This window comes from Myotis myotis, unplaced genomic scaffold (assembly GCF_014108235.1).
Source record: "Myotis myotis isolate mMyoMyo1 unplaced genomic scaffold, mMyoMyo1.p scaffold_m19_p_11, whole genome shotgun sequence".
In the NCBI taxonomy this organism is placed as follows: Eukaryota; Metazoa; Chordata; class Mammalia; order Chiroptera; family Vespertilionidae; genus Myotis; species Myotis myotis.
Window position 1 is genome coordinate 52,212,876 of NW_023416315.1, and position 58,635 is coordinate 52,271,510.

General features: G+C 42.0%; 3 protein-coding genes and 3 gene segments (V, D, J or C); 3 read left to right on the forward strand and 3 right to left on the reverse strand.

The window, feature by feature from the left end:
- Nucleotides 1-2,110: 2,110 nt before the first annotated feature.
- Nucleotides 2,111-9,998, reverse strand: LOC118666604. The segment is given in 3 exon segments: nt 2,111-2,191; nt 9,450-9,772; nt 9,906-9,998. Coding segments are annotated over 3 exon segments (471 nt in total).
- Nucleotides 9,999-17,036: 7,038 nt separating this feature from the next.
- On the reverse strand, nt 17,037-17,613 carry LOC118666605. The segment is given in 2 exon segments: nt 17,037-17,427; nt 17,540-17,613. Coding segments are annotated over 2 exon segments (440 nt in total).
- Nucleotides 17,614-21,393: 3,780 nt separating this feature from the next.
- On the reverse strand, nt 21,394-21,980 carry LOC118666606. The segment is given in 2 exon segments: nt 21,394-21,818; nt 21,932-21,980. Coding segments are annotated over 2 exon segments (474 nt in total).
- Nucleotides 21,981-31,479: 9,499 nt separating this feature from the next.
- Nucleotides 31,480-35,800, forward strand: LOC118665726 (cationic trypsin-3). The gene is made up of 5 exons (XM_036327020.1): nt 31,480-31,538; nt 32,933-33,092; nt 33,844-34,097; nt 34,924-35,060; nt 35,591-35,800. The coding sequence occupies exons 1-5, from the start codon at nt 31,499-31,501 to the stop codon at nt 35,738-35,740; spliced, it is 741 nt and encodes a 246-aa protein (XP_036182913.1). The 5' UTR covers nt 31,480-31,498; the 3' UTR covers nt 35,741-35,800.
- A 4,390-nt stretch (nt 35,801-40,190) lies between these two features.
- On the forward strand, nt 40,191-46,166 carry LOC118665850 (serine protease 58-like). The gene is made up of 5 exons (XM_036327102.1): nt 40,191-40,230; nt 41,097-41,253; nt 42,795-43,045; nt 45,479-45,615; nt 46,017-46,166. Exons 1-5 carry the CDS (start codon nt 40,191-40,193, stop codon nt 46,164-46,166), a joined length of 735 nt encoding a protein of 244 aa, XP_036182995.1.
- Nucleotides 46,167-51,310: 5,144 nt separating this feature from the next.
- LOC118665839 (probable inactive serine protease 58) lies at nt 51,311-57,566 on the forward strand. The gene is made up of 5 exons (XM_036327094.1): nt 51,311-51,350; nt 53,475-53,613; nt 53,830-54,086; nt 57,191-57,330; nt 57,417-57,566. The coding sequence occupies exons 1-5, from the start codon at nt 51,311-51,313 to the stop codon at nt 57,564-57,566; spliced, it is 726 nt and encodes a 241-aa protein (XP_036182987.1).
- The last annotated feature ends 1,069 nt before the right edge of the window (nt 57,567-58,635 follow it).

Consider the following 58,635-nt stretch of genomic DNA (forward strand, 5'->3'; position numbering starts at 1 on the left):
TTATCTTCAAAGTATTACTATTTGGACCGCGGACTCTGCCAGTTGTGTAGCAGGTCTCAAGTACATGAATTTTAGTTTCAAATCTGTGGTCACCTTCCAGGGTGCTGATTTCCCTTTAGCACAACATCCAGGTCTAGGAGAAGAGGACACAGAATCTAAAATCAGAACTAGAGGAGGAGCCTGGTGTTGGAAGCACAGCAACCAGCCTTGAATTGGGGCCTCTCCAGTCCACAAATGGGCTCCATATTTAACCCCAGAAATTCTCTGGTCCTGTACACAGAAGGACACACAGCAAAAATAGTGGCACCCACACAAGCCCAGAATACAAAGGGGGATTTTCCAGCTCAAGGTTCCTGTTTTGTGGGTTAGACACTGAGGTCAAGGTGAAGGGAACCCTCTTCCCAATGTAAAATGATCTCTCCATGAAGTCACTTTCCCCATGGACCTCAGCCCCAGCTCACAATGTGTGAACATGACCCAGGCTACCTGTGTATCTGATGGGAACTCAAAAGCATTTCCTGAGATATGATGACTTTTTGTGAAAATATCATTGCAAAGTAATTGGAATGAATGGGTGCATGAGACAAGAAATGAGTGAAAATCAGGAAATACAGTTTATAAAAATAGCTTTACCAGCTGGAAAGACCTTTTGAGGGTCATTCTATCAAACCATCTAGCCCCAGGTAGAATTGTCGCTGACCTGATCAGGTGTCTTTGTCCATAATGCTCTCCAGGAGTACCTCATGCTCTTAAGTACTTAGCTATGCACTAATGAGGGTTTGTTTTAATAGGTAGAGATGATAGATGTATATTAAAAACGTGCCTAAGCAAAATGAATCTCTACAGATAGAAATCATGTCATTGGATGTCAGTGATGGATTGAGGCATTGTAAAGGGGTATGAGAGAACTCCCTGAGTGATGAAAATGTTCGTAGCTTTATGAAGAAGTGTTAAAAACATTTATATCTATAGTAGAGGCCTGGTGCATGTAATTTGTACAAGAGTAGGCCTGCCTTCCCCCGGCTGCTGGTACCGACTTCCCTCGGGCACCCGAGGCCTGGGCTTCCCTCACAGCCCTAGCTTCCTCTGGAAGGATGTCTGGCCTAATTAGCATATTTTGTTTTTATTATTATAGATATCTGGTGTCCCCCAAAATATACACACACTTTAACAGCTGATAGCCCAATTCATGTTTCTTTCTTTTCATATTTAACCCAATGGAATTAATAATTATTCAAAGTGATGTGTACATTTTTAGGACACCCTGTATATTACTCAAAAGTCATTGCTCTCTTCACTTAAAGTCTGTAATATTTATTGTATATAATTCACATCAGTAATAGTTATTTTAAATGCCTAAGGACAGATGTATGTTACATGCTCTAGTGAACGACATCTAATGGATCATCAGGCATAAATATTTCCATTTGTGTGACTTCTGAAATCCTAAACTATAGGGTTTCTAGACAAAGTGTGTCTGTATCTACTTTGCACATAAGATATGGTAGGAAAAACTGTCAGAGAGTAAAAAGGGACTCAAGATCTAGATTTCAATTATGTCCTATTTTAACCTTATTGTGTCTATACAACCCTGGGAGATGGTCTGATGGTTAATTTAATGTGCCAGTGGGACTGGACCATGAAATGCACAGATATTTGCAATATTGGTTAAACATTGTTCTGGGTGTTTCTGTGAGGGTGTTTTTGGATGAGATTCACATTTAAATCAGTAGACTTTACAGCTTAGATCTTAAAACTCTCAAAGGCAAAAACCCCAGACATTTTTATTTTCTGTTTTATGTGATACAATTCCTTGTACAAAATATAGGAGCAGCAATTATTGAACTAAAAGAACAAAGGAAGGAGTAAGAGTTATTCTTCTTCCTTCCCATTGTGGCCACTGTGTCCCCTGCAGGAAGACTGTTCTCATGGCAAATATCTCATTCCCTTTGTGCTGCAGCTGGGAAAACACATCTGGAAAGCTTTCTGCTCACACAGCCCCCATGAAAGATGTCAAAAAGCCTAGGTCAGTGGGAAGGCTATTGTGTAGAAAATAGTGCCTTTCTTTGTTGTGACAATGAAGGGTCAATGGATATGTATTGCCTCGAAGTCAAATGTTCATGAAGCTGTCAGGGGAGAGGTTACAACAAGCACAGATGATGTGAGATCTTCCCAGGCCTATAATCTGGACCTGGAAAAGGGAAGCCAGATATGGGACAGTGCTGGGGATTGGGGAACAACCACGGGAGTTGATGAACAGAACTGAGTTTGATTTCTTGCTCTGCCAGTTATGAAATATGAGACCTGGGAATGTCTCATATACTCTACCATCAGATAGAGAAATGAGGCCAGACCTCTGAGCCCAGAGAGTCGGAGGGAGACCGCGTGGCAGACAGCCGCGTCCCTTGGGACAGGCACAGCCCCTGACGGGGGAAAGGAGAACCGCGGGATTCCTGGCGCCGCCGGGGGAATTGAGAGCTGGGTTCTGTGATCACAGAGGACTGACCCTAAAGGGGGCAGCCTGAAGAGGTGACCAGACCATGCAGTCCCGGTAAGAGAAGAAGCTTACAGAAACCAAGCCTTCCCCGTTTCCGCGGCCGGCATTTGTTTGTTTGATTTCACTGAATCCTGTTCATGGGACATTTCGGATACAGACACTCACCTGTGCTGAAGAGAGGAAGAGGGTGCGGAGGAGTGGAATCTGGGGAGAGACTGAGGAGAGAAGGGGGGCCAGGAGAGGTGGCAGCGAATTGAGTGCTGAGACATCCCTGAGCCCAGGACTGGGGCAGCCATTTTCTCCGGAGAGTGAGACTCCTCCCCCTAGCCCCCAGGCAAGGAGCACAGCCACACCCAGATTCCACCCTGTAGGAGATTAAGGATTAAAATAACCTGATCAGTCCCTGGGAGTTAACAGGGTCTGGTCTATAGAGGGATTTTCAATCCCAGCAACAACACAGCACTGGTAACTCTTATGCAGCCAGCTCTGGGCAGTGAACTTCCACTGGACAGAGAGGCCCTATAGCCTCAGAGGCCAACCCCAGAGCACTGCCACCCAGAGGCTGACCCACAAACTGACTCTTTGCTAAACACAAAATAGGGCAGTCTGGGAAACAAATGCGGCTTGCTTTAAAGTAGGGACTGTGGTTTACAACACGGAGGAACAGTGTATCGCAGGGAAACTCAACACTCTCCTGAATACCTGGCAGGTCTAAGGCGAGCCACACTGAAGAATAGAAGAACCGAAGGACCTTCACTACTGCAATATTTTTTTTTTTCTTTTCTCACCTTTTAACTGAGAAACCAATTTTTTTTCTTTCTTTTTTTTTTTCTTTTTTCTTTTTTTCTTCTTTTTTTTTTTTTATTCTTTTTTCCATCACCTGATTTTACCCTTTTAATTACTACCTTCTTATTTTTAACCGGTATTATTACTGCTACCATTTTACCATTTTTTTTTAAAGTGCCATTTTATTTTCTCTTTATTTTATTTTGGGATTAGTGTTCTCCATTCTATTTTCATCGTTATATTATTGGTTGTTTCTAGTTTGCATTCATCTCCAGGGAGCTGTTGCTGGAATTTGTTGGGATTAATGGCTGTTCTATAGGAGTATTCTCCTCATATAAAAAAGTCTCTTCCCCTCTTCCACTTCATTCTCTCTTTTCGCTCTTTTTTTTTCTTTTCTTTTCTTTTCTAGCTTTTATTTTCCCCCCTCCTTTTTCCCAATTTCATTTTTGCACTCCATTTTTTGGTCCCTACTTTTCTTTTCTTTTTTCTCTTTTATCTTTTTCTCTTCCTTCTTCCTTATCCCCTAATTCTCTTAATTCAGGTGGTCACCTTTATTTGGGGTTATTAATATCGTGAATATATTTGTGTTTAGTGCCTGGTACGTGGTGCCTTGTTGTGTTGTATTTTGTGCCTTTAAATCAACGCAGCAGATCCAAGCAACAGCAACCTCCTGAGCACCACACCCTCTGCTGAGGAACAGCAGCTGTACGTGAAACCTCGCCCCACCAGCCAGAAGAGCCACCACAGCTGTGAACAGCACCCACCAGAGGAGCTGCTGCCAACTGAAGAGCAGCTGTTACCGCAACCGCCCGAAGAGCAACCACAGACCAAGGAGTCACTGCCACCAAGGAAGCAGCCACTGAACGACTCAACATCTAGATATGTCAGTGAGATCAAACATGGGTAGACAAAGAAACCCCCAAAGGAAAGAGAAGGAGGACTCTCCAGAAAAGCAGCTAAGTAATACAGAGGCATGCAACATGACAGAAAAAGAATTCAGAATAAGGGTCCTAGAGTGCATAAACCGGATGGAGGAAAAAATCGACAACCTCTGCAAGAAGCAAGATGAAACAGATGAAAAAATCGATAACATATGGAAGAAGCTAGAAGAAACAGATGAAAAAATCAACAACTTAAGTAAGACCCAAGAAGAAATGAAGAGTGATATAGCTGCAATGAAAAACTCCATTGAAAGTATCAACAGTAGACTAGGTGAAGTGGAGGACCGAATTAGTGAATTAGAAGACAAGGAAGCAAAACACACCCAAAATGTACTGCAATTGGAGAAAAAAATGAAAAGACAGGAGGAGAGCCTAAGGGAGCTTTGGGACAACATGAAACGAAACAACATACGAATAATAGGGGTACCAGAACAACAGAAGGATGAACAAGGATTAGAAAACCTATTAGAAGAAATAATATCAGAAAACTTCCCTGAGGTGGGGAAGAAAAAAGTCACACAAGCCCAGAGAGTCCCAAACAAGGTGAACCCGAAAAGACCCACACCAAGACACATCATAATTACCATGGCACATGTTCAGGACAAAGAGAGAATCTTACAGGCTGCAAGAGAGAGACGGAAAGTTACATACAAGGGATCTCCCATTAGATTGTCAAGTGATTTCTCAACAGAAACACATCAGGCCAGAAAAGAATGGACAGAAATTTACAAAGTGATGCAAAGCAAAGGACTGAATCCAAGAATACTCTATCCAGCAAGGCTATCATTCAAACTTGAAGGGGAAATAAGAAGCTTCACAGACAAAAAAAGGCTAAGGGAGTTTATCACCACCAAGCCAGCAATGCAAGGAATGCTAAAGGGACTGGTATAAAAATAAGAAGTAAAAAGCTCAGAAAGAAAACAGCCACACAAAAACAGAAATGCCTACAAACAACTACCTTTCAATAATAACTTTAAACGTAAACGGACTAAATGCTCCAAACAAAAGACATCGAGTGGCTGAATGGATAAAAAAACATGACCCATACATCTGCTGTCTACAAGAAACCCACCTCATTAGAAGGGACTCACACAGACTGAAAGTGAAAGGATGGAAAAATATCTTTCAGGCAAATGGAAAGGAAAAGAAAGCTGGGGTAGCAATACTTATATCGGACAAAATAGACCTCAAAGTGAAGGCCATAACAAGAGATAAGGAAGGCCACTTCATAATTCTAAAGGGATCAATACAACAAGAAGATATAACCCTGGTAAACATATATGCACCCAATGCAGGAGCACCCAAATTCATAAAAAAACTCCTGGAAGATATCAAAGGAGAGGTCGACAACAATACAATCATAGTAGGGGACTTTAATACACCACTGACAGCACTGGATAAGTCCTCTAGACAAACAATCAGCAAAGATACAGCAATCCTAAATGACTCACTAGATCAGATGGACTTAATAGACATCTTCAGAACACTTCACCCGAAAGCCAGGGAATATACATTCTACTCAAATGCTCATAGGACATATTCAAAAATAGACCATATATTGGGTCACAAGCAAAGTATCCCCAAATTCAAGAAAATTGAAATCATAAAAAGCGTCTTCGCAGACCACGATGGCATAATATTAGAAATAAACTACAATAAAAACAACCCAAAATACTCAAACACCTGGAAGCTGAATAGCATGCTATTAAATATTGATTGGGTTACCAATGAAATCAAAGAAGAAATTCGAAACATCCTGGAAACTAATGACAATGAAAACACAACAATCCAAAACCTATGGGACACAATGAAAGCAGTCCTGAGAGGGAAGTTTATAGCTCTACAGGCCTATCTCAACAAACAAGAAAAAATGGTAGTAAATCATCTAACTCTACAACTCAAAGAATTAGAAAGAGAGCAACAAGAAAACCCCAGAGTGAGCAGAAGGAAGGAGATAATAAAGATTAGAGCAGAAATAAATGACATAGAGACCAAAAAAACAATACAGAAAATCAATGAAACCAAGAGCTGGTTCTTTGAAAGGATAAACAAGATTGACAAACCTCTAGCCAGACTCACCAAGAAGCAAAGAGAGAGGACCCAAATAAACAAAATCAGAAACGATAGAGGCGAAATAACAACAGACCCCACAGAAATACAAATGATTGTTAAAAAATACTATGGACAGCTCTACTCCAACAAACTAGACAACCTGGAGGAAATGGACAAATTCCTAGAAAAATACAACATTCCAAAACTCAATCAGGAAGAATCTAAAAATCTCAACAGGCCAATAACTATGGAAGAAATTGAAGCAGTCATCAAAAAGCTTCCAGCAAACAAAAGCCCAGGAACAGACGGCTTCACAGGGGAGTTTTACCAAACATTCAAGGAAGAACTAAAACCTATCCTCCTCAGACTACTACAAAAAATTCAAGAGGAAGGAACACTTCCAAGCTCATTCTATGAAGCCAGCATCACCCTAATACCAAAACCAGGTAAAGACAACACAATGAAAGAGAATTACAGGCCAATATCCCTCATGAACATAGATGCCAAAATCCTCAACAAAATCTTAGCAAATAGGATCCAGCAGTACATCAGAAGGATCATACACCATGACCAAGTAGCATTTATCCCAGGGATGCAAGGGTGGTACAATATCCGCAAATCAATAAACATGATACATCACATAAACAAATTGAAAGAAAAAAACCACATGGTCATATCAATTGATGCAGAAAAAGCATTTGACAAAATTCAACACCCATTTTTGATAAAAGCTCTCAGCAAGGTGGGAGTAGAAGGATCATACCTCAGCATAATAAAAGCCATATATGACAGGCCCACAGCCAACATCATACTCAATGGACAAAAACTAACACCATTTCCCCTAAGAACAGGAACAAGACAGGGATGCCCCCTCTCACCACTCCTGTTCAACATAGTACTGGAATTGTTAGCCATTGCAATTCGGCAAGAAGAAGAAATAAAAGGCATCCAAATTGGAAAAGAGGAAATAAAACTATCCTTATTTGCAGACGACATGATATTATACATACAAAACCCTAGAGACTCCATCAAAAAGCTACTGGACTTAATACATGAATTTGGCAATGTAGCAGGATACAAAATTAACCCCAAGAAATCCGAGGCATTTCTATACACCAATAGTGAACTTTCAGAAAGAGAGATTATAAAAACAATCCCGTTTACCATCGCACCAAAAAAATTAAGCTACCTAGGAATAAACTTAACTAAAGAGGTAAAAGACCTCTACTCAGAAAACTACAGGACGTTGAAAAAAGATATAGAGGAAGACATAAACAGATGGAAGAACATACCGTGTTCATGGATTGGTAGAATCAACATCATTAAAATGTCCATACTACCCAAAGCAATCTATAAATTCAACGCACTTCCCATTAAAATACCAACGGCATACTTCAGAGATCTAGAACGAACTCTCCAAAAATTCATCTGGAATAAAAAAAGACCCCGAATAGCTGCAGCAATCCTGAAAAAGACCAAAGTAGGTGGGATCTCAATACCAGATATCAAGTTGTATTACAAAGCCACTGTTCTCAAAACTGCCTGGTACTGGCACAAGAATAGGCATATAGATCAATGGAATAGAATAGAGAGCCCAGAAATCGGCCCGAACCAATATGCTCAATTAATATTTGACAAAGGAGGCAAGAACATACAATGGAGCCAAGATAGTCTCTTCAATAAATGGTGTTGGGAAAATTGGACAGATATATGCAATAAAATGAAACTAGACCACCAACTTACACCATACACAAAAATAAACTCAAAATGGATAAAGGACTTAAATGTACGACAGGAAACCATAAAAATTCTAGAAGAATCCAAAGGCAACAAAATCTCAGACATATGCCGAAGCAATTTCTTCACTGATACAGCTCCTAGGGCACTTGAAACGAAAGAGAAAATGAACAAATGGGACTACATCAAAATAAAAAGCTTCTGCACAGCAAAAGAAACCATGAACAAAACAACGAGAAAACCCACTGTGTGGGAAAACATATTTGCCAATGTCATATCTGATAAGGGCCTAATCTCCAAAATTTATAGGGAACTCATACAACTTAACAAAAGGAAGATAAACAATCCAATCAAAAAATGGGCAAAGGACCTAAATAGACACCTTTCAAAAGAGGACATTCAGAAAGCCAAGAGACATATGAAAACATGCTCAAAGTCACTAATCATCCGAGAGATGCAAATCAAAACAACAATGAGGTATCATCTCACACCTGTCAGACTGGCTATCATCAACAAATCAACAAACGACAAGTGCTGGAGAGGATGTGGAGAAAAAGGAACACTTGTGCACTGCTGGTGGGAATGCAGACTTTTGCAGCCACTATGGAAGACAGTATGGAGTTTCCTTAAAAAACTGAAAATGGAACTCCCATTTGACCCTGTGATCCCACTTCTAGGAATATATCCCAAGAAACCAGAAACACCAATCAGAAAGGATATATGCACCCCTATGTTCATAGCAGCACAATTCACCATAGCTAAGATCTGGAAACAGCCTAAGTGCCCATCAGTAGATGAATGGATTAGAAAACGGTGGTACATCTACACGATGGAATACTATGCTGCTCTAAAAAGGAAGGAACTCTTACCATTTGCAACGTCATGGATGGAACTGGAGAGCATTATGCTAAGTGAAATAAGCCAGTCAATGAAGGAAAAATACCACATGATCTCACTCATTCATGGATAATAGAGACCATTATAAACTTTTGAACAATAATAGATACAGAGGCAGAGCTGCCTCAAACAGATTGTCAAACTGCAGCAGGAAGGCCGGGGACGGTTGGGGGGCAGGAGGTAGGGGGGTAAGAGATCAACTAAAGGACTTGTATGCATGCATATAAGCATAACCAGTGGACATAAGACATTGGGGGATAGGGGAGGCTAGGGGACTGTCTAGGGCGGGGGGATAAAATGGACACATATGTAATACCCTTTGTAATACTTTAAGCAATAAAAAAAAAAAGATAGAGAAACGAGTATAGAAGTACTTCTGTGCCATGATTTCTGTGAGCATAAATACACATCACATCTGTAAGCAGCAGAAGGATGTTTGGGAGAGGCAGTCTGTTCTGCTCAGGCCTGCGCCTGTGTGGCTGGCAGCTGCCACCCTCGAGGTCGGTCACTTCCTGAGCTGGGGAGGAACCTTTTTGTACAGCAGGCTGCCTAGCATGCAGGGCTGTGTCTTTGCTGCTGGCGCAGAGATACAGGGCCGAGTCCGTCAGCTCCAGCAAGCTCATGTTCAGCTCAGAGCGATAGTCACTGAACTGTTCCACTGAGAATCGGTCAGGGATGTTTCCTTTTGTTCTCTCCTGCCTGTTGTAATACTCAGTGAGGAACTGGAGGCCCTGGTCCTGGGCTTGTTGGTACCAGTACACAGAGAGGTGCCCAGAGATGTAGGAACATTTCAGTGTCACTTGTTGTTTTCTTGCTTTGATCAGATATTTTGGGGTCTGTGTGACTTCAGAATCCACTGGGCCTGTTGGGAAGGAGACAGAGGGAGCTCAGGGCAGGGCACAGGGAAGCCTCCCGCTGCCGCCACCACCAGCAGGCTTGTATTTCAGGGATGGCAAACCCATATCAGAGGCTCACACACAGTGCCCAGAGCTCACCTGCTCCCAGGAGACAAAGGGCCACACAGCAGAGAAGTCTAGAGACCATGGCAGCATCCCAAGACATCTCCTAGCTCAGGGAGGAGTCTCCTGGGGTGAGCAGCCTAAAGTTCTCTACCTCTCAGTCCCTGATAGGAGCATTTGCCTATGACATCACTGCTCTGATGTCTTCCCTGCTCTGTGTGACTCTCCATGTGGGCCGCCTCTTGGCCCTCTGTACCCCTTGGTCCCAGGGTCAGCTACTCTATTCACCATTCCCTGTCCTGCACAGCCCCTCTGCAAAGGGTGGCTGCAGGTAGAGCGGTGTCCACATGCCTACAACTTACCTTATTCTCCTTTACCTGCCCCTGCCTCACCCTAATTTTCCCAGCTCCTGTCACCCCAACCCCTTCATCCCCCCTTCCCCTGGAAGGGGAAGACTGCCTCAGGGAGGCTGCCTCCTTGGTTCATACTGAGGCTCAAGCACCTCTGCACTTCCTGGGCAGTGAGGAGTCTGTGAATTCCACAGGCCCAGGGCCCACAGGCATTTGCCTGTTTGATGAACTCAAACTGCTTCCCCAATGCAGGCATGTAGCCCCAAAGTTCCCTTAAACTGTCTTCTCCTGGGCCACTCCTTCAACCCCTCCCAGGTAGCTTGCAGTACTGTGGGTCCACAGCGCCTCCCAGTGGCTGACTATCCACAGTCTCATGCATTCACATCCTTCTCTATGAAGAGCAGAAATCCCCTCACCCCTAGAGTGCCCTGCCCTCCCACTCCCCAATTCCACTGTTTTCCTATCCTGGCTGATTTAGGGTTGATCTTCAAATCCACCCTTTGTTTTGGAGGCAAAAGTATGTATGAACCAAGATTTCAATTAAGAAGGAAATAATTGCTGCAATCGGTATGCACAACTGGGAGAGACAGCCAGAATAATACACGTCATAAAGCTGAACAGTGGATCCAGCCTGGAAACACTCTGTTTCCTAGCTCCTCCTATTAATCAGGTCCCTATATTTCTAAATGTGTATTTAAAGTAATTATTACCACACTTTAGACAGCACATTTGTATAAAGAAGGTTTATATAGTTTACCTATTTAAAACATCTTGAATTAAACAGCCCTACTGTGAGTCCACAGCGCCTCCCAGTGAGCTCTAGGTAAGGTCGACCCAGTAGACCTACCTAGGCTGACATGGGCTGTCATTACCTAGAATCCCCTACAAGCCCTACTCAGAGACAGGGCGCCTCTAATAAATACCTACCGGAGAGAAACTTGTTTCCATTTGTTGTGTCTACACACACACACACACACACACACACACACACACACACACATCCTCTAAGTGACAAGTATACCAAGGTCCTATTCTTGAGTACAGCAATTTTTAAATCAGTTTTTCAGGCTCATTTATGAGAAATATCTTTGATGATGGCAAGAGATGTCTCTAAAGGTGCGGTGGACTGTATGGGCAAAAACATTTTTTAAGTAAACTTTTCAAATTTACTCAGTCATTAAGTTTGAAACTCAGTCATAGAGAATTATTTGTGAGGCTGATTCTCAGCTATGAGAGTATTCAGTGGTGCAATACATCTTTCACTTATTATCCATATCCATTTCACAAGTATCAAAGAGCATTAATTATAATTTAGTTTTTCCTATGAAAGTAAAGAGAACGTAGTTATGAATGGAATTTTGTCTCCCAAATCCATATGTTGAAGTCCACACCCCTGAAGCCAATATACCTGGAAATAGAGCCTCCAGGGAGGTAGTTAAGGGAAATAAGGTTATAAGGTTGGGACCCTAATCTGTTAGGACTAGCGGCTTTATCAAAGAGGAAGAGACCCCAGAGAGCTCTTTCTATATCTCTGTGCAAGCACAGAGGAAAGACCATGTGAGCACACGGGGATGTCGGTCACCCGCAAACCAGGACCAGAACCTTCCCCAGAAACCAACCTTAGCCCCTTAATCTTGGATTCCCAGCCTCCAGAACTGTGGGAGAATGAATGTCTTTGGTCGAAGCCACCCTGTCTATGGCATTTTGTTAGAGCAGCCAGAGCAGACTAATCAATAGTACCATATTGTGAAAAGTCAGGGCAAGACGCCAAGAGGAAGGCATGGCTAAGTTCGTGCTCCAAAGAGTAGTATATGGAGAGAAGGGAAGGGCCTTCTATGCTATGGGAATAGGGAGAGCAAATGCCAAGGATTTAAAGGCCACCCAGCCATCCGTGTTTTAGGAAATGTTGCAAAGAGCTGATTAGTCAGGAAGTAGGGACTCATCATGAGACTGCTAAGAAAGGATGCTCTGAAGGTCACTGAATGATGATGGTGATGTGTTAGAAAGCTTTTCCAGGAAAACAGGATTTATTTGTGGGGAAACTGGAGTGCTTTTGCCTGTTTATAGTCAGGGGGCATGACCTTATTTGTGTTTTAAGAGGTACTTGACTGTACCCCCAAGGAGGCAAGATTGGGATAAGAAATCAAGAAGAAAGAAGTCAGAATCAACCGCAAGGTTCTCACATCATCATCTTGTGTGCTGATGGCCTCACCTGGGGCTTACCACTGGGATGCCAGTTGCTATAAGGCCTTGCGTTATATTTTCTGGGCATTGAAAATTTCAGGAGGGAAGAGAAAAATGATCATGTTACAAATAACAGTTTTTTTAAAATAATCTTTTAGCTTTATCTCTATTTTCAAACATCTTCAGTCATATTTTCTCTCTTAGATTTTCCCCAAATTTCAATTTGTTTTTCATAAATTACATAAAACAAATTCCTGTGGTTTTTAACTTCTAGACCACACATTTAACCAACAATTTTGATCCTCAAATGAACTCTTCCCCCTCCCAAAGAGGGTGAGAGCTATTACATTACAGATCCTTCTACTTTTATCACATAGAGTGCCAGGCAAGGAAGGTAATTTGGGAGCGAACATGTTGATGTATCATCTGACCAGATCTTTTTGTCTTCACAGGAACATCTCAGTGTCAATATCTGTCCTCTGGCTTTTGTCTCAGAAGAGCCCTAGGCTTCCCATTCCGGGGCCCCCAGTCACTCTGCGTTACCACTGGACCCCTAGGTTCCCACAGCCCTGTCAGCACTGAGGCTGCTTCAGGCTGGGCCAGGGAGGTTTATGCACAGAACACAGGTGACTCTACAGGGCTGTGCTAAGCTGCTGGCACAGAGATACAGGGCAGAGTCCTTCCGCTCCAGCAAGCTCATGGTCAGCTTAGAGCTGTAATCATCAGATTGTTGTCCTGAGAATCAATCAGAGATGTTTCCTTTTGCTCTCTCCTCGCCGTTGTAGTACCCAATGAGGAACTGGAGGCCCTGGCCCTGGGCCTGTTGATACTAAGACACAGCCAAGTGCCCAGAGATAGGGGAACACCCCAGTGTCACTGTCTGTCCTCTGGCTTTTGTCAGGTGCCTTGGAGTCTGGGTGACTTCTGAATCCACTGGGCCTGTGAGGGAAGGAGACAGAAGCTGGAAAAAGAACAGGGGAGGGACCCTGATGCTGCCTTGGATGCAGGTGCTTTCAGGCTTAGAACAGATGCCCCACCTGTGCCAAGGACATACCTGCTCCCAGGAGACAAAGGGCCACACAGCAGAAGAGCCTGGAGCCCATGGCAGGGTGGGGCAGAACTGGGCAGGAGTCTCCTTTCTCAGAGTTCTGGTCCTCTAAGAACTAATGTTCTGGGCACCTTCTGATTGGAAGTTAGGCAGTGATGTCACTGCTCTAGTGTCATTGTCTATGCTGGTTCCCATGAGCCTGGCCTCCTTTGCCAGGTCCCTGGTTCAGCTGATCTAGGCACCCTGCTTTTTCCTGCTAAGCCTCTTGCATGACATGTGTGGCTGGCGGGGCTGGTGGAGGTGGGCTGGGTTTCCGTAGCATGCTGGTCTGACAGCTCCTTTGCTTTTCCATGAGGCAATTGTTCCTCTACCTGTCCCTGCTCCCAGGGCATGCAGGCTGCCTCCTACCAGCTCTGAACCCTTCACTTTCCCTTGCAGGCTCAGAGAGCCCCCCTAATCACTGCACAGTTGAACTTCATGACTCCTGGCTGGGACAGCCCCTGCAAAATCGTGTTTATGGTATTAAGTCTTATAGCAGATAAAAACACCAAACAAGGCTGTTGCTTAACCCTCTTGGCCCCAGGCAGCTAGCTCAGATCCCTAGCTCTGCCCCAGAAACTTTTGGAGCTCGGCAGTTCCACAGTGCCCTCATGTGATGTGTTTTGGCAGTAACCAAGATTTAGAGTTAGACACGATAAAAGAGTGCAAGGGTCCAAGGATGTGTTTAAATTGGGAACCATTTTACCATTTGCTTGTTGCACTGTGTTTTTCTTTTTAAATTTAAAGGTACAAAAATCCAGTTCTAGCTGATTTTGGATTTTTTATTGTAAGAGGAAAAAAGGTGGTCATGGAGATGGACTGCAAATAGACTCTCAAGGATTTTCTTGTTATTGTGTTAATCCTCACCTGAGGATATTTTTCCATTGGTTTTTTAAAGAGAGTGGAAGAGTGGGGGAGAGACAGAGAGAACCATCAATGTGAGAGAGACACATCAATTGGTTGCCTCCCCCATGTGCCCCTTCCAGAACCAGGGATCAAGCTTGCAACTGAGGTACATGCCCTTGACAGGAATTATACCTGGGACCCCTCAGTCCAATGCTCTATCCACTGAGTTGAACCGGCTAGGGCATCCCAAGGTTTTTTGATGATTAATAATTAGCAGTATTTGTTTTTTAAAAAATATTTTTATTGATTTCAGAGAGGAAAGGAGAGGGAGAAAGGAATAGAAACATCAATGATGAGGGAGAATCATTGATTGGCTGCCTCATGCAGGCCCCCTGGGGATAGAGCCTGCAACCTGGTCATATGCCCTGATCAGAATCGAACCCTGACCTCCTGGTTCATAGTTCAATGCTCAACCACTGAGCCATGCTAGCCAGGCAGCAGAAGTTGTTGTATCTTTGATGACCTCCAACAGCTAGTTTAAGGGGGATAATTTAGACAGGTCTCTTTGCCAGGTGCCCACTAATCAGCTTATCCCCCCCCCCCCCCTTCCAGTTTAAAAAATAATGTTACTTGCTGTTCCCACACTGCTGGAGAATTTCTTTTCTACTCTCTCTTTTCAGAGATCCTCTCTGGCCGCTGTTCATCCTATATAATAAAGATGTAATATTCAAATGGTCATTATGCCGTGAAGTGTATCGACTGACTGGGTAACAACTGGATCACGGATCAGCAGGAGGGTGGGGCAGCGAGCTACAAGCAGGCAGTTGAGAGCTACAGAAGGGGGCAGGACAGGGAGATATGAGGGGGGTGGGGGGAAGGGGGGTAGAGGGAACTACAGGAGGGCGGGGCACTTGGCAGAGAGCTACTGGAGTGCAGCAGCAAGCTACTGGCGAGCTACTGGCGCCTGGATTCGTGCGCAGGGCTACTAGTTGATAATAATATAATGCCCATTTCCCCAGATGTGAGAACACATGTGTATGTGATTAATTTTCTCTAAGTTTTTCTCCAATGCCCAAGTAGGAAATAAAATATTCTAACCCTCTATACTTAGTCTGCTAGGAGGTAGTGGCCAGTCTGAATGAATAAAAATATATAAACAAAGGGACTTGGGAAAACAGGATCTGATAAGGACTCAACTTCAGAAACAGGATGCACAGAACGACTCCCAGGAGCTGGAGTCAGTGATGGAGAGAGTGCATGGACAGGGAGTGACTATAGCTGTGCACCCCTGTTACTGAAAGTAGAGGACAAATACCCAATTCAGGGCAAAGGGTCAAGTCTAGCTTGATTAGACTCTATTAGAGGGAATTTTTAATGGTAACTTTGTTTTTGTTTTTTTTAAGACAGGTTCCCTTAAGCCCATCTGCTTTGCCTATAAATTCAGCACTGGACAATGGATCAGTCTTAGGCTTAGTCCTGGGTTTTGTTGACACCAATACATCAGAAATTGGTCCACTTTCAAGAACATTCAAAGACCAGCTTCTTTTTTTATCTCTACAATAGGGATCTTGGCATCTGCTTGACTTGCACATTCATGGCTTCTGTTAGTTGTCCAGATGAAGGAAATAATGAGGATCTGGAATTGAAAAGCCCACATCAAAAGTCTCCTTCTGTTTCTTGGACTCAGCGGCTCCCAAGGCCACAAAACAGAGCACCCTGGTACACATGGCAGGTCAGGGAACAAGGGTGTTCCCCAGCTCAATGCTTTGCTGTTCTTAGGTAAGGACTGGCACCCTGAGCCTTAGTGCCTGTGCAGACATGTGATGCCCCTGGCTCAGCCCCATGTGTCTTAGAGCATGCAGGCCCACAGGCCCTAAGTGAAATACTGTACCTACACAAGGGTCCTTGGCCAATGTGGCCTTTAGGTCAACTAGGCTGGGTGTGAAGACCTGACCACACAAGCAGGACCCACTGTCTTCTCCAACGGCCAATTCAGAGCCATGATATAGAGCAGTGATGGCGAACCTTTTGAGCTCGGCGAGTCAGCATTTTGAAAAACCTATATTAACTCTGGTGCCGTGTCACATATAGAAATTTTTTGATATTTGCAACCATAGTAAAACAAAGAATTATATTTTTGATATTTATTTTGTATGTTTAAATGCCATTTAACAAAGAAAAATCAACCGAAAAAATGAGTTCGTGTGTCACCTCTGACACACGTGTGATAGGTTCGCCATCACTGATCTAGAGGCATGGACTCTGTGACTCACAGTTCTGATCAAGAGACTAAAGGGCAAAACAACCCAACTGGATGAGGAAACTTATCCTCAGTGGTGGGAACTGACAAAGCCACAAGGTGAGGGAAGAAGGTGTTTTAGAAAAGGTCTGAGCACATTTGGAGCTGGGATCAGGGCTGTGTCCGGGTCTAACTTGGTTGGAAAGAGAAGTCAGGGAAAGGTATCTATTAGAAGCAGGCTTGGGAGGCCTGCTGTGACTTGGGTGTGAGGTGCCTCATGAAAGATTTCCCAGGACACAAGCTGATAGGAAGATAATGAAGAACTTGCACATTTCTGTCCAGGCATAGTCATGTTCAAGATAAGGCCACGCCACAGGCTGTTGGGTCTGCATGGGATTTAGCATTGTCATAGCCAGTGAATTGACAGGCAGCACTGTGCTCTGAGATTTCTGTCTGGGCTCTCACAGGAAATGCTGAACCGAGCCTTGGTTGCCCACAGTTTCCTGACTGGACCCAGGCAGTTTCTGCACAGGCAGAAGGTGACTCTGCAAGGCTGTGTCTTTGCTGCTGGCACAGAGGTACATGGCAGAGTCTTCTGGCTCCAGGGCATCCACATGAAGGTATAACTGAGAGCTGTCTGGGCATTCAGGTGAGAAGCGTCTCAGGACAGTGTTATTTTCAATGAGTTCCTTATAGTTGTAGACAAACATGAGCTCTGGTGGCTTCTGAGCACTCTGTTTATACAGTACATAGAATTATGCCCCAGATGTTGTTTGCATTTCAAAGACTTCTTACTTCTCATCCCCATGACCAGGTGTCTTGGCATCTGAGTAATTCCGGTGTCCATGAGGACTGTTGGGGGGAAAGGGACAAAATTCAGACAAAGCCTAGAAAGAAGGGTATTGCTCCAGCCACAGGGGAATGGCTTGGAATTCAAGGACAGCCATTTGAGCCCAAGACTCACCTGTTCCCAGGAGACAGAGGGCCACATAGCAGAGCAGCTTGTAGTCCATGGTGGAATCAGGATGAGTGGCATCTTCTAACTGGGATATTCTGGCAGGGGGCTGGGCTCTGCTCTCCTAGGCCTTGGTTGGTGGTTCTGCCTATGATGTCCTTGTCCCTGACAGTTTCCCCTGCTGCAGGGGACAGTCCTTCCTCTCCCTTTCATGCCTTATATAGATTCTGATAGAGGATGGATTTCAATGGATCCGGATGGGTTATTCCTCTGGAAGCTACTCTTTTGCTTTTAGCTACCTTCCTCATCATACTGTTTCTCTCTCTATCCTCCTCCTGCCAGGACTCCTATCAGCCACAGACAATTTCCTCCATCCTTCCCTGCTCAATTAGGCAGGACTTCGCTCAAAATTCTGTTTCCCCTCAGTGTCTATGCCAGCCGTGAGCAAACCACGGATCCGGCGGGCCGGATCTGGCCCGTTTGAAATGAATAAAACTAAAAAAAAAAAAAAAAAAAAAAGACCGTACCCTTTTATGTAATGATGTTTACTTTGAATTTATATTAGTTCACACAAACACTCCATCCATGCTTTTGTTCCGGCCCTCCGGTCCAGTTTAAGAACCCATTGTGGCCCTCAAGTCAAAAAGTTTGCCCTCCCCTGGTCTAGGCTCATTAGAGGCCTTTGCCCAACTGCATGGAGGGAGGTAGATTGGATGGAATAGTGCCCATCACTTAAAGTGCATGATTGTGATGCAGGCCCAGAGCCAGACACAGGGAAGGGTGCTGAGGGAACCATACAAGGGACAACCAGAGTCTGCCTCTGTATTAAGGGTACAAGGCTTGGCTGGGCTTAGAGCAAAAAGGTTGCTAAAAGAGAACACAGGCATTGGTGCAAGACAAAGGGAAATCAATTTGAAAAAGATTTTAGTTTAATATTGTTGGGATGTCTACAACTGATGCCCCTAAATGACATAAAGATGGAGTCCCAAAGCCCTAGCTTCCCTCCTCATCCCACCCCTCCACTGACTCCCAGTCCTCTCCCTTCCTCCCAGCTCAGAGGTTTCAATAGAGCCACAGCTCCTCCTTGTGGCCAAAGCGGCACATTTCCCAGATCTCAGGCCTCTCTCCAGCCCAGTGTCAGCAATGCAGACCAATTCCTCATTCTGGATATGAAAACCTAGGGAAGTCTGAAGAGGAAAGAAGCATCCAAAATCTCAAAAATAGTTGGCAACAGTACCGCTCATCCACATACCTCGGACAGCCAATGTTTGCTCAACAGAAATTGGCTATGTCTGGGTTCTTAGTAATAAACAAAACACAGCCCTGCGGATACTACCCCAGCCTATGTGGAACTTATAGGCCAGCTTGACTGGTTCAACAAATGCTCACTGAGCAACTGCTATGAGCAAGCATAACACATCATGTTCACCCACAGAACTCTATTGTAGTGAGGTCATCAAACACACTCACAAATAATGACCAGGGAATAAAACATATCATATGATGTTTGAGAAATGTATTCTGTACTCAAGTGATTAAATCACTTTATATGTGTGACATTCTATTCAACTCTTAAATGAGAGGGACTGCAATGATATGACCCCCAAAGACCTGTCCATTGCTAAAATGTTAGAAATCAAACCAGGCCCATCATTTCTACAGATGGCTTTCCAAATTGGGACTAGCTAGGATGACCTACTGTGAGCCATTTCTACTTCACTATGTGAACTACCTGTTTGTGCTTCTTATAGGCTTAGTTATTGGAATATCAGCTATTTTTAAATGTACCATTTTGCCAACATTGAATTTTTATTTTAGAAAATTTAAATGTATGAATAAACATAAAAATGAAATGATCTATAGCTGCTAAATGATTTTTACCATTTATTATTATGTTAGGTATTTATTACCAAACTGGAGTAACAGGAATTTATATCTATCTATGTTGGGGGGAAGGAGGGTAGTTATACATGCTTTAAGTCAAGAGTTGATAATTAAATTTTCTTTAGCCCAGGGATGTGCTGGGTCAGAAGGAAAATATTAGCATTTTTATAATGTGACAAGTTGTATGAGATTTTTTCATGTGGACCAAAAAAATGCAAAGGGAAATGGGTTAGAATTTAAGCAAGGTGGTTTGGACATTCTCCCAGAATGTTGTGTATTGACGGGTTGTTGCATATATGAAGGCATCCAATCCAATATAGTTGGAGATAATCCATTCTCATATAAGAACCTAAAATTAACCCTCATTAAAATGATAACATTGTTACTATTACAATTATGATGATGGATATCCTCTGTAACAAGAAGACACTCCACCTGGTCGCTCTACATGAAACAGCAAAAGTCTGAATAAATAGAATTTCATTGCATGGTTTGGCTCCCAATAAATAAGAAAAATTCCAAGGATGACAAACAACACAATTTAGATTGAAACCTCAAACAATGAGTGAAAGTGAAAAGCTCTGTTGCCCTGAAACATTAGCTAAAATAAATATTTCCCAAAGCAAGTGGTAGGTGAAAGGTGAATTTAAGTTATTTGAATTAGGGAATATGCCTGAAGAAGGAAAATAATCTAAGGGTGGTCTGATTGCATGAAGGAATAGTGAAAAAGTGAATGGTAAACATATAAGTATATGCAGGCAAACATTGTCTATTTAAAATAGTAATGGCATATGTTGCTTGGAGGTAATTAGGAAAGACATAACTGATTCCAAGACATTTCAGATTTGGGGTATAGAGTTCTGAAAAGGAGCCCCAAGAATACATGTAAAGAAATCCCTTTTCCTTGGCCAGTTTCTAATGTGCATGCACAGGATTGACTCTAGAAGGCTCAGGAGAAAATAGGTGGTGAAAGGCTGTAGAGCTGAGATTTCAGAAGACAGTCACATTGGCGAATACGCTGTGATTCCCACTGAGGCCCCGGAAAGGCCATGCACTAGTAATAAGGACAGATGCTAGGGCTCCCTAAAATAAAGGGACAAACTAAAATAAATCCTAGCAAATCCTGCATTTAAACCTGCCAGGATAAATCCTAACACTCTTTATAAGAACATAAGGTAATCCGGAGTCTCTATTCTACATCACCCACAATGTCCCACAGAAATCTTTTTATATCTTTCATGTAGAATATTTTAGTAGTTTCTTTAGTAGTTCATTCCACCCAAAATCTATTTCCCCTTTTGACCCATACTACTACCATTGTTATGGTACCAAAATAAAAATTTTATCACGTTATCTTACTTAAGATAGGATCAAAGACTAGCTTAGTTACTACCTAGAGATTTGTGCCCATTTTTTCTTTCCATGTCTCATAATACTCTCCATCATCTGGCTACTGTCTTCTCTGGAGGAAACTTCTGCGATGACACTCAATCAGAATTAGGAACAATCATACTGGTCATACTTCTAAAAGAGAGCCTGCAATGCACAAGTGTACCTCTATTGGCTCTTCCCCCTCACCCTTTCTGTCTAATTTATCTATTGCCATGGATTTCATGCTTCTCCAAATATTTTTATATTAACCAGGGAACTCACTGATAATCTAAATTTCCTTTTGGTCTTAGAAACTTCACCTCTTCTTTTAGTTTTCACTCATCAAACATTTTGAGCCAGAAGTATGTTTTTAATAATATTGTTATGTGTAATATGCATACTACGTATAATATGTACAGCAGAGAAAGTAAAGGAATAGCTTCTTCCATCAGTTAAGATCTTCAGTGCCTGGGACAGGGCCATTACTTGTTTGCAGAGTCCTGAGTACTTCAGTAAATTTACTAGAAACCCCTGCTCTAGCTGATGAGTAGAATTGGGAAGACTTTTGAGCATACCAACTACAGAACTACCCTATTGTGTACTGTGAGCTATACTACAGATGAAACTCCAGTCAGGGGTCTCACAGCAGGGTGTGCTGGGTGAACACGTTGTTCCCACAGCTTCCTGGCTGGGCCAGCAGGTTTGTGCACAGGGAGGCAGTGACTTTGCAGGGCTGTGTCTTGGCTGCTAGCACAGAGATACACAGCAGAGTCACCCGGCTCCAACGAGTTGATATCAAGTTTCAAATGAGCTTTATCCGGAGATTCAGGTAAGAAACGACTTGGAACTGTCTCATTTAGAATGAGCGCCTTATTACTGTAGGAAAACATAATCTTCAGCAATTGCTTGGAGTCCTGCTTATACCAGTGCATAGCATCATGGTTCAGCTTTTGTTCACAACTTAGGGACTTCTTATTTCCCACACGCGTGATGACGTATTTTGGAGTCTGGAAAACTGCTGTGTCCAGGGAACCTGAGAAGAAAAGAGGCAGAATTCAGACAAGTCCTAGGAGGCAGCCTGATGCTGGAGAGGTGAAAGGGCGTAGAGACTCAGAGTGGATCCTGCCACTTGGGCCCCTCACTCACCTGCTCCCAGGAAGCAGAGGGCCACACAGCACAGGAGCCTGGAGCCCATGGTGGGTTCGGGGCAAACAGGCAAGGCCCTAGCCCAGGATTCTGCTCTCCAGTGGTAAGAAGACCAGGCTACAGTGCTCCAAGCCCTGACAGGTGCGTTGCTGTAACGTCACAGCCTAGAATGATTTCCCAATTCTCTAGCTCTCCTCACATGAGCTCTCTTCCCTTTTCACCTCCTACACTTTCTCCTTTAAAAAAAAATTTTAACTTCTCCTTTAAAGGAATTTGGGATTTCTAGGGACAGTTTGAGTGGGAGGGCATGTTGTCTCAAGGATATTTCTCTGCCGTCATCCTTGTGCCAACAGCTGCCTCCCTCTGCTGTCCCAGTCCCAGCATCTGGCCACGTCCTCTCTTCCTCTCCCTCTCAGGCCCCCTCTCAGAGTCTGCCTTGGCTCCTTCACAATAATGCAGGATGATACCACCCACATCCTGGCTCCTTTGAATATCGGACTTACTCTCAGACATTGTGTCAGTTGTGGGACACTGACTATGAGGTGCCCCCCCGAAAAACAGCTTCAGGCCATTTCCCGTTGGCTGGATTGATGCTAGTTAGGAGCAAATCCAGTTAATAGTCCTTGAGTTGATTGAGGGGGGTAAACTGCAGCCCCACTACCTGTGATATTCTTATCTGTCCAGGGGCAAGAGCTATGTGGGGAATAAGGAGCTGCTAGGGAGTTAGAAGTCAGATGTGATAGGTAAAGAAGTGATAGAGGTGAATAACAGCATGGAGTTGGGGAAATTTAACTGGAATGATTTGACTGTCCTTGAATTGTCTACAGGTCACCTTCTCTTTTGGTAACAGTTTACAACTCTGTGTGTAGCCTAGGGTTCCTCAGCCTCAGCACTACTGACATATTGCACAGGATAATCCTTTGTTGTGGGGGGGTCCTGTGAAGACAGGATGTTTAGCATCACCCCTGGTCTCTATCTACTACATGCAGTAGCACTGCCCACCAGTAATGACAATCAAATATATCTCCCGATATTGCCAAATTACCCTTCTTGAGAGCCAGCTTCTCCTTTATTCCTTCTGTCCTTGACCAATCTCAGGGGTTTTGGTGGGGCCACAGCACCTCCTAGTGGTCAGCAATGCACAGTTCTCATATAACAGCCCACTGGGCCAGGCTTCAGCCCATAAGAAACCTAAGTCAGCAAGGACCTGGGTAAGGTCAGGGAACCAGGACTGCCACAGAGGTATCTCTCTCTCTCTCTCTCTCTCTCTCTCTCTCTCTCTCTCTCTCTCTCTCTCTCTCTCTTCACACACACACACACACACACACACACACACACACACACACTGTTTGGAAACACTAACTGTCAATTCCTTGTGAAACTCCTTCAAAAACATCCCCCTACCCCTGCCGTGGTTCATTTTTTTTTTTGACGGAACACAAAACAAGCACTAGAGATACAGCAGTGAACAAATCAGAAACCACCACCTTCCTTGCTGGAACATCTAGCATGATTCATTTGTTGGTGGTCATTGAATGGCTTCTTAGTGCAAAGCATGTGTAAGACAATACACTCACTCTCATGATGCTTATATTCTGATAAAAAACTCAGAGAGCCCTGGCCATTTTGGCTCAGTGGATAGAGCGTCAGCCTGCGGACTGAAGGGTCCCTGGTTCGATTCCGGTCAAGGGCATGTACATTGGTTGTAGGCACGTACCTTGGTTGCAGACACATCCCTAGTAGGGGGTGTGCAGGAGGCAGCTGATCGATGTTTCTCTCTCATCGATGTTTATGACTCTATCCTTCTCCCTTCCTCTCTGTAAAAAATCAATAAAATATATTATAAAAAAACCCTCAGAGATTCCCATAGACTAGAAATATAAAATAGGTGCCATATGGAGGTTAGGAGTATAATCAGTATTAACACAGTTAAATACTGTCCTTTGCATGGAGTCTCATTTCCTCATTGATAAAACAATGGGCTGACACACATAATTTCCCAGTCTCTGTCAGTTTTAAAGTTGTATGACGCTAACTGTAGATATCCCTAGATGTTTCCTGGGCTAGAGAACTGGGCATCCAGTGTCCCCAGTACCTACCCCATTGTACCAGATAGTTTATATGTGAAGCTTTTCAAAGGAAGGGAGAGAGGGGAGGTAGGAGGGAGAGAGAGAATGTGGGGAAGGAGGGAGGAAAGAAGAAAATAGTAAAAAACATGGATAAGAGGCTACATATAATACTAATTCCGCACATATAAAGACATGATTATGCTTAGTAAGTAGATTTCAGATGAATTATTTATTTCAGTGTTTTTTGCAAATGCTCTTGAAAAATCAGGTGCACATCATCCAACAAGATGCAGATGAAACCCCTGTAAAGAAACATGTGCCACATGGCATAGGGTTAGTTGTGCTGGTTGTTTTATATTTTCAACAGGAGAGGTAGAAAACAAGAAATTTTTGTTGCTTATTAAGAATTGTCCAAAGGAAAGGATGAAATAAAGAAATGGATTCTCTGCCACTGTTTTTGCAGGGGAAGCCACCACAGAAAGAACGGAGGGCTGTCCCTGGGTGCTTGGGAAATGCCAGGGTTTGATCACAGCACAAAAGTAAAAGAGGGAAGAAATATGCAATAAATTTAGCATGAAGATAACTTCATCCACAAAGAGGTGGGGAGTCCTACGACCTGTGGGGATGAGGCTCAAGAAGAACTGGAACGAAGGGGGAGTGGGCTGGATGATAGCAGGGTGCATATTTTGGACATTGGTTATATTTGGGGTTGCCCCGTATTTAAAATCCTGCTTATATTTGAATAATTCCCAACAGTTTGGGTATTCATGAGAAAAGGTGTGTGTGTGTGTGTGTGTGTGTGTGTGTGTGTGTGTGTGTGTTGGCATGTTTAAAACCTGAATCTTCTTTCCATTCTAGAAACAAGACCTCCATCATTGCCTCTGCTTTTGGTGACTTTAACAAGACAGAGCTTTCTCCATCCACCAGTCCCTGAGAACTCAGCGGGAAGACCAGGCTGTGTGGTCTGGGATAAGGGCAGGGAAGGAAAATCTCTCGTGTCTAATTCTGTCAAATTTAGTTACCTGGACACAGAGTTCCATGAAGATTAAAGTTACACCTGACTCAGTCTCACTCTTCACTGGTGCTCAGAACTGGTTTCTAGGGGCTGCTAGGGGACAAGGGCCATGACTCCCCTTCCATTCTGCTCAACTGGCTCTTAGTTACTGGTAGCTCTGACCTTGAAAAAGTCCCTTTTCTTTCTGATAAAAATACAAAGTCAACATACGCATTGACTCTTTTTAAAAATATATATTTTATTGAAATTTTTTAGAGAGAGAGGAGGGGAAAGAGATAGAGAGATGGAAACATCAATGGGAAACATCATAGGATCAGCTTCCTCCTGCACACCCCTCTTAGGGGATTGAGCCTGCAACTCAGGCATGTGCCCTGACTGAGAATCAAACCTGTGAACTCTGGGTTCCTGGCTTAATGCCCTACCACTGAGCTGCACCAGCTGGGCACACATTGCCTCTTGAGGTCATATGCCTGCAGGGGGACCAAGGACCATCAGTTTTCCAAATGAAAATTCAGATCAAAATAAGAGGGGAAAGCCTGCTCCTACAGGACATTCACATTCATAAATCATCAGTTCATGCTATTGGCCTGTTTAGCTATTGAAATTTCATTTAGCCACTCAAAATATTTATGCTTACTATTTCTATTCTAATATGGATTATAAATATTTCATCTTCAAGTCATTTGAAAGTAATATGAGTAACAATTAACAATAATTCAATGCAATACTATGGTGTGTGGGCATTATTTATTAACTTTCAAATGTGATTATGTGTCACCTTATTTTTATTATTTGGAAGAAGCTGCAGATGTTTTGTGAGTGAGGGAAGTCCAGAGGCACCCTGAATTCTCAATCTTTAAGTTAAAGTTAAATTTAGTCACATAGGATATTCAATATTGACTTTAGAAGTGTGAAGTGTGTTTTCCTGCAGTTTCTAATGTTTATAATTTTTAACAGATGTTGAAAGTTGTTCATAATACAGAAAGTTAAATAATTTCTATCTAAGTGTAGGAAAATGAGTTGGTTGTCTTTAGCAGATTCCTGTGTTCCATTCTAAGATGAATTACAAAACTAACTTTCACACAAGGACTAATCATTTTTCTGTTAAACTACTTGTGAGCTAGACTTTCACTTTCAGGCAGTTGGGTAGAATAGATAGATATTCTGAAACTTCCTTCTTCTACATTCAGCGAGAGTTGACATAAAATATAATTTTGTGGACTGCCAAGATTTTTAAGAAATAAGGAAAATTCCAAGAGTTAAAAAACAAACAAACAAAAAACACCAGGAGCCTTGAGTGAAAAAAATGAGAAGCTCCTCTCAGCTCTGGGATGTGGATGTCTGTCTTTTCTATCTCTAGGTGTTGTGGTAACAAGTGTTCTTGAATCTGGATAATTCTAGCTGCCATGGGTCATTGGATTGGAGAAAAGGTCCAGAAGTAAATCTGCTGATGGTATTTTGATAGAACCGTTTCATCAGACCAGAAGGGCTTCCTGTCATTTCCTGCTCCAGAACTCAGAAGACCACCCAGCAGAGGGACAAGAATAAAACTCTTCCTATACACTGGAGTGAGGGACTTGGGGCTCTGGAGGGCTCCTGTGGCCTAGTGAATAGATACCCCTAAGTTATTGTGATCTCTGCAAGATCCCAACCAACCTCTGACCTCTCAGTGCCTGAGTCCAGGAGCTCCCATCCCAGCAGGATGGACTGAGCTGAGAGGAGCCAGACAGCATTTAGGTATAATTTTATGCATTGGTATGAACAGAATGCTGAGCCCCAACCCCAGTCCCAGCCTTCTTCTTGTTTCAGGAATGTCCTCCACAGGCATCTGCCTGCAGGCTTCACTGCCCCCACCTCAAACCCCTCTTCCTTCTAACCCCTTGCAGGCTCCCAAACAACTGGTCTGGAGGTGCAGGCTGGAACAGAAACACCTGCAGATCAACACAGAGCAGAACACTCTGTATTTAACCCCTCACATTCAAGCACTGACTCCCAGCTTCTGCCAACCCCATTCTCCTGTGTTGTAAACAAAACCAGACTTGCCCTTAACCCTCTCCCTTCCAGGAAGTTTCCTCAACCTTCCCTCAGAGCTCCCTGCTTCTCAGTAGAGTCATAGCTCCTCCTTGTGGCCAAAGAGAAGCCCTGTGCCAGGACCCAATTCTCCCACACAGACAGTAATGCAGCACAGGTCTGAGAGAGAAGGACATGCAGTCAGAGGGCTGTAATTAGGCCCCAGCCCGCCCATCTCAGAGTGAAGTCTCAACCATGATGAGGCTTATTGTTGTAGCAAAACATGAGCTCTTGAGATTTCTCAGCATTCCGTTCATACCAATGCATAAAATTATGCCTAAATGTTGTCTGCATATCAATTTTATGACTTCACATACTTGGTTACAATGTTCTGCCTGTAACTCTCTCCTTTTCCCTGTAAGGTCCTTTGTGACTCCAGTATTCCAGCCCTAAACCCCCAGGCCCCCTCTCTTCTTCCTTTTACCCTAAAACATGATTTGAAATAAAGGCAACTGTGAGATACTTATTTTAAAATTACTAATTTTACTTCAAGCCAGGTCTAATTATTGAAACGGACCCACCATTCAATTTCAAGTTCAGATAGGGGCATGTAAATTGTTTCTCCTCTATCTTTGAGAGCAGGGTTGCCAAACGGTGGCTCAGAGGCAAGTCTGGCCTACAGCCTGCTTCAGTGAATGAAGTTTCAGGGAACCAGGCTGCACTCACTCATTTGTGTAGTGTTCTCAGCTGCTTTCATGGCACAACAGCAGAGTAGCTGTAACAGGGACCATGCTGCCCGCAAAGCCAGAGCCAAAATGATTCATTCTCTGGCTTTCTACAGGAAAAGTTTGCTGACCCCTGCAAACAATTTTATGGAGAGGATCACCTGTAGCTAGAGTAGAAATGACCCCCAAACGAATGCCATCCTCGAGCAGGGTTCTCAGGGAAACCCAGGTCTGGTTCCAGGGTTCACGTTACCCAGAAAGAACATTCTAGTCACTGATTTTCTACATATGACAAAGATTACAAATCCAGCTTAGACGCTCAGGTTAGCATCAAGGTTATTACACAAGCATATGCTTTGTACCTTGGTTTTTGTTGTAATTTTGCTGCCCTGTTTACCTCAGAGTTTTAGTAAGTTTCTTAGTACATCATTTTTCAACAAGTGGAATTCTTATTTTAAAAATTTCCCTGCACGTTGCAGTCATAAAGAGCTAGTATGGCCTCCGTGAATAAAGCTGCATTAACCAGGAAAGTGGCTGGAGAAGCTATGGAAAGAGAAAAACAGACTCCCTCAAGGAAAAGAGCACAAAATTGCCATTTGAGGCTGGTGACTCCTGCTCCTACCAACGCGAAAGTCAACAGATTTGCTGGAGCCCAGTCAGACTGCAGTTCAGGCACAAGTTTACATAGTCCTCCAAGGCCACTAAGCAATGTGCATGGGAAAGAGAGGTGACAAATACAGATTAAATAAATACAGACACGTGCCCCTGGGCCACCCTGTGCTTGAAGTTAGGAAAATAAGTATAGGTACCAACATACTCTGCATATGTGGAATATGGGCATCCCCCCCCAACCCCACAGCTGGTGGCTCTGTTTATGGGAGGGGGTGGAGGAAGCAGACTCACATGCAATTTGGCATGTTTGGCACTGATTGTCAATGAAAATTCATTGACATTATCCAGAACAAAAGCTTGGCACACATCCAGTACAAGCAAGAATATTTTGGAATTCTGCAGTGTCAAACTTCAAAGAATGATTTACAGTATTTCAGAAGGGAAAGGCACCTTGTACATCTAAGCTCCTTTACAATCATGCAAGGATATCTCCTTAGATTTGTTCACCCAGTTTACATCAATGACAAACTGCATATATATACACAGAGACTCCTCGTGCTGATTCAGGATTTGCCTGGCCCCGTCAACAGGGAGCTTTGTCCTACTCACTTTCACTTAGAATATTAATCACTTTCACCTAATATTCAGATCTACACTGCTCCATCCCCCTTCCACCACAGCTACCACCATCAGTGATCTTTGATTTTTTTCCCCACTCTCATTTTGTTCAACTATCTACCTAATGTTTGGTGTGCACACCCCTAGTAGTTTTCAACATGATTTTAGATAGTGCACAAATGAGCAGATAAAAATTCACCAGCACACAAAATATCAATGTCTTTGCTCAAGGAGAGACACAGGAAAAAAGTCCATTTAAATATCAAAATGTCACTTACATTCTAGTGCTAAGTGGCTTCCTTGCTCCATGTGTCAGAGTTGTATGGGAAGAACTGAAGTCTGGAACCCATCACTTGGCATTTTCCCCCCATCCCCACTACTGCTTTAGATGACTGAATCATCCCACTGCAGCCGGGCAGGCCCACATTCCTTTGTCTCCAGGTATTTACTTGGGAATTTGAAATCAATCCTACCTAACTCCCCTTATCTGGCAATCTCCACTCTTCCTGGAGGAAGGGGTCCAAGTAATAAAGCCCAGGACACGCAGGAGAGAACTTTCTAGGACATAGCAGCACACACTCCAACTATTGTGAAAGCTCTGCTCTAAGATGTATTGTTTTTCATATGGTCCAAGAAGTCTGGCGAGGTTCAGGAGAAGTTTCAGGGTCATGTAGAATCATACGACTCCCCATACTTCACTGTGGAGGTGTCAGCAGTGGGAGGTAATTGAACAGGATGAAAAGACTCTCCTTTCTGGGCCTGACTCTTCTCTTACTCCTTAGTATTTCCTGATTTTTAGGGGTCAATGAAAAGCAGCTTGCTGCCTTATGAACCATTTAGTCAGTAGTTACCCAATACCTATATTGTCCTGAAACTAAAGGCACTTTCCCATATGGCCTGAGGAGCTACCTTGCCCATCCTTTCTCCTTTGATCAGTCATTCTCAGCTGGAGATGATTTTGATCCCTAGGGGGAAATTTAGCAGTTGTCATAACTGGGAGGAGAGGTTGCTGCCACTTGTAACCAGAGGCCAGAGATGCCGATAAATATGCTACAGTATGCAGGGCATTCCCCACATAAAAGAGTTATCTGGCCCAAAGCTCTTCTAGTAAATCATCGTTGTATCAGCAAAATTTCAAATGTAAAAGAAACAGAAACTACTTCCAGAGGGATGATTTATTAAAGCAGAAATAGCACGCTGGTAGGCCACTCAGGTATATTGCGTGCATGTAGAAACTGGCTATGTGTGGGTGTAGAAGCTGGAGGTTAGTTCTCACTGAGAGTCACATATTCTGGATACTTCTTCTGTGCCCCATTATGATGATGATTCCTGTTCTGGACCCCATTTCTTGGATTTTTCAGAATTTGATATGCTCCCCAGAGTCAACCCTTAATTTGACAGAGCTCAGATTGTCCTCTTTGCTCATGTTTATGGTATCACAGTGGAGGACATGAACCCTAAATAGAGGCTGCTTGAGTTTGAACCCTGTGCTGACTACTTAATAGCTATAAAACTTTCAGCAAAACACAAAACTTCTCTAAGCCTCACCCTCATCTACAGAAAGGTAAAATTTATAGCAATAAGTCATAAAGTTGTTGGTGAGGATTGGGTGAATTGATGTATATAGATTCTCTTCACAGTGTTTGACGCATAGTAAGCACAACCCAAATTTCAATTGTCTTATCATTGGCCAAGAATTCTGTATTATCTTGATCATATGATGTTGGTGAAGTTATTAGGGAAGTATTGCATAGACCCTGAAGTTCCTAGGTTGGAATCCTGACCCTAGCATGTATTTGTTGCGTGATTTTGGTCAAGTGTCACATACTTCTATGCGTCTCCATTTACCCATCTGTAAAGGGGGGGGATAATAATAGGTATCTTATAGGCTTCTTATGAGAATTACTAAATTAATATAGGCAAAGTACTTAGAAAAGTCCTGATATATAGTAAGTTCTGGATAAATGTAAGTTATTTTCACTCTCCTGTTTTAAATCAGAATAATTTCCCTCTTCTCAGGGGAACAAGTTGTTTCTATTCAAAATGAAAGTTAACATGTATACACAAGACCAGAGTTACCACAGAAAAATTATATAATTATGAAAGAGCCAGTATTAATTAAACATCAAGGGTATAGAGTTCAAGGTAGTCTTCAGGATAAAAGTTTACAGTTGGAACAACCAAGTACCTAAGATTTTTGTTTGGGAATCAGGACACCTGCAGCTCTGTTCTGTGACCTTACTCCAACTTACTTTTCTATTATGGGAACAGTTCCCACCAGGTGGGGTCATTACTTTCATTCCCATGACCTTCTGGAAAAGTGGTTGATGTTTAAATTTAATGCTGAATTATATTCAATTTGGCACAAAAATGAATTCTAAATTTGGATTTGTGTGTTTCCAGTGAAGTCACTTTTTCTGGCACCTGTGGTCATAGGTGTCAATGACAAACCTGGAGGTATAAATAGCAGTGGATGTAAACCCTTCATCCCACTGCCCACCAGAACCAGTGAGCAACCATGAAGGCCTTCATCTTCCTTGCTCTCCTGGGAGCTGCTGGTGAGTCTCTCTTACTAAATGAATAAGTAGGTGTCTTGCATATATTTAAGTTTGCAGTTTGTACTTTGGAAGACAATGAATGTTGAATATATCTCAGTACTCAAGAAGCTTAAAATATTGAGGCAACAGTGCATCGTACCTGTGTCTATAGAGAAATAAATCTCACTTATTTGGGAAAGATCACTAGACAGGAGTGATCAGTGTAGGTCAAGTATAAAGAGGCAGCACCTGCCCTCAAATTCAAGGTAAAATCTAGGAAGAAGAGGGAAAAGGAAAGGACAGTCAACAGAAAAGAAATGTTGCTTTGACCTTTCTAAGGATTTGGAGTTAATACCTAGGAAAAATAACTAATCTTTTGCTGCTTGCAGAGGCTGTGAGGGTCAGAGCCTGAGTCTCCTCTGGACTGAAGGGCATCTTAGCAGGGATCATAGGAGGCAAAGATATTTTATTTCTCATGAATAAAAGCTATGGGTTGGGTTTTACAACATCTTCGCTAACGAAATCTCACCAGTGTAAATCATCAAAAGAGATAGAGAAATGAGTCCTTTTACACTATGAAAACTTACTACTACATTTTCCAAAATTGGGCAAGTTTAAATTCCATATAGCTGTCTGGATACCTGGAAATGTCTTTCCCAAAATTACTTTAAAATACTTGAACAATAGAACACATATAATGCAATGAAAGATTTTGATGCCATAAGAAATCTTAGTATATCTGAATAAATTGAAAAATGTTGGAAAGATAATTGGGATAAAGGGAAAGGTTGGAGACAGAAACCTTATAATGTTCTATGAAATTATTTTGTGAAGATTATAGATGAATAGATGAAGGCCAAGAAGGGAAATTTCAGGGTGTGGGTAGTACAAAATTCCCATTTTCTTCCAGGCCAGAACATTCTCAGGTGGCTTCTAAAAGCTTCCTTTAGGTTACCACCTGGGGTTATCTATCCTATACCAACCACTTCAAACAAACATAACCCTGGGTATCACAACGCTTTACTGAACATCTATTTGCATGGCTTCTCGGCACAGTTTTATGTAAAAAGTATTCTTCATATTCTTAGGTAGTGGTTAGTGTTCAGGACATTTATTATATAAAGTCTTTTATCTGTGTGTGGGGGGGTGGCATCACATATATAAAAACTGTATATTTATCAAATTTAAAGCATAAATTAAATATTAGATACTTATCATGGTATAAGTAGGGTATGTGTTAAAGATATAGAAAAACTAGGTTTTTAAATTTTTACGTTAAATATCACCATTTTCTGATTATATGGGACAGGAAAACATTATCTGAGCTTTCCTGGTTAATCTACTAAAACTTGGTGGTGAGTCAACATTCCAAGATGGATCTGTTTCACAGATAGTTTCCAACTTTTCTCTGTCAGTTGCTTTCCCCGATGATGACGATGACAAGATCGTCGGGGGCTACACCTGCCGAAAGAATTCCATCCCCTACCAGGTGTCACTGAACGCTGGCTACCACTTCTGTGGTGGCGCCCTCATCAATGACCAGTGGGTGGTGTCCGCTGCTCACTGCTACAAGTCGTAAGTAACCAATACTCACATCCCTGATCAACTCATTCCCCAGCCCTGCCAAAGCACAGGCAGGGTAAATTACGGAGTTATGATTGAAGGGTGAGCACTCAGGTTCTAAGAGCCTCATTATTCTCCCAGGCATTGAATGATTCACTGATGCACTTTCACATGGTGTCCTAAGAGTTCCCTGATGTCTTTCCAAATAAAGACATGGAAGGGGAAATAGTGAGTGATAAAATACATACTTAGAACTAGCTTCAGAGCATTAATCATGAAATAGTCTTAATCATTATAGCTCAACCAGAAAAGAATGCCATATGGAGGTAATAAAATAGATGAAATGTCCAGTGCACTGAAAATAAACACAACTCATCCTGCTCCTTAATATCTTGTCATGTCTCTGATTGCTGCTGCATCTCTCTACAGTAATTGGTAACCCCAAACAGAGGAGAAAAGCAGGTGCTGATTAATTGCCACTAATTCTCTTTTTACCCTCATTGTTTTATTGGTGTCATTTGGTTCCCATGCACATGTCATACTACTCCAACCCAAAGGTGGGCTGTCAGTCTGTGCCTATAGTGATACCTACCTAAGGACTCCTCTAACTGTACCCTATCTGATGGGACTGCCTTAAGTGTACAATTGCTGTGTGTGTGTGAATGCTTAAGGGGGTGATGTCTGTGCTTATGCTCATGACTGGGGTGTACTTTTAAAGGGGAAAGTTCAAGTTAAATAGAGGATTTTTAATCCTTTAATCCAGTCGAATCCAGGTGCGTCTGGGAGAGCACAACATTGAAGTCGTTGAGGGCAATGAGCAGTTCATTAATGCAGCCAAGATCATCCGCCACCCCAAATACAATGCCCGCACCATCGATAATGACATCATGCTGATTAAGCTGAACTCACCTGCCACCATCAGCTCTCGAGTCTCCACCATCTCTCTGCCAGGAGCTTGTGCAGCTGTTGGTACCCAGTGTCTCATCTCTGGCTGGGGCAACACCCAGAGCGTCGGCAGTAAGTATCACCTGAAACATAGGCACCAAGTCTGAGAATCCTAGAGGCAAAAGGCATATGGAGAGCCAGTTAGTCCAAACTGTCACTCAAGACAAGGTTCACAGAGTAGTCTGTGGATATATGGAGTCTTAGATTATGTTAATGGAAATGAGGAAGATTCCTTTGTTGAAAAATAGAGCACTAATGAACTATGATGAAGATGCCAGGTATTCAACATAAGTGACTAGTGATTTTCAGAGAACTAGGAACTGAGAGGTAAACAGAACTGATGCTAAGGAATTTGGGACTGACCGACTTAATAAAGTCTCTAAATTTGAAATCTCTGGTCACTGATGCTAGTCTCAGAGAACAACTTGTTGATTAAAATTCTTTGGAAGGCCTTTCAAATAAAAGTTGTTCTTCCAAAGTAGAAGTTACTAATAATCCAAATGAAAGAGTTGGGGTATTGGGAAGGGCAGGAAGAAATTATGGAAAAGAAATATTTTAGAAATCCTGTAACCTTCATATATATATATATATATATATATATATATATATATATATATATATATATATATATATATATTTGTTGATAGTATTAGAGATATCTCCTCTCCTCCCACCCTTTATTCCCATCCTCCCAGCCCCTACCTCCCCATGTCTTCACTACCATATTGATAAGCATATAAGTTCTTTGGTTTATTTCTTCTCATCCCTCCAACCCCACATTGAGGTATGTCAGTCAGCTCCATGCCTCCATGCTTCGGGTCTTATTTTGTTGGTCAATTCATTCACTAATTATATTCCACAAATAACCTTCTTCCATTTTTACTCCTGCACCCAACAGCTAACTACCCTGAGCTCCTGCAGTGCCTGGATGCTCCCATCCTCTCTGACAGTGTTTGCCGCAAAGCCTACCCAGGCCAGATCACCAACAACATGATGTGTCTGGGCTTCCTGGAGGGTGGAAAGGACTCTTGCCAGGTTAGGTTCTTTGCACCCCTTTTTTTTCAAGCTCCATCTCACACATCTCCACCAAATTTCCCCTTTTCTGAAATACAGAAGATTAAAAGGCTTTTTCTGGAACTGATCATGAGGAGTGAGGGATAGATTTGGGATAAGTGATCACTTTTCTTTTTGCCATATGAGTGGTTAGAATTAAGGGTAAAAAGATACATAGAAGATGGTGTGCAAATAGCACAGCTAAGGTACCCTTCTGATGAGGTCTATTGTAGAAGAACACTCTGAAAGAGCAGGGCTAGCTGGGAAGCCTTACACTCTGTATTACCACCTCTTCTTGGCCCCATATGCCTGTAACTAAGGAAAGAGGAGGACCTAGAAGGAGGGGGGAGGAAGAATGGGGATGTAGTGTGGAGATTGAGGGTTGAAGGAACTTCATGGAGGATCAGCAGCAGCCTGGGAAGATAGCCTCGGGATAATGGAGAAACATCTTTGAGCCTTTATCCCATCTGGATGTGGTTGAGAGTTCTAAACGGCTTTTCCCTCTTGTTTAGGGTGACTCTGGTGGACCTGTGGTCTGCAATGGACAGCTCCAGGGCATTGTCTCCTGGGGCTATGGCTGTGCTATGAAGGGCAAACCCGGTGTCTACACCAAGGTCTGCAACTACGTGAGATGGATTCAGGACACCATGGCTGCCAACTAAGCACATTTATCTCTTCCTGACCCATCCCTATTAGACAACTTCATCTTCCTATGCCTAAAACAGTACCTAAATAAAAATATTTTGTCCTGCACTAAATATGTCTAAGAACTCTCCTTACTTGGTATTATAAACTTTCTCTGGAAACAGACTGCTGAGTAAGAAAGTGGATATTGACTTGAACTCTCATATGAAGGTAGAGTTTAAAAGATTATTTGGGTATTTATTCACCTAATCAAAATAAATTCACTGATCACTTACTATGTGCCAGATTGTGTAGGACATCCTATCTAATAAAAGACAAAAAGGGTAATTGACCATACCTTTGCTACACTTCCCATTGGCTAATCAGGGTGATATGAAAATTAACCGTCAACCAAGATGGCGGCTGGCAGCCACACAGCTGAAGCAAGCAGGAGCCTTGCTTGCTCCAGTGATGGAGGAAGCCAAGGTTCCCCACCTGCTGTGGCCTGGCTCTAAGCTCCGAAAGCAACAAAGTTTCAATTATAGGAGCCAAACAAACCCCAGATACCTGCTTACAGCAGGCCGTGGCCTCAGAGCTGGAGCTGGCTATCAGCTCCAGTGACAGCAACGAAGTTTCAATTATAGAAGGCAAATAAATCCCAGAAGAAAAAAAAACAAAAGAAAAAAAGGAGAGACTGAGAGCTTCAGTCGCCCACCAGCCTGAAAACAGCCCTCAGCCCCTCACCCAGGCTGGCCAGGCACCCCAATGGGGACCCCCACCCTAAAGGGGGTGTGGCCAGCCTGAAAACAGCCATCAGCCCCTCACTCAGGCTGGCCAGGCAGCCCAGCAGGACCCCCACCCTGATCTGGGACATCCTTCAGGGCAAACCAGCCGGCCCCCACCTGTGCACCAGGCCTCTATCTTATATAGTAAAAGGGTAATATGCAAACTGACCCTAACAGCAGAAAGACTGGGAATGACTGGTCACTATGACACACACTGACCACCGGGGGCAGACGCTCAATGCAGGGGCTGCCCTCTGTGGTCAGTGCGCTCCCACATGGGGGAGCTCTGCTCAGCCACAAGCCAGGCTGATGGCTGCCAGTACAGTGGTGGTGGTGGGAGCCTCTCCTTCCTCCTCAGCAGCACTAAGGATGTCTGATTGCAGCTTAGGTCTGCTCCCCGCTGGCAAGTGGACATCCCCCGAGGGCTGCCGGGCTGCCAGAGGGATGTCTGATTGCCATCTTAGGCCCAATCCTCCGGGGAGCAGGCCTAAGCCAGCAGGTGGTCATCCCCTGAGGGGTCCCAGACTGCGAGAGGGCACAGGCCAGGCTGAGGGACCCCTCCCCCCTCACCAAGTGCACAAATTTTTATGCACCAGGCCTCTAGTTGAGGATATAAAGATGGATACGAATAGGGGTAACTGTTACCATCACATTTTTAAACAGGTAGTGACACTAACTTGCGGAAAGTTAAAATCAACTTCCCAAAGTTATTCAACTAGCTCGTAGGAAAGCTGGGAGATGCCCTGGCTGTCCTTATTCCCAAAGCACCACTATTGCTTGACACTATGCTCTCTCTTTTGTCTCTAATCTCTCTGAAATACTGTGAGGCTAGAAAAATGAAAATCTCTTGAAGGAGGAAGTTTTAAAAATCACAGATGTCCTGCATTATTCAAGGTTTCACCTACCCATGTGCCGGTTGTTCAATATCTTTCTTATTTTACAACTGGAATTTTATTGCTATGGTAGGCATTATGCCTGCAGATAATCTGTGGCCCTATCCCACCACAAGGCCCTCCAAAACCCCAGCCCAAATTATGTACTATTTTAAATCATAAGCAAAAAAGTGCTAGTGCAGATAAGTTTATAGACTATAGATCTATTACTTTGAGGTAATAAAAGTCTTGGCAATAGAGGAGTTATTTGTTCTCTTCAGCCCTGTCTAGAAAGGCAGCATGGCCACCCTGGGTTAGCTCTTCAACACCCTCCCCCAGCTCTTCCATGATCATCCAGGGGATGGACTGGAGTACAATTCCCAACTCATGATTTCTGTGCATATCTGATATGGTTAAAGGAAAAAGACACAAGTGGGTCTGAGCATGGAAATATTGGAGATGAAGGAGGTTTGAAAGAGGAAAATGTTTGTGGTCCCAGCGAACAGTTGAAGGAGAGATATGTCTTAATTGGGTTAGGCTGCTATAACCAAAGATCTATAGACTTCATGGCTTGAACAATTTCTCACAGTTCTGGAGGCTGGGAAGTCCAAGATCAAGTGCCAGCAGGAAATGGTGAGAGCCTACGTCCTTATAGACAGCTACCATCTCACTTATCCTCACATGGCTGAGAGAGCTCATTGTAATGTCCTTCTTCTTATAGGGACACTAATCCCATCATGGGGATTCCACACTCATGACCTCATCTAACCTATTTACCTCCCACAGGACCCAACTCTTACTACCATCCCTTTTGGGGTTAGGGCTTGAATATATGAATTTTGGGAGGGACACAAACATGCAGTCCATAACAGGTAACTTGGTGGAGAAGAGCATAGAAAGATACAGGCTCCAATTATGAATTCCTATCCCTTTGTAACTCGGGATGGTATACTTGCAGAGAGCAGTCTGGAGCCTTTAATCTCACCTATTGCTGCCAGGAGGATAAAAGTCCAAATTCCTGAGCTTAGCATTCAAGGCTCTTAACTAGTTGGGCACAATTAATATGTCCTGTCTTATTTCCTTAGTTGTCATTTAGTTGCTTTTATGTTTGCATATAACCTAAATTCATTTCATATATAACTTTTCTTTATTAAATATGTAGCCTTAGATCTACTTAACTAAGCATATCAGGCTTCCCTCCAAAACAAAAAAGTTGAAAGATTTCCCTGTTCCCTCTGAAAGGTTTTTCTACCCCACCTCATCACCACCATCAATATTCACCTACTCACCGAACCACCTCAGGTAGAGGGAAGATTCAGAAACCTGACAAAATAAGTGAGATATATAAGAGATGAAAGATCAGATGAAAGAAAATATGAAAAGACAAATGAATCATTTTTTCTTCATGCCATCTCAAAGTTCCTTTTCAGCACATCTTGTCACTTTATATCTCTTACTAGCGGCCCTGTGCACAAATTCGTGCATGGGTGGGGTCTAGCCAGCCTGACCAATCAGGGCCAATCGGGCCAGGCCAGCCAAGGGGAGGGGCCATAGGCAGTTGGCCAGCCAGCCCTGCCCCCTGGTCAAATTTCCGGTCGAACTCCCAGTCGAGGGGACAATTTGCATATTAGCCTTTTATTATATAGGATTATGTTTAAAAACTGGTACCAAGGCCAAAGAAGAACACTATAAGTAAATAAAACTATAGACAATAGAACCCACTATTTATTACATATTTCTGGGGGCAGTTGGAAAGTTTTTATGTAAGGCTAACTTATAAAAATGAATGTGGTGTATTGGAAAGAGTAGTGTCAAAAACACCTGAACAGGTAAGGAGATTGATTTTATTCACACTATTGCAATAAGAAGATATCCCAGACTTAAAAATCAGTGTCTCAGCAGGATTGTTTTGTCTTACATTTTTATCAGGAGGAATAGACAAGTTACAGGTGGGGAGATTTACAGTGAGGCTGTTTTGCTGTTGGGGGACTTCTCAGTCAGCTATTTCAGTTTAGCTAATTTCATAAGGAAAACACTTTTTAAGCTCAGAATGGAGAGTTGGAGGGTCAGTGTCTAGTTCAGGCAAAAGGGGAAAGGTCTGTGCTTGACCTTGTCAAAGGAACCAGGGAGTCATCCAAAGTCTTATGGGTGCCACGAGGAAGTCTCTTCCAACTCACGTGGGGAAGGGTAGCATTTCCCAAAATACAAGATTCCCAGGGTTATCGTTACCCACTGCTGTATTTTGGGAGCACAGGGCTCAGATAAAGTTCAATCTGTCAGAGGAAATCTGTAGACTCAGTTCCAAGTCCTGGCTTTGCCACTAACTTCCATGAAGACCCAGCTCCCTCATCTCTAAAATGAGGGAGGGGGGATGATTTCTTAAACGTGTTTCCTACCCCAGTGTTTGATGAGTCTATGAGAATGGCTCTATGAGGGACTCTCGAAAAGAGGAGGTGACAAGTGAGGGCAGGGAGAGAGGTTGGAGGTCACAAAGAGAGGAGGGGCCAACAGAGAAGGGCTATGTCATAGAGAGGGGTGGGGAAATGTCAGTAGACACCTCAGGACTCCTGAGATTTTTAGGGTCAGAGAAGAGGCACCAGGGTCTTGACTGGGTCTGCTCCTTCCTCTCTGTCACCCTCAGCAGAGACAGTTCTCAGCTTTGATAAAGACTAGTTTGAAGACTACTCTTAAGATCCTTGCTTCTCCCCCCTAACCCCAAATTAATGTCCATCCCTCCCCCAGTTGTTCTTGACAGGGACACTTAGACTGAAGGTTGGGATCATTTCCAATTTGATTCAACTTGTCTGCTCCTGGTGAGATCGTGGCCCACCATGAAGTGCTGTCTCATCTTCACTCTCCTGAGTGTAGCTGGTGAGAGTTTGGACCCTTGTTGTAACCTTGAGGGGGATGGGGTGGTGTAGGGAAGTGTCAGAAAGGGGAGTAGCTAACCACACTGAAGAGATAGGAAGCTGAGGGCATTTCTTTCAATGAACTGTTGACGAAACAAAAGGAACCAACTCTCGTGCACAGCTCATCCCATCAATGCTCTCCCCAAGCCCTCTGAGGCCTGGAAGCATGTTAGGACATGTCACTAATAAGTGCTCTAGTCTTGAGTGTGTAATTTCCTAGATTGCCACGTTTCCTGGACAACCACATGAAAAGCATGTCTTCCCTTTATGTGGGCAGATGGACTTGAGAAGAGTGAGCACAGGAAATCAAGGTGAACTGGTCAGGGGCTCTGGAAGCCTCATGGCCCTACCCCAAGTTTTTCCATTCCTTTCACCTGCAAAGTCAGGGAATATTTCATTTTTTACTTCAATGCTTGGCAAAGACATGTGTCAGTTTCTTTAACAAACATAACTTAAGTGACATGGTTGATTCTCCCTGATTTAAGACATATATATTTAATATAATTTGAAGACCTTGATTTTATCTTTGAAAAATCTTAGGCTGGGAAACATTACCCTATCCCACTGGTCGACAAACTGTGGTTCACGAGCCACATGCGGCTCTTTGGTCCCTTGAGTGTGGCTCTTCCACAAAATACCAACTTCTGCACATGGGCCATGAAGTTTCAATTGCACTGTATGTGTGTGCCCGCACGTGGTATTTTGTGGAAGAGCCACTCCCAAGAGGCCAAAGAGCCTGTGGCTCCCGAGCTGCAGTTTGCCGACCACTGCCCTAGCCAATCCTCACTTCTCAACCTCTTTGTCTCTCTTTCTCCATCAATTACTTAGGAATTATTCTGGCCAAATATTCTGAAACTGAAAAGTCAAACTTATCAGAAGATTTTACTATTCCCTACATGGTCTATCTGAAGTCCAGTCCAGAGCCCTGTGTGGGGTCTCTCATTCACCCGGAGTGGGTCCTGACCGCCGCTCACTGCCCCTTACCGTAAGTAACCTTTTGTTCTTGGAAACCAGGAGAGAGATATTTAAACAAAAGTAGGTCTGATGAGGCATTCCAGCCAGTTTTAATGGCATCCTGGGGAATTCAGAGGAACCCAGAAAGAGGAAAGATCTTCTTCCCAATGGGGAAAATCATACACATTTATCATTTTAAGAGGAGGTCGATAGGAAGGTGTCAAAAGACTCTTTCCCATGGAGAACAAATAATATGCTTTCATTCAATGTATTTATTTAACATTTACCATATGCCTGGGACTGCTTAATGCACTGAGAAAACTGGAAGGGAATAAGATGGAAATAAATTTTGTCTCATAGATCTTACATTCTGGTAGAGGAAGTAAGCCAAAATAAATAAATGGCCAAAAAGAAAACATAAAAAGGGTGGCAAGCTGTAATAAGCAAGAATGCTTTAGTTAGGTGGTCATGTGAGGCATCTTTGAAGAGATGAGACCCACAGGATGAAGAGGAGGCAGCCAAGTAAATAAAGGCTGGGGAGTAGAGTGTCTGATGTAGTAAAGGTATCTGAGAGACCAGTTGTTAGCTGAGTGTAATGAGGACAGGGGATGTTCAAAAAATGAGGGTAAAGTATTCAGCAGGCCATGTGATACAGGAGAAGGGCAAGAGTGCGCTGCACAATATAACGCTATTCCTTATAATCTCAGAGTCTCTGTTGTAATTTGGTCAGAATGTGTTGTGTTCTTGGGATCTATTCAGAGTTTCATGGGTATACCAGGGTCATTTCAAACTCAGAATTCTCAGTGACCTGGTTATTTAAGACAATCCATTAGAAAACAGATTGAACCCTTGATCTGAACTTTATAAGAAATACAAAGGAAATAAAGACAGTTCATCTCCTTTAAGAACTGGAGTTGGAAATGCTGATATTTTTTTCTCAGCCATATCTAATGCATGAAGTGTCCTTAGTAGGGAATGGCTCTTCTATCTGGTGCATGACTGGATTTCTGGCATTGCAAGAGAGTGGTTTTGAATTAGTCCAGGGAGTACAATGGAAAATGATAAATGGGAGTCCTAATAGCCTACTAAGAGTCTTGTGACTCTATGATCAATGTAGGTGGCACATGGTAAATATAATATCTGTGAGAGGAGCTTGGGAGGAGCCTAAGAATATCTAGAAACAAACGATACAATATGCTTGCTCAAGAGTTGCTTGAGACAGATGGACTGTGGTGCCAACTCTGGTACCTGATCATTCAGATGATCCAAATCATTCATCATCATCATCATCATCATCATCATCATCATCACAACAACTAGATTGTACAGGCATGGTCTAGGTGGCAGATACCATGCCAGATACCAAGCATTTATTATATACATTGACTCTAAAACGACAATCCTATAGACTATTGTTATCACTATTTTACAGACCAAAGCAGGTCACTTCAGTTCTCAGGTCTAAGAGGTAAAATATTGATGATTATAGAAAGTCACCTCTGACATTTCTTGCAGTTCTGATATTCTGTGACCCTGTTCTTTTCCACCTCTCTGCCCTCTTTTTTTCCAAAGAGTTAAACTTCGATTGGGAGTTCATCAACCCAGCGTCAAACATAAGAAAGAGCAGATACGGAATAACACATTGACCATACCCTACCCCGAATTCAATGCACAAACTTTGGAAAATGACCTGATGATGATAAAACTGTCCAAGGCTGCTGTGCTCAACACCTATGTGGGAACTATAGCCATAGCTTTGGAATCTTTATCAACTAATGATTCCTGCTTTATCCCAACCTGGAGTTGGAATGACTATAAAAACTGTAAGTGTTTGACTGTGTTCTTTGAGCTGGGGAAACATAGAGGGATATACTTAAAGGAAACAGGGCCTATGAGGTAATGGTCTCGATCTTAGAGAGATTGCTTTCAGGATCTAATAATACCAAGATTAGCGGCCAAAAGATAAAAATCAAAGAGACTGATAGAGGGCAGCCAATGAGACATCAACAAATGAAGCAGGCAGTTATTACTCCATCTGTAGAACCAAGATTCCAGGAACTGAATTTAAACAAAGGTGGGTTAATATATTACTCTAAAGACAATATCAAGGCACGTTGTAGGAGGGTGGCTTGCTGTCTCATGGACAGCTACTGAAAGTCCACCAAGCAATTAATGAGACAGCAGTGGGAAAACCATAACAAAACGTGTGCTATAGGAAGGCAACCGAGGCTGTTTCCCACACGCAACCATGGACAACCAACCTATCTTGATGGTGATTCACTCAAGTGAACCTGAAGAGGTAAGTAGTGGTTGAGAGAACCCTCTCCTCTGTCACCGGAGCTGTTTCAGTGAAGAGAGTACTACTCTTAGACCTACTGCTCCATCTAATAGTTCCCACGTAGGGGTGGAGACTAGGAGGGTGCATAGGAGTTCATTATTATGACATGCTCTGGGGGTGTATCTGAGTGTCTCTCTGGCCTGGCACGCATTGGAAAAATTGCCACAACCCAGGCACACATCCCTCTCCCCTCTGAGATCTACAGGATCACATCTTATCAAGGGCATTTTATGAAGAAAGTTGCTTTCTTACACATTTGTTGGTCCTTGGTGGTTTTTACTTCATATGGCTGCTAATAACCATTCTGTTCTCTTTAAGTATTGTCAAGGGATAGTGGAATCAATATTCAATATCTAAAATGAAATGATAAAGCTAAATTTATGGCTTATTATAGTTAGGAAGAGCAATGCTGAGCAGGCACAATCTTGCTGAGCAGATCAGAGTACTGGGCTTTTGGTGGGGGGGGGGGTGGGGTGGTTGGAAGCTTTCTGGACAGGGATTGGAAGACTTTCAGAGGCTAAAGAGAGTTAACATCATCTGTAGTGGCATGGATACTTGAGTGAGGTTGTTGATTGGTTGGCACTCTGAGGCATGTCTTTTGGAGGGGGCTCTAATTGGCTGACTTTAAAAATGACACTGATTGATTAGCTTGCCAAAGCTGTGTCCACTGAGGCAAATTGTCATGGATATTAATCAGGTTTAAACCCCACTGGTGGCTACAGAACAATCCATCTGTTCTGTAAAAACAAAAAGTGAGAACTTTAAAAATCATTCTGTTTTGTAAAAACAAATAAAAGTAGGAACTTTTATATTTATCATATTTGACATCTTCATTTTTAATTTAGAAGCAACATTCCTGGGAATCTAAGTAAATACATTTTCTGAACAAATTAAAAATTTATGATTTTTATCTTTGACTTTATAAGTCTTATCCAAAGTAATTACATCACATTTTACAAAAGCAATTTATTACATACCATTTGAAAACAAAATAAAACTATATGAAGGTTTTATCACATAGACTCTGCAGGTCAGGAACACAATGACAAACTAATTCTATGAGCTCTCTGGTGCAAGGCTCCCAATAACTATTCATTGTTTCAAGTAACAAGATTACTTTCATCTCGTTTGTTCTATGTATTGCAATTCAATTCCCATTAAAATTTAAAACTGAACATAACTTCTCTCTCTTCTGACCCAACACTTTTCTGGTCTAATACTTTAGGACATTATATTGAATACACTCCATGAGAAAAATCCTGCTCTATAAATAACACTAGGCTTAGCTTGAACAATGTTTGGTCAATTTTTGTTTTCTCCTTGCTATTCACTACCAAAGATTAAAATTATATAATATCTTGGTTAGAGTCCTTGCATCCTCTGTTTGGCAGGATAGTAACAATTGCTGTAGTAGTGATATAGTAGGAGAATAATATAACTACTTAGGGGAAAATATATGTGTATATTTTACACATATACACACATACATATAAATAATCCATTTATAAATAAGCATTTAAAAATGGTTTTAAACATATTAAAAATAGTTTTCTCCCTTTATGACTAAATTTAAAGATGATGAAGTAGGTGCCAAAAAGCAAGTTTTCTTGGAGACAGTTTTTGTGTTCATTTCTTCTCATGATTACATAGTTTTCTCATGAGTTTTCAAGGGTTTCTAATGTATGCATAGTAGAGAGAGAACCACAGACCTGATGTCTGATGTAAGGAGGACTTAATGCTCTGAATCCACTGCTCTAACACAGAGGCATGAACAAGGAATGCTGAGAAGGATGGAATGTTCACTACTGGCAATGAATATTCTCAGGGATCAATGCATTTACAAAACTGGGGATGATCACAAGAGTATATGTAATAAGGACAGTAACACTGGACTTGATTTCTCTTCTCTTTCCCTCAGCGAGTGACCCTGACATCTTAATTTGGACAAATCAACATTCTCTTCCCTTCCATAAGTGTAACTTTATGCTAGGTGACAGAATAACAGTCAACATCATGTGTGTGGGACAACCTCTGGAAACCATATCTGAAATTAAGGTATTTTTCCTTTCTCCAGGCAGGAAGATAGCAAGGGGTCTGTGATGAGGAGAGATGATTGTGAGAAAGTAAATGGTACTCATCCAAAAGGCCTGAAGTCTCCTCCTCACACACACACAGTTTCTGGGTTTGTCATGAGTCCCCCTTCCCATCCTTTAGAGTAGAAGAGATTCTGGGAAGAACCATTTGTCCTTTCTTCACCTGCTTGCTCTCAGGTTGGGCCAAACTTGACCCAACAGAGGTGAGACCTATGTGGATATTAAGAGAGGGTTGTTACTTCTCAAGAAAAATGAGTCCATTCCCTTAAATGTCCCTGCTACCATAATGTGCAACTTTTTGGGATTTATTCTTGTTCCATGAGGACTAAGCAACATTGACCTCCTATTCCCTCTCACTGGCAGGAAGTTTCAGCTGCTCCAGCCATCTGCAATGGGAGATTGCATGGAATCTTGTCCTGGGCAAAAGGAAGTGTCACTATGGGAAGTGAAGGATTTTTCACTGAAATTCATCCCTATGCAAGATGGATCCTAAAAATCATAAACAGCTACTGAGGCTCCTCTGTTCCTCCATCCCCTCAATGCAACATCTTCATGACTTCTACACTGGATCCCCAACTCCTTTGAGCTTTCTTATTCTTGAACAAAATCCAAATAAAAAGCATCCAATTAAAAAATGACATTAAGAACTCATGCTGTGATCCCTGACCTCTATACAATACAACTGTGGATATATTGACTGTGAGTAGAAAAAAGAAGGAAGTGTCTGGGATAACACCCAAATTTCTGACTTGGGCAACTGGGTAGGTGGTGCTTCTCAAAGATAATATAAATAGAACCAATGCTTTCATGTATAAAAGATCAGGAGCATGGACATGAATTAGGAGAAATGAGGCATGTTATTTTTGCACCCTTGTAGGACATGCAGACCATCATTTCTAACAGACAGCTGGAGACAAAGCTCTGGATCTCAAATGACATCTTGGTAGTGAAAGCTAGGGAGACCTATATTTATGGGTAACAGCTGCATACTTTGGTAGAGTTTTGTGCTATTATGAAGAGTTACAATTGGTGCTTAGTCCCCTCGTAGTGGCATATAGTGGGGAGATGTACAGCATCCAAGACCCATTGACCAAGATACCTAAAAAATACAGAATTGAGAGGATTCCAAGTAACACAAAAGTTGGGATTCAGAGTACTTTATGAGAGGCCATGGAGTTACATGTTGGGGGAGGGGGCAATGTGACATGGGCAAAGAGAATCAGAGAGGGTCAGTGAGATGGGGGTAGAGAGAATCATGCCATTGGAGAAAGATACTCTGTAAAGAATGAAAAGGTTTAGAGAGCCATCTTATGAGGGAGACAGTGAATCTGTGTGACAGTAGGGATTGCAGTGGTAGGTTAGTTCTTGGACATTGATATACTCTGAGCCTGGATACTTTTTATCCCCTACCAAAGTGTTCCCCCAAATAAATCTGCGTTCTAAGACCCACAGCTTTATCCTCTCACATACACAAAAATTATCTCAAATTTGGACACTAGTCAATTTCATTCAACTTTGTTTCTTTATCTTATTTGTTTCTTTATCTTATAATCCTTCTCTAGCAGCCTCATTTCTAGTTGCTCTATCTTCCTGCTTCTGATTCACTGCCCAACACTTCCTGCTCTGATCACTTTTTATAACTCTGAAATTATGTCTTCAATGCTTATTGGCAATCCTGTATTTTCCCAGTCCATTGTCTGTGTAATTCTCCATGATGGTCATCCTCCTTTCTCCTCTAGCCTCAATTCTCACCTTCAGCAGATGACCTCTGGGAGTAGAGGGCTGGAAAAACCATCAAAAGATACCTCATGCCACTTCCCACCATCCAACCTGCAAACTGTGTTTTTTTCTTATTCATTTCCCACCCCCACCCCCCATCCTTCCTGGAAGTGAGGCTCACTATTTTTAGCTTCCTTCTCCACCTTTGATAACTGACTTCCGCATGGAATTGCTTTATTGATTATTTCTCCTTTACCTCATTTTACAACTCCCTCAATCTATTGACTTCTTCGGTTGCCATTTAAGCAAGATAAAGCCTCACCCATCTAAATTAAAGAGCCCAAGGACATTCTCCCTTGATCTACTCCCTCATTGCCTCCTCTGTCTTCTTCACAGGAAGTTCTTGACAATTACTGAAAGTTATATTTTGTAAAATTCTTCTCTATCTCTATTCATACTCTTCTATGTAATTTGCTCTCTTTTGAGCCCTGGTTCATCTTCCCAGAGATTTCTTCCACTATGTCTTCCTTTGGTTAAATTCTACTCATCTTCAAGCCTCAAGCATCACTTCCTCAAGGAGGTTTTCTTCTTAAACCTATATGGGAAAACTTCTATGTGTTTCTCTCTCTTTCTTTACTTTCCTCATTGTGACAATCACAGTGGCAAGTCTTATTACACCTGTTTTCCCTATTAGTCTTTATAATCTATGAGAATACAATTCTCATCTCTCTCAACATTAAACCATCAATATCTAATAAAATACCAGCACATAATATCCATATGTATGAGTTTTCTATTGCTGCATAAAAGCCTTACCACAAATTGAACAGCTCAAAATATTATCTCACAGTTTCTGTAAGTCAGAAGTCCAGGTAAACCTTACCTGGGTCTTTTCTTTAGGTCTAGGAAGGTTCCAGGGAAGAATTTGTTTCTAAGCTTATTCAAGTGGTTGGCAAAATCCATTCCTTATGGTCCTCTGACACAGAACCTTCGCTTTTTACTAACTATCAACTGAATGCTGCCCTCAAGTCCTTAAGATTGTCCTTAGTACAAAGAGGCCACCCACCCATAGTTCTTTGCCAAGTGGGCTTTCTCAGCATGGCTGCTTGTTTCAAGCCAGTGGGAAGAATCTCTCTTATGCATACTAGCAAGGTGGAGGCATATATATAAGCATAATCATGGGGATGACATCAACTAATTTTTGTCATATTCTATTTGTTAGAAGCAAGTAACAGGTACCACCCACACTCAAGGGAAGGCAATTGAGGATTATGCAGGGCATAAACATGGGCCTTTGGGTCTGTCTTCCACAATATTCAATAGAATTTTGTTAAATAATGAATGTATTGGCTCCGTATCTTCTACACAGTAAAGACTTCTGACATCTTAAATATGCAAGGCTTATTTAATAAGGCTTTTCGGAATTGAATTCCTGCTTGTCTCTCCATCCAGCTCTTCATACTCCCCCTATAACACTCATAGTTCCACGAACACTCTATGTTATTTCACATGTTCATGCTTTTACAGAAGCCTTTCTTCTTTTTGAATTATTTTTCTCTTCTTTTTATGCCAGACAAGTTCCTTCCCTGTCTCTAAGCCCCAAGTGTAACTCTCGGTATTGCTTTCTTACACACATTGCAGGTTAAAGAGGTGTCCTTAGCACTGTGCTCCAAGGCATTTACTTCCATTTAAAAACATGTCTCCAAAATTTTACTATGAAAAATGTTAAATATACAGCAAAGCTGAAAGAATTTTACAGTTTTTACCTATATACCCACCAGCTGAATTCCACCATTGAGAAACCCTATTGTTATTAACATCTTGCTTTGATTCAAAATAACTGATGAACCAATATTGATTTATTATTATTATTAACTAAAGTCCACAGTTTATACATTAGGGTTTGCACTTTATTTTATACAGTAGAGGCCCAATGTATGAAATTCGTGCAAGAGTAGGCCTTCCTGCCCTCCACTGCCAGCAGGCACCTGGGACCCGGGCTTCCCATGCAGCCCCGGCTTTGTCCAGAAGGACGTCCAGTCAAATTAGCATATTACACTTTTATTATTATAGATTGCTATGGGTTTTGACAAAAGCACAGTGTCATGTATCCACAATTAGAGCACCATACAGAATAATTTTACTGCCCTAAAAATTCCCTGTGCTCCACCTGTTCATCCCTTTCCCTTTCTCCTCAAACTCAGTCAACCACTGATATTTTTACTGTCTCTATAGTTTGCCTTTTCCAAAATGTCATAAATTGGAATCACACAAGCTATATTTTTAGGCTGGATTCTATCACTTAGTAGTATGCATTTATGTCTTTCATCACTTGACAGCTCATTTTTTAAGAATCACCAAATAAATATTCCATTGTATGAACTGTATGAATGTACCACACTTTGTTCATTCACATATTTAAGGAATTCTTGGTAGCTTCCAAGGTTTGAAACTGCCAAACTAATTCCTAAAGTGGCTGCACCATTTGCATTCCCCCAGCAATGAATGAAAGTTCCTTTTGCTCTACATTCTCACCAACATTTGGTATTTTTGGTATTTTGCCATTCTGTGAGGTATGTAGTAGTATCTCATTATTGTTTTAATTTGGAATTCCCTAATGACATGTTGAGAATATTTTCATATGCTATGTGCTATCTGTGTATCTTCTTTGTTGTTATGGACTGAATTGTGTCATCCCAAAATGTACTGTTGAAGTCCCAAACCCAAGTATGACTGTATTAGGAGATAGGGGCTACAGGAATTAATTAAAGTGAAATGAGGTCATAAGGGAGTGGGCACTAATCTGATAGGATTAGTGTCCTTATAAAACTAAACAACCAGAGACATGGCTCAGAATTTCTCCCTCTGTGCATTCATGCAGAGGAAAGGCAACAGTGAAAAGACTCCTGTACACAAGCCAAAAAGCGAGCTCTCACCAGACATTGAACTTGCGCAACTTAATCATGGACTTCTAGTCTCCAGAGCTGTGAGAAAATAAAGGTCTGTTGCTCAAGTCACACAGTCTGTGGTATTTTGTTATGGCAGCCTGAGCAGACATTTGGTAAGGTGTTTGTTCAAATATTTGACCCCCTTTTTTAATCGGGCTGTTTGTTTCCTTATTGTTGAGTTTTAAGATTTGCTTATACATTTGACATGAATGATTTAACAGATAGGTGTTTTGCAAATTTTCCCACCTAGACAGTGGTATAGTAGATTTTTAGCTCTGAATACATTGTTTTGTAATTGCCTTTTAATGTCCCTATCATTCCACTAGCCTAAAAGCTCTTTGAAGGCAGAAAGTGTCTTCACATTTAGGCAAATTCAACAGTAAGCACAGAGCCTAGCACAAGTCAGATGCATAATATAAATTATGGGCTGGCTGGTTGAATAAATAAACGGGTGAGTAGTGACATGAAGGAAAGGGCTGATATACCTGAGGAGGTATTTAATGTCAGGCAGAGGGGTTGAGGTCAGCACAAAGTGCTGGGTTATAGCCACTGGAGATGAATGTCAACGGCACACAAACAGGGGCTAGCATCACATAGATGGGTGGGGCCAGGATCCTGCATGTAGTTCAGAGAGGGATATGATTTCAGAGTTTGACAAAGGAAGGACCAGAGAGGAGGAGGCTATGGACACACTGTAAGCTTCAACATCTCTCAGATTAGGTGCTTTTTAATATGATGGAGAACAAAACGCTGATCTATTCTCTACACCTGTTCTCTGTTCTTCTCCTCTGACACTTGATACCACCACTTACTCTGACTGATAAGCACTTCTTCTGGAACTGAATCCTGCCATTGAAAGAATTAAGATGATAATTTTTCCCAACCCTCTCTTGCCTTATCTTATTTAGTCCTTTACTCTCTCTCTTCTCTTCATCTTTTCCAGAGACTCTGAGTTGAACTTCATCCTCTGAAAAGATTTTTGACATCATTATGAAGTTTATCCTCTTCTGGGTGATCTTGAATCTTCCTCGTGAGTGTTGGCACCTTTTTCTTTACTTACCAAATATTAAGTCCTGGGGGAGCATGAAAGGTGGATAAAGATAGGAATAACACTTCAGACTACAAGTGTAGGCTTGATTCCCTCTCCCTCACTGCTGCCACCATCCTCACCAGGTTTCCTCCTGTGACATTGCCTGTCTGCCTCATCGCAGGTTGACTGTTACATACTTTTGGGGGAGGCATGGAGATTGGAACGCCAATACCAGAACTGCTCCTAAGGAACAGTGAGAGCTGACCCTGAACCTGTCTAGAACAGGATTGATTTTGGTATGAGGTCTTGTTGGGGTATGGTTCCAATATTCAGGCAAAAACCCTGGAGGTAATCATAAATCCTCTTTCTCTCACATGCCACATTCAATCTGTTTGGAAAATTTTGTTGACTACATCTTCTAAACAAATCTGAATCCAATAATATCTTATCACCTCCACTGCTCACCATGGGCCAAGCCACCATCTCTTGCTTGGATCATCAGATGATTCTCCTAATAGGCCTCTCTGCTTTATACTCCTACACTCAACACTTCTCCATAAGGAAACTATCATCACTCATTCATCACACATCACACATCCCATTTCACTCAGAAACAAGTCCACATCCTATAAAGCTCTGCATCACTTCTTTGTCCTCTCTTGTTTCCTGCTCTTGTCCCCCTCACTCACCATGCCAGCCACATTGGCCTCTGTTGTTGCTCCTTAAACGGGCATTAGGACTCTTCTCCAGCTGTTTCCTCTGCCTGAATCCTGTTCCCCAAATATCTGATTATCTCCCTCCCCCAGCTTCATTTTACTGTTCATCCCTCATGTCCATAAGATTTACCCTGACTACTGATGTAATACTGCACAGTGCCTCCAACACACACACACACACACACACACACACACACACACACACACACACACACCTGCTATTTCCTTCCCCTCTTTCCTTGTTCTACTTTTGTTCCAAAGCACTAATCACCATCTAACATACTGTCTCATTTATTGTGTATTATGTTTGTTATTACTGAATGTCTCCACTCATTAGAATGTATAAGAGCAGAGATATTTCTCTGTATTTTTCACTATATAGCCCAAGCACTTCGAACAGCCCGGTTTTCTTTTTGAATGAATGGGTGATTTCCCCTCCTTAGACTCTGTTAGTATTTGGTCTGTTCTTTAAATGGCTCATATCATTTTTCCTTATATTGCTGTTGGGAGGACGGGATGAGATTGGTTAAAGCATTCTAAAACGGATAAAAATAGTGAAGTTCTTTAAGCGTTAATTTAACATATGTCCACTAAATTGTGGAAGGTATTTGAGAAAGCCTGTGTTTTCATTGGAACAATATGTACTGATGACTGAAAGGGAAAACACCTTTTATCTTTTGAAATAAATATGTTTCTATCATCTATAATAATAAAAGCATAATATGCAAATTGACTGAACGACCGAACAGCAGAACGACTGTCCAGATGATCTTCCAGACGATCACGCTATGACACGCACTGGTGCCAGGCCAGCCAAGGCGGGTGCTATGTGATTGGTTGGGGGGGGGCTGCCATCACCCCATGATTGCCCCACAGAGGGAGGCCCAGGCCACTGGCCAACAACGTTGTGGCAGGTGTGCGGGACCAGCCAGCGATCGCCCCACAGAGGGAGGCCAAAGCCAGCCAAGCAATTGCACCCCACACCTGTCGCCCGCAGTGGGAGGCAACTGGTAGCAGGGGATGGGGAGGGGGCAGCACCATACAAATGGCAAACAGTGGCAGTGGCGGGGCCAGCTGCTGGAAGCCGGCAGCTGGGGGAAAGAAAGCCCCGATAGGCCCTGATCACCAGCCAGGCCTAGGGACCCTACCCAAGGGTCCCAGATTGCAAGAGGGTGCAGGCCGGGCTGAGGGGCATCCCCCCTCCCCCTGCACAAATTTCATGCACCAGGCCTCTAGTTTTCTTAATATTCTACAACAAAGTAAGCCAGATTACAAATTCAGCTTACAGTTGAAGATACTGGAGAGAAGGATAGGGAAATTTGGGTCTATTAAGGAATTTTCCTTTGTTTTTTCAAGTGATCTCTGAAAAAAAATCTTAGAATTTCCTGTCTATGCTTCTCTTTTACAGGTGCTTTGGCCTATGACCCAGATTACATACATGACATCACTCCCCCCTATTTGGTCTATTTGAAATCTGATTACTTGCCCTGCACTGGAGTCCTGATCCACCCCCTGTGGGTGATTACAGCTTCAAGCTGCAACTTACTGTGAGTAATAAGCCCCCAATGACCCTCTATTCTTGGTATGCTCAGGTTGGGAACAGGACCCTGCCTGGGTCTGATTAATTAAATGGGATTTAGGGAGGCCTTCTGGGGATGTTCAGTAATAGAGAAATAAGTCTGTGAGGAGGAGCTAATAAAGGGCCAGAAGGATGGATAAGCCATCTCTGTTAAGTCCTCTCAAGAACACCCATATTGTTCCAGGAATCTCAAGGTGGTATTGGGGGTTACAAACCCATCAAGCCTCACTGAACAAGATGTACAAGTGGTTGGCTATTCGAAGATGATTAATCATCCGTACTTTTCAATCACTTCTATTGAGAATAACCTAATGTTGATCAAGTTGGAAAGATACATTGAAGTCAATGACTACGTGAAACTGGTCAGCTTGCCCAAAGAACCTCCCAGCGAAAACACCATGTGCATGGTCTCCACCTGGGCTTACAACACATGTGACATCTGTGAGTGACCCTAAGATCATCTCTCAGGATCAGACATGCTTCTATCTCTTCTCTACTCTTGGCTTCTATGATTTTCCCAGTTCTTTCTTTTAAACTCTTCATTCCTCTGTTTTGTCTCCTTTACCCTCTCCCTATACCTCACTTAGGGAGTCCTTCAAGCCTTTTCCTCCATTGTATCTTTCTATCATCTTTGCTTTCATATAAAATAGAAGTGGTGTTGGTAGAAAGAAGACATTTGTATTCTGGTCCTATTTTGCTGTGTGATAATGGGCCACTTTCCCATGGACCCTCAATTTTCTTAACTCTAAAATGTGGCACAACCTATATTAGATGTTTTCAACTATTCCAGGCAATCAAGAAAATTATCTTTAAATATCATGAAATAATACTTATGTATTAAACATAAAGTGCATACATGATATTTTGCTTAATCAGGCAGACCTTCCTTATGCAAGATTGTGATAGACATAAATAATGAAAAGTTTAAGAAAAATATTTCTGAAACATTTTGAACTGGTGATATTCTGAACATTCTCTCATGTATTCAGCAAATTAAAAAGTGACTCTCATGAGTTTATCAGTAAAAGTCTCTATATGTAATTTGAAGCCACCGAACTACGTGTTCTAACTCAACTTTCTTCTATGTCACATTTTTCAGATTCCATAAAAAAAAACACACACACAACTTTGAGTATGTTAATACAGCTTTCTCTTGTCTAAGTTTTGTGCCTGTCTACTGCCTATCCCATTCCAAAATTTTCATGCAAATTCTATCAACTGTTCATAGCTATGAATCAAGGTAGTGAATACTGGGGAAGGGGGGAAACTGATTAAGTATAAGGAAAACAGAACTATGATATTGTCCCTTAGGAAAAACTATTGATTGAATTTTACTCATGAGTAACTTGAGTATGTTTAATATTCACCAGACACTAGACACCATAGTATGGAAGGAGAGTCATTTTTAACAAGCCTGTCAGATTACTTTCATCTGCCCACTGCTAGTTTTTTTTCTAGAAGCAAGAGGTGGCTATACACTTATCCTAGTAATCCTGACATCACTGCAGCCTTTTTTAACTGCTCTTCAGTCAATACCTTCACACTTTGGGCTACATTTTCTTGAATATATTAAAAAGTAGAAATTCTTATTTCCCCAGCTTTATTAAGGCATAATTGACAGATAAACACCACATATATTGAAGGTATATAATACCATGTTTTGATATATATATACATTGTGAAGTGATGCCCCAATCAAGCTACTATGCATCACCTCATATATTTATTTACTCTCTCTCTCTCTCTCTCTCTCTCTCTCTCTTTCTCTCTCTCTCTCTCTCTCTTTTTCTGTGTGTGTGTGTGTGTGTGTGTGTGTGTGTGTTGAGAGTATTTAATATCTATGCTCTTAGACAATTTCAAATACACAAAAATATAATATTATATACTACGGTCACCATGCTGTGCATTAAATCCCCAGAACTTCTTCATCTTATAACTGAAAGTTTATACCCTTTGGTCAACATACCTCCATATGCCCCACCTCGAGCCTCAGCAACTGCCATTCTAGTCTGTTTCCATGAGTTCAGCTGGTTTAGATTCCACACTTAGGGAAGATCATACAGTATTTGGATTTCTGTGTCTAGCTTATTTCACTTATTATAATGTTCTCTAGACAAATAGAAATTCTTTGTCCTTTGAGAGTCAATTTGAGTTTTGGAAATAGGCAAACGTCCATGTGGTAAGCAGTAGGTCTGATTCATTTTGGTTGCCAAAGAGCAGTGACTTACAAAAAACAGTGCGGTTTATTTTTATCTGGCTCGTGAAGCAGTGAAGTAAGCATTTTTTAAAAAATTCTTCCCCATTTATGCAAATATGCTGTATACCTTGAAGCTAATACAAAATAATATTTATTGTCAACTGCAATTAAAAATATTCTTTAAATTTTTAAAAAATGCATTCCCAGAAGAAATGCTGAGCCATGCCATTATTGCTGGACTGGAAAATAAAACAAAAACCTCAAACATTTTCTTTTCAAGAATGAATATACCATTTCCAAATAAAGGAATTCAAATAAACACAATCCCATTAGAAAAACAAAATGTCAAAATAAACTACTTTTCCCAATGAAAACTCCTTGGTAAGAATACCTAACATAAATATTAATATTATTTTGTTCTTGTTTATCTCGTTTTGCTGCACTGAAAATAGCCCCATAAAAACTTTGTCATGAGTCTGCACAGTCCATAGTATTTGTGAACCATTGATATAAAAGAAATAACTTGAATTAGAAATCAAGAGACCCACTTTTAAGTTCTTTTAAGACACACTTTTAAGTTCTCATGTTATGGGTTTAAGAAAATCACTTTTTGAGTTAATTTTGTGAACATATACTGGATTTTTTTATCTGACAAATGAAAAACTAAGCATAGAGCTCTCTAAATTCCTTTAAGCTCAAAATAGACATATAGTTTAAGGGTACAAAGTTGCAATTAGTAGATAAATAAGTCCTGGAAATGACTATAAACAACAATACTGTATTATAACCCAACTTGCTAAGAGACTAGATCTTAATTATTCCCACTACAAAAAAAAAAAAATTATAATTACGTGACGTGATACTGAGTCTAACTATTGCTACAATGGCAATCATATTACACTACATAACCGTATCAAATCAACATGTACACCTTAAATGTGCACAACATTGCAAGTCAAATATATTTTAATAAATTAAAAAGGAGTCAGTGATAAATGTAAAATATGGGACGAAGAAAAAATATGAAAGCTAAATAAATAAATAAAACTTAATTTCACAGGACACTCTTTAAATCTTTAATTTTCCAGAAAAATTTTAAAGTAATTTGTTTCATTTCGTTGCAGAAATCAACTTCCAAGAGTTTATTCTATTTTGTAAGGAGATAGACAGTTGTACCATGAGAAATAGTTAATCTGATACTTTCCTGTTGTCCTAGCTGCCTCAGTTCTGATTTCTCTCAGTATTTGGCCTCTCTCTCTTTCTGCTGGGAGAAGAGGAAATATGTTGAAGAGGAGGGAAAGAAGAGAAGGTTTCATATCTGAGGACGTTTTACTTCTCTTTCCTATAGCCAAGGACCCTGACTCATTGCAGAATGTGAACATCTCTGTTATCTCCAAGACTAATTGCCGCAATGCTTATAAAAGCTATGACATCACAAAAAGTATGCTGTGCTTGGGCATTGTGCCAGGAAGAAGGCGGCCCTGCAAGGTAAGCTACTCTCAATACCTTCCTGTTCCCATTTTGTTCCCGTGCCTTTTGCCAGAAAGATAACCCAGTTTCCTTTTTCCTGGCAGGAAGTCACAGCTGCCCCAGCAGTCTGCAATGGGATACTTCAAGGAATCCTCACTTTTACTGATGGATGTGTTTTGAGAGCTGATGTTGGCATCTATACCAGAATCTTTAACTACATACCCTGGATTGAAAATACAATCCGAAACAACTGAGCTCCCTCAGCAGGAATTCTGGACCATTTGACACAGCCTGTAGCCATGTCCAGCCTCACAAGCAAATCTAAATAGACTCCTTGGGTTCCATCCTGCATACCTGTCTCATTTCTATCCAACAGAGGTGACTTGTACATACCTGTACTGTGATTATATGCAACAATCCTTCTACTTCCCCTTTCTTTTTTTTTTTCTTTTTTTTTTTTTATTATTAGTTAAGGTATTACAAATGTGTCCTCATCCCCCCCATTAACCCCCAACCTCCCCCCCACACACAAACTCATGCTCCCATCCCCCTGTTGTCCATGTCCATTGGTTTGGCTTATATACATGTATACAAGTCCTTCGGTTGATCTCTTCCCCTTACCCCCGCCCTCCCCTACTTTCCTTCTGGGGATTGATAGCCTGATTGCTGTTTCTCAGTCTTTGAGTCTGTCCCTTTTCATCAGTCTATGTTGTTCTCTATAATCCACAAATGAGTGAGATCATGTGGTATTTATCTTTCTCTGACTGGCTTATTTCACTTAGCATAATGCTCTCCAGTTCCATCCATGCTGTTGCAAAAGGCAAGAGTTCCTTTTTTTTTTACCGCAGCATAGTATTCCATTGTGTATATGTACCACAGTTTTCTAATCCACTCATCTGCTGATGGGCACTTAGGCTGTTTCCAAATCTTAGCTATGGTGAATTGTGCTGCTATGAACATAGGGGTGCATATATCCTTTCTGATTGGCGTTTCTGGTTTCTTGGGATATATTCCTAGTAGTGGGATCACTGGGTCAAATGGGAGTTCCATTTTTAGTCTTCTGAGGTAGCGCCATACTGTTCTCCACAGTGGCTGCACCAGTCTGCATTCCCACCAGCAGTGCAGAAGGGTTCCTTTTTCTCCACATCCTCTCCAACACTTGTTGTTTGTTGATTTGTTGATGATAGCCATTCTGACAGGTGTGAGATGATAACGCATTGTCGTTTTGATTTGCATCTCTCGTATAATTAGTGACTTTGAGCAGGTTTTCATATGTCTTTCGGCCTTCTGTATGTCCTCTTTCGAAAAGTGTCTATCTAGGTC

What these genes read in the sequence shown, in the direction of transcription:
- LOC118665726 (XM_036327020.1), top strand. Translation starts at nt 31,499, where the DNA reads ATGAAGGCCTTCATCTTCCTTGCTCTCCTGGGAGCTGCTG. An exon ending in GCTGCTCACTGCTACAAGTC is followed by an intron (nt 33,093 to 33,843) that starts GTAAGTAACCAA and finishes CCTTTAATCCAG; the next exon opens with TCGAATCCAGGTGCGTCTGG. An exon ending in CAACACCCAGAGCGTCGGCA is followed by an intron (nt 34,098 to 34,923) that starts GTAAGTATCACC and finishes TGCACCCAACAG; the next exon opens with CTAACTACCCTGAGCTCCTG.
- LOC118665850 (XM_036327102.1), top strand. Translation starts at nt 40,191, where the DNA reads ATGAAGTGCTGTCTCATCTTCACTCTCCTGAGTGTAGCTG. An exon ending in GCCGCTCACTGCCCCTTACC is followed by an intron (nt 41,254 to 42,794) that starts GTAAGTAACCTT and finishes TTTTTTCCAAAG; the next exon opens with AGTTAAACTTCGATTGGGAG. An exon ending in AAACCATATCTGAAATTAAG is followed by an intron (nt 45,616 to 46,016) that starts GTATTTTTCCTT and finishes TCTCACTGGCAG; the next exon opens with GAAGTTTCAGCTGCTCCAGC.
- LOC118665839 (XM_036327094.1), top strand. Translation starts at nt 51,311, where the DNA reads ATGAAGTTTATCCTCTTCTGGGTGATCTTGAATCTTCCTC. An exon ending in GCTTCAAGCTGCAACTTACT is followed by an intron (nt 53,614 to 53,829) that starts GTGAGTAATAAG and finishes ATATTGTTCCAG; the next exon opens with GAATCTCAAGGTGGTATTGG. An exon ending in TTACAACACATGTGACATCT is followed by an intron (nt 54,087 to 57,190) that starts GTGAGTGACCCT and finishes TCTTTCCTATAG; the next exon opens with CCAAGGACCCTGACTCATTG.